The sequence below is a fragment of the Budorcas taxicolor genome, chromosome 1, assembly GCF_023091745.1.
Source record: "Budorcas taxicolor isolate Tak-1 chromosome 1, Takin1.1, whole genome shotgun sequence".
Lineage (NCBI taxonomy): Eukaryota > Metazoa > Chordata > Mammalia > Artiodactyla > Bovidae > Budorcas > Budorcas taxicolor.
Window position 1 is genome coordinate 210,558,506 of NC_068910.1, and position 72,089 is coordinate 210,630,594.

The following is a 72,089-nucleotide window of genomic DNA, read 5'->3' on the forward strand; positions in this document are numbered from 1 at the left end:
CATCTAATATGCTTGTGGGAGGTGAAGCTGTGTTTGCAGACAGTGTATTTCTGGGGATCGGATACAGCCTTCCCTTCTCCAGCATTTAATCTGCTTGCATATTTTACGGTTTAATACAAATGAAGAGCTAGCACAGTGTGACTGACGTGACCTTTGGAAGATTCACGTTACACCTGGATTGCAGGTTTCTGACAACAGAAAAGAAGTGTGTGGCCGCTACATTCTTATGTCGTAGAATACAGGTGTGTGCTACATGCAGAGACAGGGATCGGGTCGCAGAACACAGAACCACAACTCAGGACACAGAAAGACAGCTTTGTGGCAAAAAGCAAATCCCCACCGTGGTGAACTTCCCATCTAAGGTCAGCGGCACATGGATGACAGGTGGACCCTGTGTGTGTCCACTGAGAACTCACAGGACTCCTGGAATTTCCTCACTTGGCATTTGAAGAGGAAAGCCAAATGAAACAGCACAGAGCAGATCCTCTGTGGTTTTCATCTGGAAAAGACCAGACGGGACACTACACTAATAAACACTACGATACCGCAGACTCTAGGAATGCGAAGGAGATGAGATTCAAAGGTGCACGGTCAGGCAGATTTTGGTGTGAGGACATGTGCGGGCTGGACGGTCACTCCAGCTCCTCCCAGTCATCCGTCAGGTGGCCTCTGCTCTGCCGGCGGATGCTGACCAGCTTTCCGGCCGACCTGAGGCTCCAGCGCGAGCTGCTCCCTGCGGCGGCCAGGCTGGTGTACCTGGTGGAGCCCTTGGTGTCCTCCGGCCAGCCCGGCCGAGACTCACGGTCACTCGAAGGGCCGCCCGAGTCTGCTGCCACGTCTTCAAGGGCAAGTTTCGGAGGTTCCCAACCTTCAATCTCATCTGGTTTCTTAGACTGTATGTTCTGTTTCAAAACCAAATTGTCCCAAAATCCAGACTTCTTCTCTGTCTTCAACTCTTCTTTTAATCGTAAGCTAGTGCTACAGGAGACGAAAGAGTTAAGTGTTGGTGATCAGTCATCCTAGGATGTCAAGCTGTTTTTATTTTATAAATAAACTCAAACAGATAGATATGTAAAACCTGAATTTTAATATGGAAAAATCAGTGAGTACATGTGATTAACAAAATTTGTGAATGCCATATTTAAGGTACCACCACTTGGCAAAAAATCAAGCAAAGTCAGCCTCAAGGAGAAGACAGAAAAGGAAGCTGTCTCAAGGCACACAGAAAGCCGAGCTTGTCTCTGAAGATATGTGAGAAAAGAAGCCCCAGATCCGAGATTCAGAAACAGAGATTATTCCCTGTACCAAGTCGGTTTGCCACAGGCTTATTCAGCTGCAGCCTCAGATGTTCCGAGCTCAGAGCACTGTGTGCCCTGAGGAAAATGTAGCCAACTGGAGGTGGGTCCCCACAAACGACACAGCACCCTGGCCGTGGGTCCCCTGGCCTGGCTGCAGAGAGCATCCCCAGAACATAGGCCCAACCTTCCAAGTCCTGTTTAACTGGACTGAGGGGCAGAACACACACAGGTTCAAGGCCCCCAGGAGACGCTGGCTTGTTAGCTGCCACCCAGACAGCCCAGAGGACTGACTGACACAGTCCTCATAGAGAGGGTGGGGAGGTCAGGATCACGTGGTCAGAGGAGGGGGAGGACTGGATGGCTCTGATGGGTCCTGAGTGCTGCCAAGGTGCCCTGTCCACGGAGGAGAAGCCTCTCTATGGTCAGATTCCCCAGGATTCACCCGCTGTTGGCAACACCATTTATATTTTCAAATTTAAATTTATATTTTCATCTTTAAGTACATTTTTTTGTTGGCCATGTCATATGGCTTGTGAGATGTTAGCTCACCCACCAGGGATCAAACCCAGGCCCACAGCAGTGAAAGCACCAAGTTTTAACCACTGGACTACCAGGGAATTCCCTAAATATATATTTTTTAAATTCAAAATATTTAACTAGCAGCATTGTCAGCACGTAAGTACAGTTTACAGGCAATCTTTGCATTTTTAACTGGGTTTTTCCTTGACTCTAGAACAGCTGCCATGTGCCCACCTTAAACATGTGGCTACCATCTGCTTTAAGGCTTGTAAGTTCAGTTTACAGCTGGAAGTTCAAGAGCTGGTCTGAGAAACTTTAAAAAATTTTTTTCCATTTTTCCATAGTCTTTCAAAGTGCTTATACTTAGAACAACTCATTTCCATCTCCTCACAGGGCAGGAAGCCCCTCTTGTCCCCTGTCATGGCCCTGCCCTCTGTCTCTGGAATACCTGCTCCCCTGACAGCGGCTACTCACGCTCTGGACTTGGGGGATTTTCGCCCTTCCAGCAGCTGCTGCTCGTCATCCTTGTTAAATAGAGAAGTCACTTCTTTCCAGCCTCGGAAACTCGCTCCTGGAACCTAATGGAAGGTTAGGAGAAGATCAGACCTGATGCAGTGAATACACAGGTCACAGTCGAGTCACCCAGTGGTCGTGAAACTGACACTTCAGCGGAGAAGCTGGCCCACGTTGCCTTATCTGTGTGTCTGCACAGTGAGTTCAGCCATCAGCCGCGGGCAGTCTCCATGTGGCTGAAGACCACATCAGGTGGTCTAGTAACATCAGTGTTTAGTAACTTCAGCCAAACCAGATCAGGTTGATGGGGCTCCCAGCCGAGGGTGGAGGGGTGCTGAGGGGTAGGGAGGCTGCACCACCACACATTTTGTAGAGTCTTAGAAATGATTTTGTTACTTTTTCATTTCTGAAACCAGGATATAATTAACACCTGGCACCTTAGATTCGAAGAAATAGAGTAATAAGGGATGGAGAAAAGGAAGTGCATCTGCAGGGCTCTCCTGTCAAGTGCCTTTGCCTGGAGTCACTCTGATGGCTCTGGAGCCTGAAATCACAAAACAGCAGACAAATGTGATACCACCTAGTTCAGTCGCTCAGTTGTATCTGACTCTGAGACCCCATGGAATGCAGCACACCAGGCCTCCCTGTCCATCACCAACTCCCGGAGTTCACCCAAACTCATGTCCATCAAGTCAGTGATGCCATCCAGCCATCTCATCCTCTGTCGTCCCCTTCTCCTGCCCCCAATCCCTCCCAGCATCAGGGTCTTTTCAAGTGAGTCAGCTCTTTGCATCAGGTGGCCAAAGTACTGGAGTTTCAGCTTCCACATCAGTCCTTCCAATGAACACCCAGGACTGATCTCCATTAGGATGGACTGGTTGGATCTCCTTGCAGTCCAAGGGACTCTCAAGAGTCTTCTCCAACAACACAGTTCAAATGCATCAATTCTTCGGTGCTCAGCTTTCTTTATAGTCCAACTCTCACATCCATACATGACCACTGGAAAAACCATAGCCTTGACTAGATGGACCTTTGTTAGCAAAGGAACGTCTCTGCTTTTTAATATGCTGTCTAGCTTGGTCACAACTTTTCTTCCAAGGAGTAAACTTCTTTTAATTTCATGGCACCTAAGGGAGCTAATAAAACTTCAACAACTGACCCTCAAGAAATGTGGTACCTATGAACTATCAGAGAATTCAAAATAACCCTTTTGAAGTTTAGTGAACCACAACAACACAAAGATAACTAAATGAAATTAGGAAAACAATACATGGAACAAACAAATAGGAACCATAAAGAAAAAATCTTAAAAACATAATCACAAAACAAAAATTTTAATAGAGAGGGTCAAAACTAGCCTTGACAATGCACAGATACAAAGACATCTGAAATTATCCAGTAAGAGAAGAAGGAAAAACAGAAAGAGAAAGAATGAAGACAGTCACAGGGACTTGTGGAGCACAATCGGGAGAAACAGTATCTACACTGCTGGAATTACAGAATAAAAGAGAAAGGGACAGAAAGTATACTTAAAACAATAAGGGCTGAAAATGTCTCAAACCTGGGGGGAGAAATGGATATCCAGATCCATGAGACCAAAGGACCCCAGATAAGTCGAACCCAAGTAGATCGACACTGAGACACATAATTAAATTGTTGAAAGACAAAGAATTTTGAAAGTAGTGAAAGAGACTAGTTACATACGAAGGAACCCTTCACCCCAATATGGAGAGATTTCTCGAGAAACTTGTCAGGCCAGGAGAGGAGGAGATGATATACTACTACTACTACAGTCACTTCCGTCGTGTCCGACTCTGCGACCCCATAGACGGCAGCCCACCAGGCTCCCCCGTCCCTGGGATTCTCCAGGCAAGAACACTGGAGTGGGTTGCCATTTCCTTCTCCAATGCTTGAAAGTGAAAAGTGAAAGGGAAGTTGCTCAGTCGTGTCCGACTCTTCACGACCCCATGGACTGCAGCCTGCCAGGCTCCTCGGCCCATGGGATTTTCCAGGCAAGAGTACTGGAGTGGGGTGCCATTTTTTAACTACTAAACATTTTCTTAATTTACTTACTGAATTATAATTACCATAGGATATTATAACAAAAGAAAAAAAAACCTATCAACCAAGATTTCTATATCAGCAAAACTGTTCAGAAATGAGGGGAGATAAAGACTCTCCCAAACAAACAAAAGTGGAGGGAGTTTGTCAGCACTAGACCTGCCTAACAAAAAATGCTTAAAGGAGTTCTGTGAGTGAAAATAAACAAGAAGCTAGAGTAAAACTCACTAGTACAGGCAAATTTATACTCAAGAGTGTAATACAGTAATGGTGGTGCATAAATCACTTATAATTCTAATTTAAAAGTAGGAAAAAAGTACTAAAAATAATTCCAACTACAGTAATCTGTCCTTGGATACACAAAAATATATGTAAACTGTAATGGGTTAACAAGACCCAACTATAGGCTTCCTACAAAGAGACTCACTTTAGCTTTAAAGACACACATAGCCTGAGTGAATGGATGTAAAACCAACTTCAAGCAAATGGTGACCCAAAACCAGCAGGGATGGCTATACTTATGTAACACAAAACAGACTTTACAAATGGTGAAGAGGGACAAAGAAGGTCACTATATAATGATAAAGGGGTCAGTTCTATCAAGAAGATCCAGTTATTAAATATTTATGCACCCTACACTGGAACACATCAATGTGTAAAGCAGAAATTAACAGAATTCCCTGGTGGTCCAGTGGTTAGGACCTAGCCTTTTCACTGCTGAGGGCCTGGCTATGATCCCTCATTGGGGAACTGAGATCCCACAAACTGCATGGTGCAGCCGAAACAACTACTACTAACAGCTAAAAAGAGAAACTGCAGTACAATAATGGCTAGGGAATTTAATACCACACTCTCAACAATGGATACAGATCAGACAGAGAATCAATATGGAAACAGTCTGAACAACATTACAGATGAAAGGAACCTCACAAACACATATAGAATATTCTATAACGTGACTGCAAAATACACATTCTTTTAAGCACACGTGGAACCTTTTTTTTTTTTATTTTTTTTATTTTTTTTTTATTGGTGAGCAATGGTATTTATTTTTTATTTTTTTTTAATTTTAAAATCTTTAATTCTTACATGTGAACCTTTTCTATGATAGACTATATATTAGGCCACAAAACAAGTCTGAGCAAATATAGGAGACTGTAAGCATAGTATCTTTTTTGACTGCAACATATACCATCAGAGGAGGAAAAGTGGAAACTGCATGAATACATGCAAACTAAACAATACTCTCCTGAACAACATCAAAGAGGAAATAAAACTGTATCTTGAGACAGACAAAAAAAAAAACACACACACACACAACATACTAAAACTTACAAGATGCAACAAAAGCAGTTCTAAGAAGTTCACAAGACAAAATAACGATCCTGAATAACATAACTCTATGCCTTAAGCAATGAGAAAAAGAACAAACTGAGCACAAAGTTAGTAAAATAGAGTGACAAAGAGGAGAAACAGAACAAGGAAATGACAGAAAAGATTTATAAAAGTAAGAGTTGGTTCTTTGAAAACATTAACAAAATTGACAAACCTTTAGCTAGACTCACCAAGGAAAACAAAGAACCAACTCAACAAAATTCTAAAAGAAAGAAATATTACAATTGATATGTAAATACAAGGATCATTAGAAGTTACTGTGAGATTACAATTGATTATCACTCTGCTCCCCAGATGGGCGCTCTGCATTCATCCAGCTGACCCTTTTAATCTGTTAGGGTGAAACTCAGCAGTAAACTCTACAGAAACTCCTTAGACTAACACGAGAAACAGCTAAGGCTTCATGTGACTTGCTCTGAAAACTACATACTGTACAATGGTCTGCTGTAGACCTGCTCCTCAGTGGAAATGCACAGATCAAAGTGACTCAGCAGCCAGAGCACAAGAAGACAGGCAGTTGTTGTAGAGTGTGTGATGCTACAACTGTGTTTGCTAATAGTAACAAATACATGTAGTAGTCCTGAAATGTGAAAAATGTTCCTGATCAACCACCAATTAAACTTTGAGTTCTTGGTTTGTTTGGTCACTTGTGCAACAATGTTTGTATCTTTCCAATATGCAAATCAGTTGACAGTCAACTCAATTATTCATGCTATTAGAAGAGAAGAGAGAGGTTCTTGATTCAAAGCCAAGTGCATCTTTGTGCCAAAAGCATAAGCAGGAAAATGCACTGTGGAATCCTGAGGGGGTGGCCTGAACATCTGTCAGCTGAGGCCTCATTTAGGCAGGCAGAAGGGGCTGTGGGGACTAACCCAAGCCCACCAGCTAGACGCCAACATGATACCAGCTGTCCATGCATATCTGGGGACTTGCACGCTCACTTTTTCTACATGTGACATCTGTGTACATGTGTGCATATTGACATGTCCTGTGTTCATACATTATATGCAGACAGGACCTCTGGAGGGAGGAGCAAGAGCTGTGAACTGGAGAACTGGGTGGCAGGCAGAGATGAGACTCACCACATCCCCTTCAGTCCATTTTCAGTCTTAGATCACGTGTCCCTGCCAGAAGGAGCAGGAAACAGGGCAACCTGGAGTGGTGGACTGGCCATGGGAGGAGGTGGCCCCATGAAACTAAACGACAGATGGTGGGCAGAAAGAGCATGAGGTGTTGCCAGGCAGATACTGAGTTTTCTGGGAGGAGGAGAACAGGGAAAGTCACCAGATAGGAACCGATGCAGGGCAGAGCTAAGACACTCAAGATACGAATGCAGTTAAGAGGAGTTTCGTGAGAAAATCAATGAAAGGCAGATGCGCAGTGGCCACGAGAAGCAGCCCCCAGTTCAGAACAAAGCTCCCCACTGTGGAGACCACAGCTCTCAGCCACTGGAGGACAGTGCCCGCCTGGACACTGCAGAGAGGGACATGTCCAGCAATGCAGCCTCAGATGTCAGCAGATGTCTGACCCGCAACAGAGGCCGTGACGAGTGGCGTCTTCCAGGGTCTGAGGGCAGGCAAGTGTGTACCCAGAAATCTAACAAGTCTAATAAAACACACCTCACCCTGCCCCCTGGGAAACATCTCTCTTATGCAACAGAAAGACTGCTCTGAATAGCATCCTCCTCTGAAACACAGTAGCAAAGAGCTCAGTCTCTACGGAGACCACTTTCCACAGGGTCCCACTGCAACGTGAGACAGGCACTGAGCTTGCAACCCTGCTCGCAAGTATCTTGTGAAAGAGCTTCAACATTAACAGTGGTAACTTCTGAGAGCAGAATTCATGGTGGGGAGGGGAGAAATGGGTACTCTTCTTTTAATTATAAACTTCACAGTTCTTCCTGAATTTGAAAACAAAAAGACAAGCTACTTTGCTAGGAAAGATTGTAATGTATAATGATAAAAACCAAATGTCTTCAATATAAAGAGTTTTATAGAACAATTAAAAAATAAATCAAACGACCTAGTAGGAAAATGGGCAAAACAAAACAGAACCTTTTGACTTGGGAAGGCTCTCCGAGTATGTGGGAGAAGCCAGTCATGTGACTAGGTCTTCAGCCCGGGTGTCTCAGGAGGAGACCCTGTCAGGCGAGCCTTCTGGTTCTGGACCAGAGAGAAGGGTGGGCTCTGGGCCTGAAAGGACTTGGATCTTCTGTCACAGACAGCACCCAGCAGCTCTGCACACCCTGCTGCCTAGGACACTGTCTGCTTGGTAACATGCCCTTTTTTCCTTTGGTTTTCTTTCTCTTGTTTAGCTTTGGGGTGCAGTCAGGAAGTGTTATTAAGAGTCTTGAAGCTGGTATAAAGCCCCCAGCAGATCTATTTACCACATGAGGTGTGAACTGAGATTTCCAGAAGGAACAGGGTAGCAGGCACTGTCCCCAGAGAGGTGGGTGGGTCTCTGCACCTGCTTGGGCACCACCTTGTCAGCACCCAGCACCTCAGTGGGGAGAAGGCCAGTGCTTGGCTGCCCCGTGAGCACTCAGCCGCCTGCACGCCTGGTTCCCTGTGAGCATTCAGCCCTCTACACTCCCGGTTCCTCCGGAGCACTTGGCTGTCTACACGCCCAGTCTCCCGCAAGCACTCGGCCCTCTATATTCCCAGTTCACTGCAAGCACTGCCCACCTACACTCCAGGTCCCCGACTTCTTTGTGCTTCACTGTCTCAGGAAGCGAACACAGAGATCTTGGTGCATTTAGAATCAAACACACCAGAAGCTATTCAGAGACAGTGATGAGATGTAAAACAAAACAACTTGTCCTCTGCTTTGCACATTGGGGAACCAAACTAATACATTCATTCAGAGTTTTTAAACTGCATTAAAAAACTTCCACTTTATGTCCTCTTAAGAGCGATTTGAAAACTAAGTGGCTAACTGTAGTGATAATTAATTGTGGCAGTTACTTATTCAGAGTAGAATTACAGTGGGGAAAAGCAAATTTTTCCTTTCCACGCCAAATTTTTTAACAAACTGTTCAGCCAAAATAAAAATTAACCTTAAATGATGACTTAATTTATGTAACTAGTATAAATCACAACCTTCACATAATCTTGTAGGCCTGATGAAAACAAACATCATTTATACATGTGGCATACTTATGGAACTGAAAATCGGAACCTCTACACACTGCCCACTACAGCCTTCTTCAGTGCAAGCTGGGTAGCAGGTCTGCCAAGTGCTGGAAAGGGCCCATCCAGCAGGAGGGTTACCTGTCCATGTGAAAGCACACTGGCCTCTGAGTGCTCGATGGCTTTAATAACAGGTAAACTCTGGGGCCAGAGGGCCTGCCAAAGGAGAAACGTTGGTCTTTGGCTCATCGAAAGCAATGGTCTAAATGGATGTCTCTCCCTAGAATTCCCCTGCTGAAATCCTGGGACGTGATGGTATGTGGGGGTGAGGGGGGTTGATCAGACCCTGCAGGTGGAGCCCGGCGATGGGATGGGACGCAGCCCAGCAGGAAGTGTCCTGCTGGTCTCACCAGAGCCCTGTGAACCCCAGTCCCTGGTGTTATGTTACAGCAGCCTGATCCCATGAACACAACGGTGCCACAAAGAAACTGGAAAAAGCAATCCTGATGAAGAAACACAGGCCTTCACTTTGCCAACCAAAATCCAAAATATGTGGGGTTTTTTGCTAGAAATATTTTAGACAGATGAACTTAACCTGTTGCGAGAAGCCAAAGGAAAATTCCATCTGCTCCCCCTACTTCCTGCAGCCTCTGAATACCCTCTGCAGTCACAGCAATGGGAATAAAAAGTTGACAAAACCCAACATTATCAGATAACCAATACATCAACGAGGCTTAGGTAGAGAGAAAGCAAACACAGCTCTTCTCAGAGCCCAGACTTCATGCGGTGCAGTGTATGCCCTCCGGGGGGCAGCCCTAGACGGAAGTGGCCGCCAGGGAGCAGCACAGCCAGGTGGGCCCTGAGCCCGAGGGCACCTGGGGCACTGGATCCTGCTCTCCTCCAGCTGGGCTTCCTGCTTCCTGTGAGCAGGGGGCAGCTCTGGGGCCCTGCCGAAGGGGGAGGGCTGGAGCCCCGCCTTTGCACTGGGTCCTGGGCTGTTTGCACCTCCCTCTTGAGCCAATGGCACCACCAGCACCACCACGGGCCTCTGTCCCAAGAAAAGGCCAGCTTGGCTGTGGCCTCAAAGGCAAGCCGCTGAGCTCTCACAGTCAGAAGGGGTGCCAGTGAGCCGGCGGCAGTAGGTGGAGCAGGAAGGGAAGCTGGTGGAGCGCCCACAAGGTGCCCCTCAGAACAGTCCACAATCCTACCAGAAATTTAGGTTCCATTCTCCACTCCCACAGTGAGATGACAAGCTGGTCGTTAACTGTATATACCAACCATATACTCATGAGCAATACTAAAATTTTAAGTATCTGCAATGATACAACTGAAAATAGTAGTAAGAACCTAACCTAATTTGTTCTAAGTGTCAAAACAGAGGAATTCCAAACTGTATAAACAAACATATAAGACAAACAAAACATAAAACTCAGACCAAAGGAAGCCAGTGATTACAGGTCACGACAGTATTCTAAGTTAACTACTGCAAAAATAAACTTAAAAAGATTGATGGGTATATGTAAGAGCTGGAAATAACAATCAATAAAGAAAATAAACTCACATCTTAATCCCTTGTTCCCTTTGAAAGTTACTGGAGACAGAAAGATGATACACTCAGTAGCATCGATTCTAAATGCTGATTTTAAACAATTGATTCCAGCAATGATTAACGAGAGTCTGACCTCGGAGCAGAGTTGCGCCCGCAATCACAGTGTAGCAGAGGGGTGTCCTCTCTCCACACAGCCAGATGATCGCCAGGAACAGCGGAATTAACAAGACTTCTATCTCATGCACTCCCACCCCTCCATCATCATTTTGAGAAATGAAATGCATGAACTCAAAATTAAGAAAATGTACAAAAGGCAAGCAAGCCCTGGTTGCACCTGAACCCAACCACAGCCCCCAGGCCCCTGGCTGGCTGTAGCACAGAGTAAAGTCTCCCCCAGGCCCCTGGTGAGGGGCTGGGCTTCTGCACTTCTCATCCTGAGGCTCCCCAGGAATGGGCCCCAGAGGGGGCTCCTTCCTTCCATCCAGCCCCCATCAAGGGACAGAGACTCACCTGGCCTGGCTCATGTAGTGGCAGCCCGAGTGCACCAGGAGACCCCAGGCTGCTGCTCGCCTCCAGCAAGCTCTTGGCTCCAAGAGTGGGTGCCACTCAGAGAAGCCGGTCATGGCCTCTACACCCGCTCCAGAGCCTGGCTCAGAGGCCCTTCAGGAAGAGCAGGACACGAGACACTGTGAGCCTGCAGGAGCTTCTGGACCCATGGACCAGAGACCCTCCCACAGGCACCCACCTTGCTGTAACAGCACAGAGAAGCTGTCCAGAGCAGGAGGTAGTAGGGACCTGAGATGTAGCCAAACTGAGCAGTGAGACTGCAGGAGACCCAGCAGAGAGAAGCCAAGGGGCGCCCCTGAGGTCGAGCCTCAGACATGCCTCCCTCAAAGGAGCCAGTCAGAGTAGACGCAGCTCCAGAGCAGTTCCCACCCCTTCCCCGACTACCACTGAAAATAACTGAGCAACAACCTGAGTAAGAAATGGGCAGAGGATCTCAGCATGTTTTCAAAGACAACACACAGCTGGCCAACAAGTATGTGAAAAGATACTCAACATCACTAGTCCTCAGGGAAATGCAAATTAAAAATCACAAGAAATCACCTCACACCTATGAGAACGGCTCTTATCAAAAAGACAAAAAATAACAAGTATTGGTAAGGATGTGAAGAGAAGGGAACCCTGTGCATGGCTGGCGGGAATGTCAATTGGTGCAGACACTATGAAAAAGAGCATAGCGATTTCACAAAAAATTAAAAGTAGAATGACCTAGCAATTCTGCTTCTGTGTATTGATCCAAAGGAAATGAAAACACTAACTGGAAAAGATATATGTACGTCATGTTCACTGCAGTGCTATTTACAATAGCCAAGACATGGAACAACCTAAATGTCCATCAACAGATGAATGAATAAAGATAATGTGATGTGCACACACACACGGTTTATTATACAGCCATAAAAAATGAAATCTTGCTGTTTGCACCATGGATGGACCTTGGGGACATTATGTTCAGTGAAATAAGTCAGACAGATAAGGACAAATACTGTGTGATCTCACTTATTTGTGGAATCAAAAACAAAGCAAAACAAAAAAGAACCCGGCACACACGGCTTCCCAGGTGGTGCTAGTGGTAAGGAACCTGCCTAACAGTGCAGGAGACTCGAGATACGGTTAGAAATATCCCTTGGAGGGAGGACACAGCAACCCACTCCAGTATTGGAGAATCCCATGGATAGAGGAGCCTGGTGGGCTACAGTCCCCACAAAGAGTTGAAGCAACTTAGCATGTACACACAGTACTCACAGAGACAGAACAGACCGCGGTTGTCAGAGGCAGAGGGGGAAAAGGCACAAACTTCCAGTTATAAAATACGTAAGTCATGGGCATGGTGCTGTAAGGTACAGTGTGGTGACTACAGCTAATGATACACGTGTAAGTTATCATCACAAGAGAAAACTTTTAACTGTGTACGGTGATGGATATTAACTAGACTTATTGTAGTGCTCATTTTGCAGTACACATATCAAATCTTTATGCTGTACACCTGAAACTAATATACTGTTATATCCTAGTGATACCTTAGTTTTAAAAAATTTAAATAGAATAAAATGTCCATTTTCTAATGAAAAATTCTGAAGCAGCCAAAAAAGGAGGAAGGGAAGACCCATAGACCAAAAAGAAAGTGGACAAACAAACTGACTCTGAGAGCAAACCAGATGTTTGATTTGACAAAACAGCCATCATAAACACATTCACAGGACAGAAGGAAGTGCCGTTAAAGAAGCAAAAGAAGGCAGGCCAGCACTGCAGCGCCCAATAAAAAAGGGCAGAGGCAGAAGCAACCAGAGAGAACCAGGCAGAAATTCTGAGGGCAAAAAGTACAATAAACAAAATTACAAATTCACTACAGGGGCTCAAAGTGAAGTCGCTCAGTCATGTCCGACTCTCTGTGACCCCATGGACTATAGCCTACCAGGCTCCTCTGTCCATGGGATTTTCCAGGCAATAGTACTGGAGTGGATTGCCATTTCCTTCCCCAGGGGATCTTCCCGACCCAGGGATCGAACCCGGGTCTCCCACATTGTAGACAGATGCTTTACCGTCTGTCCACAGGGGCTCAAAAGTAGGTCTTAATTTGGAGAATAAAGAATTATTGAACTTGAAGCCAAAAACCAGAGAGAAAAAATGAAAAAGATGAAAAGCCTCAGAAAAATGCATCATACCATTAAGCACATCAACATATGCAAAACAGAGTACCAGAAGAAGAGAGAAATTAGCCCCCCCCCCAAAAAAATCAAAGAAATAACAGAACATTACCAAATTTATTGAAAACCAAAAATCCATACAACAGGAAGCTCAAGAAACTCCAAGTAGGATGAACACAGAGACTCACAAGCACACACAGTGTAGTAACACAGTCAGCGCCAGAACCAATCCTGAGACCCACAAACACACAGACTGCTGTAAAGCAAAGTCAGAGTCAACATCAATCCTGAGGCTAACCACCTGGAGTCTGTCTCGGACTCAACAGGTTCAAGGCTCAGTCCTCCTCAAGACTGTCTTTACGAAAGTCACCAGCCACACTGCAGGGGCTCACTTAACCTGCACTTCTGATCAAAGGGAAATAAATTCAGAGGGTGGGGAATGCAGAGCTTCCTGCAGTCTCCCTGTGAACTCAGAGTCAGCTTGTCTGCCTCTCTCTCTCATACACACATCAACATGTTCACCAACCATCAAGCTCTACTGAGTCTTTATTGGAATTTCATTTTGTTGGCATGATTGATTAATCATTGCCTATGTGAAAGAACTCCGTCTCTAGCCCTCTCTATTCCCTAGGGGTGACATGGCAGAAAACCCCAAACGTCTATTCTTATGCCTAGTCTTTGGTACCAGAACCAAGGCCCATCCTTATGCTAATGGAGGGGCACAGGGGAGTCATATGCCTGGCATAACAATGACTCCTGACCCTCAGGAATCCCAAGGGTTTAGAACCTCTGCGCTAGGATTGGGGGTTGGAGAGAAGACCAGACATCTTCTTCACCACAGCATACAAAGAGAAAGTCTTGAAAACTACAAGAGAAAAACATCTGGTCTCTTACCAAGGAAGCTGCAGTCAGAGAAGGAGCTGACTCTCAGAGAACTAACGGAGGCCAGAAGGGAGCAAGACAACATACTCAAAGCGCTGCACGAAAACACTGAGAAACAAGAGTCCTGAGCCCAACAAAGCCATCTCTCGGAAAGAAGGTGAAATGAAGGCTTCCCCAAATAAGCAAATCTGAGAGAATTTGTTGCTAGCAGATCTATCTTATAGGAAACACTAAATAATGGTCTAGACTGAAGCAAGTAACTCCAAACAGTAATTCAAACCCACATGAGAAAACAAAGACCACTGGTAAAAGTAATTATGTAATTAGCAACATAAAACACCGTAAAAATGCATGGTTTTTACTTCTTATAACTAACTTAAAGAAGTTAGTATTTTTACTAACTAATGTATTTTTAACGTAATGCTGGGCCTATGTAACAGAGGTGTAATATATTTGCCCATAACACCATAGAAGAGGTGGGTGGGAATATTGGACTACAGAGGGTAAAACAATAAGATATTAGGATGTTACATTAGAAATCTCCCCAACCCAGAGATCGAGCCCAGGTCTTCTGCACCGCAGGTGGATTCTTTACCATCTGAGCCACCAGCGAAGTCCTACATTAGAAAATACACATTTAATACAAAAGAAAGCCCTAAAGGAGGAATCATTGGACAAAAAAGACAGGAGACATACAGAAAACAAAATATGGCAATATGACTTCAACTAAGCAATACTACTACTAAATGTAAACTGATCAAACAATCCAATCAAAGGCAGAGATTGTCATGCTGTGTTTCAAAACTGATCCAACTAAATGTTGCCTACAGGAGACTAACTGAGATTCAGAGATAAAAAAGAGTAAAGGGAAAAGGTAAATCAATCAAACAGCAACCACAAAAAAAGCTGAAGTGGCTATATCAATAAGATAAACATTAGGATTTTTGAAGTTGCTAAAGATAAAGAGATTATTTCATAATGATAAATGGAAGGAATGGAAATTGGATAAACAGAAACTGTTATATCTTACCATCAGAAGTATATAACAAAACATACAGGCATATAATAACATAAAAAATACAGAAAGGAAAAATGTGGAGAAATCAAAAGCGAACTAGACAACCCAACAACAGAAGAGACTTCAGTATCAACACTGGCTAGAACTAGACAGAAATAAACGACAGAGGACATGAAGACCACTGCAAGCTAAGGAGACCTAACAGGTACCAACAAACACTCCGTCCAACAGCAGAACACACATTCTTCTCAGTGCGCATGTAACACAGACCAATGCTAGTCCATAAAATAAGCATTTGATACTTTTAATAGGATAAAACTGTTCACAGTTGTCAGATCATTCCTCTGACACCGAGGAATGAGAAACGTCAGTAGCAGGAAAAACTCACAACTAGGTGGAAGTTAAACAACGCATGCCTAACTAACCAAGGAGTCAAACAAGAACTCAAAAAGGAAATGAGAAATAGTTTGAAATGAATCAAAGTAAAGACACGAACATTCATGTTTTAACTGTAGCTCACACACATTGCACAGTTATAATGAAACTGTCAGTGTCTGTGCTACATATGGCAGCAATAAGTTTTCAGTGTTTCTTTTGCTTGTTATGCTATTTTAAAAAATCAATTAGTATTTTTTTTTAAAGAGAGCTCCCTCAATCTGATAATGAGCATCTATGAAAAACTCACAGCTAACATCAGACTGTATGGTAAAATACTGAAAGCTTTCCCCCTAATGAGGAATGAGACAAAGGAAAAAGAAATAAAAAAGATCCAGATTGGAAAGGAAAAAGTACAACACTTCTATTTGTAGATGACATATTTTACAGAGAAAATCCTAAGGAAACCCCTAAAAACCTACTAGAATTAACCAGTTCAATGAGGTGACAGGATACATGATCAATACACAAAAATCAGTTGTCAGTATATACAAACAATGAGCAATCAAAGGAAGAAAAGTGCCATTTACAAACACATCAAAAAGAATACTTAGGAATACAGCTTACAAAAGTTCAAAGTTTTTTCCTGAAAACTACAAAATATTACTGAAATAAACTTTTAAAAGGTCTGAATAAATGAGAAAATCATACAATGTTCATGGATCAGAAAACATAACACTATTAAGACAGCAATTCTCCCCCTAAACAGATCTACAGATTCAATGCACTGCAATTCTATCTGACTTCTTTATAGAAATTAAGCTGATTCTAAAATTCATATGGACTCACAAGAGACTCAGATAGTTAAAATGATCTTGAGAAAGAACTCACTCTTACCATTTCAGAACATTCTACCAAGCAACAGTAATCAGGATACTACTGGCAAATGGAAAAATAAACAAATCAGTGAAACAGGACTGTGAATCCAGAAACAAACCCGCACCTCCAAGGTCAACTAATTTTCTTGAAAAGGTGCCAAGACAAACAGAAAAAGAATCATCTTTTCAATAAGTGGCACTGTGACAACTGGGAAAAAATAGGTAAAAGAACAAAACTGGACCGTTATCTCACATCATATACAAATACTAACACAAAACAGATCAAAAAAAAAACCAAAAACAAACTAAAGAGAGGAGCTAAAATTATAAAACTTTTACAAGAAAACACAGGGGTAATCTTTATGACCTTAAATTTGGATATTCTTAGATAAAATACTAAAACCATGAGCAACAAAGGAAAAAATAAATTGAATATAATCAAAATTTAAAACTTTTGTACTTCAAAGGACACTAGTAAAAAAGTGAAGACAATCCACAGAACGAAAGAATTTACAAATATATACTTTATCACCTTTGTATGAAATGTTCCCTTGGTATCTCTAATATTCTTGAAGAGATCTCTAGTTCTTTCCCATTCTATTGTTTTCCTCTATTTCTTTGCATTGATCACTGAGGAAGGCTTTCTTATCTCTCTTTGCTATTCTTTGAAACTCTGCATTCAAATGGGTATATCTTTCCTTTTCACCTTTGCTTTTCGCTTCCCTTCTTTTCACAGCTATTTTCACAGCCAAGAGAAGCAGAAGCTATTAAGAAGCGGCAAGAATACACAGGAGAATTGTGCAAAAAAGATCTTCACGACCCAGATAATCAAGAGCCAGACATCCTGGAATATGAAGTCAAGTGGGCCTTAGAAAGCATCACTCTGAACAAAGCTAGTGGAGGTGATGGAACTCCAGTGAAGCTATTTCAAATCCTAAAAGATGATGCTGTGAAAGTGCTGTACTCAACATGCGAGCAAATTTGGAAAACTCAGCAGTGGCCACAGGACTGGAAAAGGTCAGTTTTCATTCCAATCCCAAAGAAAGGCAATGCCAAAGAATGTTCAGACTACCGCACAATTGCACTCATCTCACACGCTAGTAAAGTAATGCTCAAAATTCTCTAAGCCAGGCTTCAGCAGTACGTGAACCGTGAACTTCCAGATGTTCAAGCTGGTTTTAGAAGAGGCAGAGGAACCAGAGACCAAATTGCCAACATCCACTGATCATTGAAAAAGCAAGAGTTCCAGGAAAACATCTATTTCTGCTTTATTGACTATGCCAAAGCCTTTGACTGTGTGGATCACAATAAACTGTGGAAAATTCTGAAAGAGATGGGAATATCAGACCCCCTGACTTACCTCTTGAGAAACCTGTATGCAGGTCAGGATGCAACAGTTAGAACTGGACATGGAACAACAGACTGGTTCCAAATAGGAAAAGGAGTACGTCAAGGCTGTATATTGTCACCCTGCTTATTGAACTTATATGCAGAGTACATCATGAGAAATACTGGGCTGGAGGAAGCACAAGCTGGAATCAAGATTGCTGGGAGAAATATCAATCACCTCAGATGACACCACCCTTAGGGCAGAAAGTGAAGAAGAACTAAAGAGCCTCTTGATGAAAGTGAAAGAGGAGAGTGAAAAAGTTGGCTTAAAGCTCAACATTCAGAAAACTAAGATCATGACATCTGGTCCCATCACTTCATGGCAAATAGATGGGGACACAGTGGAAACAGTGGCTGACTTTATTTTGGGGGGCTCCAAAATCACTGCAGATGGTGATTGCAGCCATGAAATTAAAAGACGCTTGCTCCTTGGAAGGAGAAAGTTATGACCAACCTAGACAGCATATTAAAAAGCAGAGACGTTATTTTGCCAACAAAGGTCCGTCTAGTCAAGGTATTGTTTTTCCAGTGGTCATGTATGGCTGTGAGAGTTGGACTATACAGAAAGCTGAGCACCGAAGAATTGATGCTTTTGAACTGTGGTGTGGAGAAGACTCTTGGGAGCCCCTTGGACTGCAAGGAGATCCAACCAGTCCATCCTAAAGGAAATCAGTCCTGAATATTCATTGGAAGGACTGGTGCTGAAGCTGAAACTCCAATACTTTGGCCACCTGATGTGAAGAGTTGACTCATTTGAAAAGACCCTGATGCTGGGAAAGATTGAGGGCAGGAGGAGAAGGGGACGACAGAGGATGAGATGGTTGGATGGCATCATAGACACGATGGACATGGGTTTGGGCGGACTCCGAGAGTTGGTAATAGACAGGGAGGCCTGGTGTGCTGTGGTTCATGGGGTTGGAAAGAGTCAGACACGACTGAGCCACTGAACTGAACTGAAATTTTATCGTATATCTGATAAAGTTCTTATATGTATCTAGAACACAGATAGGAATTTTACAACTCGATAATAAACAGAGAACTAAAATTTTTTACATGAACAAGGCATCAGAATAGACACTTCTCCAGGAAATTATACAAACAGCCAGGAAGTACACAAAAAGATGTTCAATACATGTGTCATCAGAGAAATACAAGTCAAACCACAGTGAAATACTACTTTACACCCACGAGGATAGCTAGAATCAAGAAGTCAGAGCAATACATATGTGAGGAAGTGGAGAAATCACACCCTAACACACTACTGGGGGAAATGAAAAATGATGCCTTCACGTGGAGGAAACAGCCAGCAGGTCTCTAAAATGATTACATGCAGAGAAACCATGTGACCCAGTGTCCAAGTCCATCTGCGCTGCTGTTAACAGAAGCCCATGGACTGGGTGGCTTATAAACAATGGAAGTGTACTCCTCACAGTCCAGAGGGTAGGCAGTCCAAGATGAGGTGCCACCAGAGGCTGAGTGGTAAGGCACTCTTCTTGCCTCAAAGCTGGCTACACTTGGTGTATTCCCATGTGGTGGGAGAGGCAGGGAGCTCTTGGGGGTCCCGTTCACGAGGGTTCTGGCACATCACCTAATTACCTCTGAAAGGTCCCACTGCTTAGCCCCCATCACATGAGGTAGGATTTAACATATGAATCTGGGAGAATAAACATTCAGTCTGAGGCACCTAGAAATTCCACTCCTAGATATATACCCATCAGAAATGAAAACAAGGCCACGGCCCCACAAAATATTTTACACAAATGTTTATAGCAACATTATTCATAACAGCCAAAAAGTGGAAACAACCAAACGTTTGTGATAAATTCATAAAATGGAGCATGATCCAGTCAAAATAAGAAACTAAGTACTGACATAAGCTATAGCATGGATGAACCTTTTAAAACACTATGCTCAGTGAAAGTGGTCAGTCACAAAAGTGCACACATGACATGACCTTCTGTTCAAATAAACGTCAAGGGCAGTGCAGATGCAGTGACACAGATGGGCCAGCAGTTGCCTGGGGAGGGGAAATGGTGGCGGGAAGAGCCACAGGGCTTCTTCCTGAGGTCCTGAAAGTGTCCTGAATTGGTAGGTTGTAGTCACATACCTGTGACTACACCAAGAATCATTTAATTGTACCATTTGAGTGAATGAATTAAGGGGGATGGCTGTACTTTAGCATGCTGTGGAAGGCATGCAGGACACACCCAGAAGTCAGAAAGCTTCTTCCCACACCTCCACCAGCCTTGGCCAACAACAGAGGAAGATGCTGGGAACATCTGGTCACATCACAAAACTCTTAGCAGCAGGTTCACAGGTACAGCAGTGCACAACGGAAGCACGGCACACACTGGCCTTCTCGCTCCTCTGGAGATGCCTGGACCCGACTCCAACGGCTGTGATGCTCTTGACGTGCCTGAGTCCTGGCAGAGACGACTAACAGCAGACGACTAACAGCAGCCACCGTTTCAACACACATAAATTTAACAGAAAAATACGTCCAACGGCCTGAAGACTGAGGGACGGGACTCCACACAGAGCCTGCACGAACGACCCCCAGGAAACTGGACCAGAGCGGGCCTGCCAGGGACACACTGGCCGCAGTCACATTAAGCTCCTCTAGACCAACATGCTCAGCAGAAACCCAGTGGCCAGCAAGCCTCTGCCGACCCTGCTGACTCTTCAGCTCACACATGTCGACACAGGATGCCATCTGGACTAGAAGCTCCATATCAGCACATGGGTGGTTCTCTTTAAGTGGCTGCAGGGATGGGCAGGCCTCACAGGCACTGGGAAATGGCAAACTCAGTTTTCCTGCTCCAGGGGCAGGAGTCCCACGAGACCACGGGCTGGGCGAGACCACTGGCAGCTCTCAAGGGCCACCACCCTCGCCCCCAACCCCCACCAGAGGCTGCCGCCAGCAGGCTAAGAGTATTTGTTTCTGCCCTTGAAGGGCCACCTAAAATAAAGATCCTCATCTTACAAATCAGAGGAACTAGATCTTGATGGACTCAATCCTGAAAAAAAATCTAGGAAGGGAAACATTTTGCAATTCAGATTTTCCTACACTTCAGCTAATATTTCTGAATAAAGATATCATAAATACTGGGAATGCAGATCAGGTCAGGGCCCCGCGTATATCTGCAGTTTACCAGAAAAGCAGCACCTACTCAGCCAAAAACTCATTAAACTTGGCAAATGCTGACCTCCGCCTGAAGAGATAGCCATGGGACTGGATCTTAGGTCCCTACTCCACCCTCACTTTAAATATAGTTGCTGATCTACATTTTTGAAGATTTTTAAATGCTCACTAATCAATCTCTTGGCCAGCCAAAAAAATGTATCTATGAAACCTACCTCTCATTAAACTGACAAATACAGGCATTCAAAACATTGTACGTATGAGAATGCTTACAGTACTTTCAAAATAAATGATATCCTACCTGGCATAACCCAGTAAAGTCAGAAAAAAGATATGGCCTCCCTTCCACATTATTACTCAGTATTATTCTGTAAGTTCTAATCAGTACAAGGCATAAAACAGAAAAGAGTTAGAACTACTGGGAAGGAAAATACAATTACTATTATTTAGGCAAAGATCATATAACTAGAAGATGGAAAAAGCATCAAACGAAGAAACATTAGACCTAATGAAATGGCTAAATATAAAATAAATGTACAAAACTAAATAGCTTTATTGCAATTAAAGACAATAGAAAAAATGCTGTTCTCAAGAGAACATTTAAAATGTCCAGAAAAAACTTTTACATGTTACCTTGACAGATTATATTTAAAAACTTGAATAAATGAAAATTTAAAAAAATCATTACCTAAAAAAAATTACTTAAATGGCAAGAATAAATATTAGGGAATATTAATTTCTTCTCAGATACAGGTCTGGTAGTGTGCTTTCCACATGAGGCAGGACAGAGTCAGAGAAGAAAGTCTAAGCCCCGGGCTTCTCCCTGAGTCCCTTCAGGCAGTGAGCCGCCACCCCCACTGGCACCAAATCACAGCCCTCAGGAGTGTGGAGTACAACGAAAACAGTGAAAATTCTAGAGAGAAGAAAATCCAGACTTGAAGAAAACATCTGCAAAAGACACACCTATCAGGTCTTAAGATACTGTCCAAAACACACAAAATACTGACACCACCAAATGACTCTCATTCACTGCTGGTAGTAATGTAAACTGGAAAAGTCACTTTGGAAGAGTCTGGCAGTTTCTTACGCAAATAAATATACTCTAACTATAAAGTCCCCCTTCATGGCTCACACACAGCCTTGTCATGGCAAAGAGTCTTGCATAACTCAATGAAGCTATGAGCCATGCTGTGCAGGGCCACCCAAGATGGATGGGTTATAGTTAAGAGTTCTGACAAAATATGGTCCACTGAAGGAGGGAATGGCAAACCACTAATGTATTCTTGCCGCAAAGAACCCCATGATAAGGCAAAAAGATATGACACTGGAAGATGAGCCCTGCAGGTCGGAAGGTGTCTAGTATGCTACTGGGGAAGACCAGAGAAATAGCTCCAGAAAAAATGAAGTGGCTGGGCCAAAGCAGAAACAATGCTGAGTTGTGGATGTGTCTGGTGGTAAAAGTAAAGTCTGATGCTGTATAGAACAATACTGCATAGGAATCTGGAAAGTTAGGTCCATGAATCAAGGTAAGTAGGACATGCTCAAGCAGCAGTTGTCAAGAGTGAACACTGAGATCTTAGGAATGGGAATGGGTGAATTTAATTCAGATGACCATTATATCTACTACTGTGGGCAAAAATCCCTTAGAAGAAATGGAATAGCCCTCAGAGTCAACAAGAGTCCAAAATGCAGTACTTGAGTGCAATATCAAAAACAACAGAATGATCTTGGTTCGTTTCCCAGGCAAATCATTCAGCATCATAGTATTCCAAGTCTATGTCCAACTGCTGAAGCCAAAGAAGCTGCAGGTGACTGGTTCTATGAAGACCTGCAAGACCTTCTAGAACTAATACCTTTTCATCATAGAGGATTAGAATGCAAAAGTAGGATGTCAAGAGATAGCTGGAGTAACAAGAAAGTTTGGCTTTGGAGTACAAAATGAAGTAGGGCAAACACTAACAGAGTTTTGCTAAGAGAATGCACTGGTCATAGCAAACACCCTCTTTCAACAACAGAAGAGATGACTTTACATATGGACTCACCAGACAGTCAATACCAAAATCAGACTCGTTATACTGTTTGCAGCTGAAGATGGAGAAACTCTATACAGTCAGCAAAAACAAGATCAGGAGCTGACTGTGGCTCAGATCATCAGCTCCTTATCCTACTTATGCTTAAATAGAAGAAAGCAGGGAAAACCACTAGGCAATTCAGGTATGACCTAATTCAAATCCCTTATGATTATAATATAGTGGAGGAGTCTAACAGATTCAAAGGATCAGATCTGGAAGACAAAATGCCCAAAGAACTATGGATTGAGGGTTTGTAACACGACACAGGAGTCAGTGACAAAACCCAGTGAAAAAGAAATGCAAGAAGGCAAAAGCATTGTCTGAGAAGGCTTTACAAACAGCTGAGGAAAGAAGAGAAGCAAAAGGAAAAGGAAAAAGGGAAAGATATTCCCTACTGAATGCAGAGTTATAGAGAGTAGCAAGGATAAGAAGGTCTTCTTCAAATAACAGTTCAAGGAAGTAGAAAACAACAGAATGAGAAAAACTAGACATCTCTTCAAGAAAATTGGAGATATCAAGGGAACATTTCATGCAAGGATCAGCACGATAAAGGACAGAAATGGTAAGGACCTAACAGAAGTAGAAGAGAATACACAGAAGAGCTATATAAAAAATGTCCTGGATAGCCACAATGGTGTGGTCACTCACCTAGAGCCCGACATCCTGGAATCTGAAATCAAGTGGGCCTTGGGAGGCATTACTACAAACAAGGCTAGTGGAGGTGATAGAATTCCAGTTGAGCTATTTAAAATCCTGAAAGATGAGGCTGTTACTGTGCTGTACTCAGTATGTTAGCAAATTTGCAAAACTCAGCAGTGGCCACAGGACTGGAAAAGGTGAATTTTCATTCCAATTACAAAGAAGGCAGTACCAAAGAGGGTACAAACTACTGTAAAATTGGACTCGTTCTGCATGCCAGTAAGGTTATACTCAAAATCCTTCAAGCTAGACTTCAGCATTACGTGAACTGAGAACTTGCAGATATACAAGCTGGGTTTAGAAAAGGCAGAGGAACCAGAGATCAAATTGCCAACATCCACTGGATCAGAGAAAAAGCAAGAATATTCCAGAAAAACATGTTCTTCTGCTTCATTGACTACACTAAAGCCTTTGACTGTTTGGATCACAACAAACTGTGGAAAATTCTTAAAGAGATGGGAATACCAGACCACCTTACCTGTCTCCTGAGAAACCTGTATGTAGATAAAGAAGCAACAGAACCAGACACAGAACAACTGACTGGTTCAAAATTGGGAAAGGAGTACACTTTGTACACAAAATTGGGAAAGTGTATGCTGTCACCTCATTTATTTAACTTCCATGCAGAGTATATATCATGGGGAATGCTGGGCTGAATGAATCACAAGCTGGAATCAAGAGTGCCCAGAGAAGTAACAACCACAGATATGCAGATGGAACCACTTTAATGGCAGAAAACAAAGCGGAACTAAAGAGCCTGTTGAGGAAAGTGAAAGAGGAGAGTGAAAAAGTTGGCTTAAAACTCAACATTCAAAAAACTAAGATTGGGACTTCCCTAGTGGTCCAGTGGTTAAGATTCTGGGATTCAGTGGTTCTCAGTGGTTAAGACTCTTTGCCCACCCAACGGATGGGGCATGGGTTCAATCCCTGGTTGGGGAACTAAGATCTCACATGCTGCATGTCTAATAAATAAATAAAACATTAAAAAAAAAAGAAAACTAAGACCATGGTATCTGGACCCATCACTTCATGGCAAACAGAAAAAGTGAAAAGCAGTGACAGATTTTATTTTCTTGGGCATCACTGTGGATGGTGACTGCAGCCATGAAACTAAAAGACATCTGCTCTTTGGAAGGAAAGCTATGATAAACCTAGACAGCATATTAAAAAGTAAAGACATCACTTTGCTGACAAAGGTCTATACAGTCAAGGCTATGTTTTTCTGCTAGTCATGTATGGATGTGAGAGCTGGACCAGAAAGAAGGCTGAGTGTCACAAATTGATGCTTTGAACTGTGGTGCTGAAGACTCTTGAGAGTCCCTTGGACCACAAGGAGATCAAACCAGTCAATCATAAAGGAAATCAACCCTGCATATTCATTGTAAGGACTAATGCTAGAGCTCCAATACTTTGGCCACCTGATGCGAAGAGCCAGCTCACCAGAAAAGAACCTGATGCTGGGAAAGATTGAGGACAAAAGAAGGAGGCAACAGAGGATGAGATGGTTAGATGGCATTTCTGACTCAATGGACATGAATTTGAGCAAACTCCAAGAGACAGTGAAGGACAGAGAAGCCTGGCCTGCTGCAGTCCATGTGGTTGCAAAGAGTCAGACACAACTTAGCAACTGAACAACAACAAACAACTGTAAGGTCCAGCAATCACATGCTTTAGTACTTAACTAAAGGAATCAAAAACTTATGATCACACATAAACCTGCACATGGATGTTTACAGAAGCTTCATTCTTAACTTCTAAAACGTGGAAGCAACCAAGACGTCCTTCAGCAAGTGAATGGATAAATAAACTTAGTATTTCCAGAAAATGGGACATTATTCAGCTGAAAAGAAATGAGCTACCAAGGCATGAAAAGACATGGCATGGAGGAAAGTTAAATGCATATTGAGTGAAAGAAGCCAACATAAAAAGACCACATACAAAACATTCCAACTGTGTGACACTGTGGAAAAGGCAAAACTGTGGAGACGGTAATAACACCAGGGTTTGGAGGAGGGAAACTTCCCTGGTGGCTCAGACGGTAAAGCGTCTGTCTACAATGTGGGAGACCGGGGTTCGATCCCTGGGTCGGGAAGATTCCCTGGAGAAGGAAATGGCAACCCATTCCAGTACTCTTGCCTAGAAAATCCCATGGACGGAGGAGCCTGGTGTTCATGGGGTTGCAAAGAGTCGGACACGACTGAGTGACTTCACTTCACTTGGAGGAGGGAAGAACGGGTGGAGCACAGAGGATCTTTGGGTTATGAAACCCCTCTGTGTGACATTATAATGGTGGATATGTGTTGTTACATGTTTGTCCAAACCCACGAAATGGGCCAGGAGTGAACCCTGACGTAAACCATGGCCTCTGGGAGATGACAATATATCCGATTGTTACAAACGTCCCATCTGGCGGGGATGCTGACAGAGAGGGAAGCTGTGCATGTTTGGAAGCAGGAGGTGGAGGACTGGGGTTTACCCAGTTGTGTGTGCCTTACCCTCAGTTTTGCTGTGAATCTAAAACTCTCTAAATGAAATAAAAGGCGCATTAAAAACAAAAAAGAAGATAATCATCTAGCTCAGTAAGACACATACATACAAAAGAAAGCAGAAAAGTGTCAACTGGGAGAAAAAAAACACAACCTAAAAGTTGACAAGAGTTTCATCTCAAGAGCTTCCTGAGGGCGCAAGCCAGGGGCAGCTCCCGGGTAGCCCTGAGGGACTGCTCTGAAGAGTGAGAGAGCAGCAGCTGGGTCTACACGAATATTGCAACACAGACCAGGTAGCGGAACATCCAAAGATTCCTGATAATTAAAGGAAACCAAGTTAAGGAATTTAGTGCTTCTCTATGCACGGCAAGATGCAAGAGTCTGGGCTCACTGAAATCGTTCCTCTGCTGTGCACCTCACTCTTTGGGGCCGGAATCCTGTGCTTTGCCAGCCTGAGTGCCCTCTGGGCTCACCACTGGGCAGCTGTAGTGGTTTGATGGCTCCAAAAATCTGTTTTTTAAGAATGTGGCATGCAATGTTTTTAATTCACAAAAACATTTTTAAAAGGCTAAGAAAACATAATTTGTGCCACCAGTTATTGAATACATTATAAAACTTCAGTAAGTAAACTGTGGAAATAGAACAAGAATACACAGAGTTCAAGAGAAGGGAAAACCCTACAAAGCCTAATAGAGAACGATTTTAGTAACAGTGATGTGACAAAGAGGGTAAAAGAAAAATTATTTAAAGAAAAACAAAACAGACTTACAACAATTGGTGATCTATTTTGAGAGGAAAAACTTAAATCCTTATTTTCACAGAAAATAAATTCCACACAGATGAAAGAGCTGTTCCTTTTAACTGAAGCCATAAAGGAAGTAAGGAGAATCTGATCTCAAGGAAGGAAATGCCTTTCTCAGCATAAAAGCAACAGGAAAAACACACAGAAAAAAATTGAGACTTCATCATTTTTTTAAAGATTTTTAAGAAAACATTTACATATTTTAATAAAAAGTTTAACTTAAAATCCACACACATTTACAATAAATCAAATATTGGGGATCTAGTACAGTAAAAATGATACTTGATTTTTGTTTCCTGGCACAAAGTCACCAAAGTCTGGGAATTTGTAGCCTTTTGAATGCTAATATGATGACACAGGGGTCTTGGGGGCCTCAGAACTTCAGGACTGGGGTGGCTGGTCACCAGAAAAGCAACTCCTAGTCACAACTCTCCTTCAGTTCCACCGCCATGCCTCCCCTGATGGCTGAGGGGGGCTAAACCGACTCAGTGAGCGATGGCCAACCAGTCATTTAACCTCTCCTGCTCAGTGCTGGAAAGCTGAAAGCTTTACGGGGGGGTGGGGGTGGGGGTGGGGTGTGTGTGTGCGTGTGTGTGTGTGTGAAAGCTTTATAGGGTGTGTGTGTGTGTGTCTGTCTGTGTGTGTGTCTGTGTGTCTGTGTGTGTCTGTGTGTGTGTGTCTGTGTGTGTGTGTGTGTCTGTGTGTGTGTGTAATATGTATAATCATATGATGTCCCTCTTTGTCTCTTGTGAGAATCTTTGACTCAAATTTTTGTTTGATGTACCTGCATACTTATTTTTTACACTTATTCAGCTACTCTGTCTCTTTTGATTGGGGAGTTTAAGACATTTACACTGAAAGTAATTACTGATAGTGAAAGTGAAAATGTTAGTCACTCAGTTGTGTTTGACTCTTTACGACCCATCTGGCTACTCCGTCCATGGGATTCTCCAGGCAAGAATACCAGAGTGCGTTGCCATGCCCTTCTGGAGGGGTTCTTCCTGACCCAGGGATTGAACCCAGATCTCTTGCATTGCAGGCAGATTCTTTTCCATTTGAGCCACCAGTGAAGCACTTACTATTTCCATTTTGTTGACTGTTTTTTGTCTTACAGTTTATTTGCTCCTCTTTTCTGTTTTTGGTTCCTGCCTTCATGCTTCCTTGTTCTGCAGTGACATGCTTTGATTCCTTTCTCATCTTCCATTTATATCCTATGGGCATTTTCTTTGCGGGGAGGTTACATAACACATTTTATAGTTACAACAATCTTTTAAACTAATTACTGCTTAATTTTAATCACATACAAAAATTCTACTCCTGTACATCTCCCCCCACTTATGTTATAAACATCACGAATTACATCTTTTTATATTTTATAGTTACTGTAGTTAGCGGTTTTTATTTTTTAATTTACGTACCACCATGACAGTATTACAGATTTTGGACCTTTCCATATGGGCTTTCCAGGTAGCTCAGTGGTAAAGAATCTGCTTGCCAACAAAGGAGCTCCAGGAAATGTGGGTTCGATCCCTGGGTTGGGAAGATCCCCTGGAGACAGAAATGGCAACCCACATCAGTATTCTTGCCTGGAAAATCCCGTGGACAGAGGAGCCTGATGGGCTGCAATTCATGAGGTGGTGAAGAACTGGGCATGACTGAGCCTCCCCACACCTGTCTGTATATCCACCTTTAACAGAGTGTTATGTTTTTGTGCACTTTCACGTCACACCTTGCATCCTGTCATTAGCATTTCTGGCAAAGCAAGTCTAGTGATGTGCACTCCCTCAGCTTTTACTTCTCTTGCGAAGTCTTATTTCTCCTTCACTTCTGAAGGACAGTTTTGCCAGATCCAGTTTCCTTGGTTGGCGCTCTTCTTTTATTCTCGCTCTTTGAATACATCGCCCCACTCCCTCTCGGCCTGTAATGTCACTGCTGAAACACCTCTGAGAACCTTATGGGAGCTCCCCTGTGACAACTCACTTTTTTCTTGCTGTTTTCAAGATTCTCTTTGCCTTGGCCTTGTGAGTTTTATTACAATGTGTTTTGGTCCAGGCCTCTTTTGGGCATCTTGAATTTGGATGTCCATATCCTGCCGTGAGTTTCAGAAGCTTCATGACCTTCCTCCTAGGTCTCCCCCGTGACATATACTAGTCTACTTGTTTATGTGCCATAAGCCTCCGAGGCTTCCCACACTCTTCATCATTCTTTTTCCTTTTTGCTCCTGACTTGATAATTTCAAGTGACTTGTCTTCAAATTCTGATTCTTTCTTCTGCTTGGTTAATCCTGCTGTTGAACACTCTAGAGAATTTTTCAATTTAGTTATTGTATTCTTCAGCTCCAGAATTTGTTTGGTTCTTTTTTATACTTTCTCTTTCTTGATATTTGCTTCTCTGGTGGCTCAGACTGTAAAGAATCACCTGCAATGCAGGAGACTGGGTTTGATCCCTGGACTGGGAAAATCCCCTGGAGAAGGGAATGGCAACCCGCTCCAATATTCTTGCCAGGACAATTCCATGGACAGAGGAGCCTGGTGGACTACACAGTCCATGAGGTCACAAAGAGCTGGACATGACTAAGTGACTACATTTTCTTTTCTTTCTTTCTTCTGTTGATATTTACATTTTGTTCATTTTCACAACTGCAGTTAGTTCACTATGCTCTCGTAACATACGACAGCTTAAGACTATTATTTTGAATTCATTGTTAATTCACACACCTTAGCTTCTTAAGGGTCAGTTTCTGGATATGTATTTTGATCCTATGACTGGGCTACATTTCCCTGTTTCTTCATCTGCCTCATTATTTTTGGCTGGGATTTGGGCATTTGTAAAAACTGCCACCTCTCCCAGTCTTTCTGAACTGGCTTCATACGGGGAAAGACTTTCACCAATCAGCCTGGCTAGATCCTGGAGCCTCCAAACCTTCTCTGGGGACGTGTCTTCTCTCCACCTCTCACTGCCCAGAGCTGTAAGCTGCTTCTCCCTCCAGCATCCATCTGTGGGGCTGCAGGTTCTCTGGCTGCAAGCAGCTGAACTCTCCTTGTTCTCAGTGGCCCCACGGGTGCCAATCATGCCAGTCAGGTGAGAGAAATCGGCTTGTGAGGAGCTTCTCTTGTGCATGTAACCAGCAAGCTGTTCACTGAGAGTCCTGCTGAGGGGCACTTGTGGACGTGGCTCTTGTGAGTGAGGGAAGTGAAGCAGCCTGTCACCACTTCAGTGCAGTTGCTCTTGGCTTTGTGCTGGCCTGGGTGACTGCAACTTCTTAACTGGTTTCTGGAGTCATAAGAGCTTTTCTGGACCATTGACTGTTAAGGCAATGTGTCTGCGGGTTAACAGATCTGCGGTTCCCTTTGCACCCCCATGCTGCCTTCGCTCCTCTTAGGTTTGCCTGGCCACCTGTTGGCGGCTGACTTCTGATGTGAGGGCAGTTGTATGTGACTGAGCCCGTAACCTGGAGGGTCTGTGCTAACTTGAGGCTGTGTCAGAACGCAACTGAATCGGATGACACCCAGTTGGTGTCAGAGGACTGGAGAACTGCTTGGCGTCAGGAAAAAAAACAACATGGGGATATACATACTTGTTATGATAAAAATGGAAATGTGTGAAGATGACCACTCTTAAATATAGTTATACACTGTTTTTTCTCTGTAAAATTTCTTAGCACACTTTCTTGCCAGATCAACCAATGTCTATAATTACACCTTAGGACAAAACTTTTCCATTTAAAACAACTTTCTTTTAAAGAAGTATTATTTATCTTCAGTCAATAAACTTACTATGAGCTACAGCTAAATACCTAGCAAAGAAAATCTAAAATGAGATATAATTGTTACAAGGAAATACTAAAGTTTTATTTTAAAGTTTAATAGACACAGAAGAGGGAGAATGGAGTAACTGGTACATGACATAGAGCAGGCCACTGGGTAGATGCAAAGAAATAGAGGAACACAACAGAATGGGAAAGACTAGAGATCTCGTCAAGAAAATCAAAGGTACCAAGGAAACATTTCATGCAAAGATGGATACAATAAAGGACAGAAATGGCAGGGACCTAACAGAAGCAGAAGATATAAGAAGAGGTGGCAAGAATGCACAGAACTACACAAAAAAGATCTTCATGACCCAGATAACCACAATGGTGTGATCACTCACCTAGAGCCAGACATCCTGGAATGCGAAGTCAAGTGGGCCTTAGGAAGCATCACTACCAACAAAGCTAGTGGAGGTGATGCAATTCCAGTTGAGCTATTTCAAATCCTAAAAGATGGATGCTGTAAAAGTGCTGCACTCAATATGCCAGCACATTTGGAAAACTCAGCAGTTAACCATAGGACTGGAAAAAGTCAGTTTTCATTCCAATCCCTAAGAAAGGCAATGCCGAAGAATGTTCAAACTACCGCAGAATTGCACTCATCTCACACGCTAGCAAAGTAATGCTCAAAATTCTCCAAGCCAGGCTTCAACATTACATGAAACGTGAACTTCCAGATGTTGAAGCTAGATTCAGAAAAGGCAGAGAAACCAGAGATCAAATTGCCAACATCCGTTGGATCATCGAAAAAGCAAGAGAGTTCCAGAGAAACATCTCCTTCTGCTTTATTGACTATGCCAAAGACTTTGACTGCGTGGATCACAACAAACTGTGGGAAATTCTGAAAGAGATGGGAATACCAGACCACCTGACCTACCTCCTGAGAAACCTGTATGCAGCTCAAGAAGCAACAGTTAGAACTGGACGTGGAACAACAGACTCCAACAGGTTCCAAATCAGGAAAGGAGTACATCAAGGCTGTACACTGTCACCCTGCTTATTTAACTTATATGCAGAGTACATCATGAGAAATGCTGGGCTGGAAGAAGCACAAGCTGGAATCAAGACTGCAGGGAGAAATATCAATAACCTCAGATATGCAGATGACACCACTCTTATAGCAGAAAGCGAAGAATTAAAAAGCCTCTTGATGAAAGTGAAAGAGAAGACTGAAAAAGTTGGCTTAAAACTCAACATTCAGAAAACTAAGATCATGGCATCTGGTCCCATCACTTCATGGCAAATAGATGGGGAAACAGTGGAAATAGTGACAGATTTATTTTTTTGAGCTCCAAAATCATTGCAGATGGTGACTGCAGCTATGAAATTAAAAAACGCTTGCTCCTTGATAGAAAAGTTATGACCAACCTAGACAACATGTTTAAAAGACATTACTTTGCAGAAAGATTACTCTGCAACAAAGGTCCACTCGTCAAAGCTATGGTTTTTCCAGTAGTCACGTATGGATGTAAGAGTCAGACCATAAAGAAAGCTGAGTGCCAAAAAACTGATGCTTTTGAACTGTGATGTTGCAGAAGACTCTTGCGAGTCCCTTGGACTGCAAGCAGATCCAACCAGTCCATCCTAAAGGAAATCAGTCCTGAATATTCACTGGAAGGACTGATGCTGAAGCTGAAACTCCAATACTTTGGCCACCTGATGTGAAGAGCTGACTCATTTAAAAAGACCCTGATGCTGGGAAAGATTGAGGGCAGGAGGAGAAGGGGATGACAGAGGATGAGATGGTTGGATGGCATCACCAACTCAATGGACATGAGTTTGAGAAAACTCTGGTATTTGGTGATGGACAGGGAACCCTGGTGTGCTTCTGTCCATAAGGTGGAAAAGAGTTACTGAACTGAACTGGGTAGATGTATGTCATAAAGCCTGTAGTTATAATAAAATTTGCTGCAAGAATACAGCACAACAGAACAGAACACTACACCAACACCATACCCCACCTTACCCAACCCCCTTGGGGGCAGAGGACAACCCCACCATCATTGACCAAAGTGCCCAGGGAACGGGAAGCAGGAGGGCAAGCACACTTGGTTCCTCCCACGTGACTGCCCAGACCTGGACACAGAGTTCTTGCTGGTGCAAGGCATGCTGGGAGTGAAGTCTCCAGTTGGGGGGCTGTACACACGACAAACACGTGCTGTTAGTGGGAAGTCTCTCCCGAAAGGGCACCTGCCAGTCCCTAGGCTCTGCAGAACTAAGATGAATACCACTATACAGTTCCTAACTGTCGACAAAACACCTCCCGGTTCCCTAAGCCTCCACGTGCTGTTTGAGTTGAGATGATGCAGAAGATCACTATGCTGTTCTTAATGTTGTCTCCTTGACTATAAAGCATGACTCATTCATCATGGAATGGAAAATAAAGGACCGTAGTAGACAATTTATGTGAAAGCACAGAAAGATACAGAAATGTTCACTGGCCAATTAACAAAATGTAAGCCCAGGAAGAATATAAATGAACTTCAGCATCTGCCATTAATTTCCAAGTTTAGCAACTAAGACTTCCTACTTGTACCCTAAATCACAACAAATTCCACACTGCAAAACTCTAATGAATTAGGTTGCCTCATAATTAGTATAGACTTCAAAGATCCTTTATTCTAAACCAGGGTCAGCAAAGAATGGCCCAGCCCTGCCTGTGTAAATACAGTTTTACTGGAGCACAGCCACGCTTGTTCACCAACACAGGTCACAGCTGTCTGCACACGACAGCCGCAGAGTTGCGCATCTGTGACGGACACCTGTGGCCCTTTACAGTCAGCTTCTCCACTCCTACTCTAACCCTCTGGCTTAGAACAGGGGCTCTGCAGAGTGAATAATGCACTCACTGGCCCCATATCTCAAAATTGCTGAGAGGGGGTGGGGAACCAGGACTGTCTGCTGATGCCAGGCTACCAACTCCCTTTCCAGTGGTCCCAGTTCATTCATCAACAGAGAGCCAGGCTCTTGCACTTTCTCACAAATGATGAGTCCTCTGGGTCCTACCCAGCACTCTACCTGTGTGGCTCAGCCATGCGGGTGTCTGGCAGAAGCTGCCTCTAAGTCACATGTCCACAGTCAACGCGCCCAGGATTCCCTGCTGCTCAGAGGTGACATCATCTTCCTCATCACTCCAGGTGCCCTTCAGTCTCTGACCTTCACTTCAAAAGGCACCAGCTCTCTTTTCCATTGGCTTGGCAAGTTCGCTTCCTCCCGCTTGTCCTGAACCTAATCCCTCTAGAATTCAGGCTCTTATTTCAGCCTGAACTCCGAAACCAGGATCCTACCTGTGTCACCTGCACCTCGCCTCTAAGCCCTCCTCCCCAGACAAGAATTCCCTGCGAAGTGGCAGGAAGCCATGACTCAAAGGCCTTCAATATTTACCTCCAAGGTGAAGTCTAAACCCCTCAGTGGGGTTTCCCAGTTCTCCCTGTACAAACCTTCTATACCAATTAAACTGGTTTGTTTTCTATTCCCCAAGCTATTTGGGGTCCAAAGCTATGCCATTTCCTCCCTCCCTCACTATCTTTCTTCAAGAATCAGCTTAAATTCTACCTGCTCTTCTTCAAATAATGAAGTTAAAAGCGAGGTGCATAAAGAAAAGCGTGCGTGCACAACAGTTCTGTATTTCACCTGCTAATTCACCAGAGAGCCATTACCTTCCACAGTAAGACTTCTTAAATATACTCATTATTACAATACTTAAGCACAGCAAAAAAAAAAAATAAAAGTATATTAGGATGTTTGTTATACTGAAATTTGAGCCAAGACATAATTTTATCAATGTTTTTTAAGGCACTAATTACTGAAGCCCTAGTACTTTAAATATAAAATATGAAACCTGGATTCAAATTCCTGTTTGTAGCTACGTAACTATACAAGTTCTTTAGCTTCCTTACGTTACTCAAATGTAAAATACAGTCGATTTTCAATATTCAAGACAGCTATCAATCAGCAAATACTGAATTGCTGTTCTTACAGGAAATACGGGGTCAAGTTCCTGTGAGCCTCTGGTCACATTTTCTTCAATCATTCAATATATCTCCTTGCTTTGTGCGTGTTTCGGCATAAAACCTCGTTGTTGCTGCTGTCGCTAACTCGTGTCTGACACTTTTGCGACCCCACGGACTGTAGCCCGCCAGGCTCCCCTGCCCACAGGATCTCCCAGGTAAGAAGACTGGAGCGTGTTGCCATTTTCTCCTGCAGGGGATCTTCCCAACTCCAGAGACTGAGGTCTCCTGCAATGGCAGGTAGATTCTTTCCCACTGAGCCACCTGGGAAGTGTATAAAACTTTATTTAACATACACTGCATAGTTATTAATGTTGACCTCACAGGCAACACACTAACTCACCCTAACAGACTTCAACAGACCCCTCCCAGCACCACACAAGAAAGATTCTTTGTTATCTCAACTAAGACTCTTGGTTTTTCCTATCCTCAAAGCAGAGTAAAAAACACCTGAACCGTTCTCTGACTTTTTGTGGAATGCCTACAGAGTATGTCTAAGCCTTTTAAATTTTTAAATAAAGTCTTTTAAATATTTAAATAAAGCTTTTTCATATTTCAATGAAAATATGCCCCAAATGCCCTGAGTTTTGTTTCTGAAGACATTCAACTGCAGCTGGAGAAGGCAATGGCAACCCACTCCAGTATTCTTGCCTGGAAAATTCCATGGACAGAGGAGCCTGGTGGGCTGCAAAGAGTTGGGCATGACTGAGCAACTAACACTCAGGACCCTGTTCAGGGCAGCCTGAAGCAAGTGAAAACCAGCTGAACCCTCCCTCATGCGGATTATCTCAGACCAACTTTTCCTCTTACCACTCACACCGCTCCCAGGAGCAGCGCCTAAAGACAGCCGCCTCCACATCCATCACCCAACCAGATAAATTCTAGCATTTAATAATACCCAGCCTTAAGGATGGTTTTTTTCCCAGCTGTAGGCCTGAGACAGGAAGTGCCCCGTGATACATACATTATTTATTGGGGGAACCATTCCAAGTACACAAAAATGTTTGCGGTGGAAAAGCAAATATGTGATTTTAAACATACATTTATGTATGTACATAAATGCTTCATGGATAGCTATATTAAGAAAAATAATGGTTACTTCCTACTGGAAAGAGGAAGAAGACCCAATATTGAACATCCAGAAATGTTTTACTATATGCATAGCAGATGTTGTTTAAACAAACATTAGATTTCATTAAAACTTCTAAATCTCTCTTTTTTAAATGGTTACAATAAATGTTTCAGCTTAAAAACCTGTTATACTTTAATACAAAATAGATGCATATTCATGACAAAAAAGGGTAATCGCCTACAGAGAGACTCAGATAAATTTGCTTTCTATAATGTTAAAGCTATTTTAGTAACAGTTAAGTGTTCCTTAAATCCCAGGAATGACTGAATGCCTCACATTTCAAACTTACTAGAACCTAACATTAAGCTATTTTTTCTTTTTTTAAAAAACGACACAGATTATAGCTGTGTGATCTGACTTTCAAGTAAGTTGATTGACCAGATTTGAACACAAATTAAATGCTTTTCTGGAATAAGACAAAGGGCACTCCCAGCCTACATGTTTTAATATGAACTGACTTTTTTGAGGGGACAGGGAGGAGTGGGGGGAAGGTATAGACTGAAAATGAAGTAGAATGAGAATGTCTTTCTAATGAGACACAATTTAACAGATCCATTAAATCCTTCTGTATTAACTCCTACTTCTTTCAACTTTAAAATAAAATTTTGTAGGCAGAAGTTTTATGTTAGACTTGTCATAAATTTTAAAATTTAATTTTAAGAGATGCTGGCTTTGGGATAAATATCAATCTACCTGATGAAATGAACTAAATTTAGAGTATGACTAACTTGCCACAAAAAGTCTTTGTTTTTCTATAGCAAAGTTTTTTCAACACATCAAACTATAGATACACTTGATAAAGTAAGATAGAAACTGCAGTCAAATCTCACTCCTAGAAGGTAACCCAGGATAAAATGCAGACGCCTTTGGGGAAACACCACCAAAGACGTGATCTATGAAAGGGGTAACTGATAACCTGCTGCTGCTGCTAAGTCGCTTCAGTTGTGTCCGACTCTGTGGGACCCCATAGATGGCAGCCCACCAGGCTCCTCCGTCCCTGGGATTCTCCAGGCAAGAACACTGGAGTGGGTTGCCATTTTCTCTCCAATGCATGAAAGTGAAAAGTGAAAGTGAAGATGCTCAGTCTATCTGACTTGTAGCAACCCCATGGACTGCAGCCCACCAGGCTCCTCCATCCATGGGATTTTCCAGGCAAGAGTACTGGAGTGGGTTGCCATTGCCTTCTCCATTTCATAAATGACTGCTATCCAAAATACACAAAGAATTCTTAAAACTCAACAATAAGGGGAAAAAAGCAACTCAATTAAAAAATGGGGCAAGAAAATCTGAACAGTCATCTCACTGAAAGAGACAGGAGTGAGTGAAAGTCACTCAGTTATGTCCGATTCTTTGTGACCCCATGGACTATACAATTCATGGAATTCTCCAGGCCAGAATACTGGAGTGGGTAGCCCTTCCCTTCTCCAAGGGATCTTCCCAACCCAGGGTTCAAACCCAGGTCTCCTGCATTGCAGGCGGATTCTTTACCAGCTGAGCCACAAGAGAAGCCCAAGAATACTGGAGTGGGTAGACTGTATGGATGGCAAATGATCAAGATGAAGAGATGCTCTGCATCAAATGTTATCAGGGAAATGCAAATTAAGCCACAGTGAGATGCCAGTACACATCTATCAGAATGACCAACATCCAGAACACTGACGTCACAAGCTGGCAAGCACAGGAAGCAACAGGAAGTCTCACTCATTGCTGGTGGGCATGCAAACTGGTGCAGCCACTGTGGAGACAGTCTGGTTCTAACAAACAGAATATACTCTTACTCTATGATCCAGGAATCACACAGTCCTTGGTATCTATCCAAACGAATTAAAAACTAACATCCACACAAAACCCTGCATATGATGTTTTATAGAAGCTTCATTTATAATTGCTAAAACCTGGAAGCAACCAAGGTGCCACTCTGCAGTGAACTGGTAAACTGGTACATCCAGACAATGGGATATTATTCAGCATTAAAAAGAAATGAGCTACCAAGCCGTGAAAAGACACGGAGGATCCTTAAATGCACACTGCTCAGCCAGTAAGAGAAGTCAATCTGTAAAAGCTGCATATCTTATGATTCAACTCTGACATTCTGGAGAAGCAAAACTATGGAGACAGCAAAAAGATCAGTGGTTGCGGGGGGCAGGGGAGGGATGAATAGGCAGAGCAGAGGGGATTTTTAGGGCAGTGAAACTATACTACATGGCACTATAATGGTGAAGTCATGTCACTATACACTTGTCTAATCCACAGAAGAGACAATACCAAGACAATACCAAGTTAATGTAAACTGTGGATTCTGGGCAATAATGATGTGTCAGTGGAGGTTCCTTGGCTGTAACAAATGGGATTTTGCTAGTATGGGGGAGGCTGTACATGTGTGGGGACAGAGAGTATATGGGAACTTTGTTTTCCACTGAGTTTTGTTGTGTACCTAAAAAAAAAAAGTCTATTAAAACACACATACAACTACACACAGAGGGAAAAAAAAAACGGTAGAGAGTGTAATTCTATAAACTTGAAGACACACAGGTTCGATCCCTGGGTCAGGAAGATGCCCTGGAGAAAGACGGTATCCCACTCTAGTATTCTTGCCTGGAAAATACCATGGACAGAGGAGCCTGGAGTCCATGGGATGACAAAGAGTTGGAAAGGATTGAGCGACTAAACAACAATGGTTATGTCTAGGTAGTATATACGTGGGTGCTTAATCTCCTATCCTTCCAACTTTTCTCTGTTAAAGGACAGAAATAGTATGGACCTAACAGAAGCAGAAGATATTAAGAAGCAGTGGCAAGAATACACAGAAGAACTGTACAAAAAAGATCTTCACGACCCAGATAATCGCGATGGTGTGATCACTCACCTAGAGCCAGACATCCTGGAATGTGAAGTCAGGTGGGCCTTAGGAAGCATCACTATGAACAAAGCTCGAGGAGGCAACGGAACTTCAGTTGAGCTATTTCAAATTCTAAAAGATGATGCTGTGAAAGTGCTGCACTCAATATGTCAGCAAATTTGGAAAACTCAGCAGTGGCCACAGGACTGGAAAAGGTCAGTTTTCATTCCAATCTCAAAGAAAGGTCATACCAAAGAATGCTCAAACCTACTGCACAACTGCACTCATCTCACACGCTAGTTAAGTAATGCTCAAAATTCTCCAAGCCAGGCTTCAGCAATACGTGAACTGTGAACTTCCAGATGGTCAAGCTGGTTTTAGAAAAAGGCAGAGGAACCAGAGATCAAATTGCCAACATCCACTGGATCATGGAAAAAGCAAGAGAGTTCCAGAAAAACATCTATTTGTTCTTTCTTGACTATGCCAAAGCCTTTGACTGTGTGGATCACAATAAACTGTGGAGAATTCTGAAAGAGATGGGAATACCAGACCACCTGACCTGCCTCTTGAGAAACCTGTATGCAGGTCAGGAAGCAGCAGTTAGAACTGGACATGGGACAGCAGACTGGTTCCAAATTGGAAAAGGAGTACGTCAAGGCTGTATACTGTCACCCTGCTTATTTAACTTATATGCAGAGTACAAGAGAAATGCTGGGCTGGAAGAAGCACAAGCTGGAATCAAGATTGCTGGGAGAAATATCAATCACCTCAGATATGCAGATGACACCACCCTTATGGCAGAAAGTGAAGAAGAACTAAAAAGCCTCTTGATGAAAGTGAAAGACGAGAGCGAAAAAGTTGGCTTAAAGCTCAACGTTGAGAAAACTAAGATCATGGCATCTGGTCCCATCACTTCTTGGCAAATGGATGGGGAAACAGTGGAAACAGTGGCTGACTTTATTTTTCTGGGCTCCAAAATCACTGCAGATGGTGACTGCAGCCATGAAACTAAAAGACGTTCACTCCTTGGAAGGAAAGTTATGACCAACCTAGAGAGCATATTAAAAAGCAGAGACATTACTTTGCCAACAAAAGTCCGTCTAGTCAAGGCTATAGTTTTTCCAGTCGTCATGTATGGATGTGAGAGTTGGACTATAAAGGAAGCTGAACACAGATGAATTTATGCTTTTGAACTGCGGTGTTGGAGAAGACTCTTGAGAGTCCCTTGGACTGCAAGGAGATCCAACCAGTCCATCCCAAGGAAACTAGTCGTGGGTGTTCATTGGAGGAACTGATGTTGAAGCTAAAACTCCAATACTTGGCCACCTGATGGGGGAGAGCTGACTCATTTGAAAAGACCCTGATGCTGGGAAAGACTGAGGGCAAGAGGAGAAGGGGAGAACAGAAGGCGAGGTGGTTGGATGATGTCACCAACTCAGTGGCCACGAGTTTGAGTAAACTCTGGGAGTTGGTGATGGACAGGGAGGCCTGGTGTGCTGCAGTTCACGGGGTCGCAAAGAGTGGGACAGGACAGACCAACTGAACTGAACTGAATTTAACTTAGAAGGGGAAAAAAACGAGTTTTGGGATTCATTAGGAGAAACAGAAGCGGAACACAGAAGAACAGATTATAAAACAGATCATTAAATTTTAAGTTCATTCAGAAACAATACTGCTTATCTTTGACCAATAATATTTATTTACAGAATTAAATTTTCTGTAACCACATTTAAACTGCACTTAAATTCTCAACATTATATTTAAGAAAGCTGTTTTTTAGAATAACCATAAAATTTTGAGATTTAAAAAGTAAACAGAAGGGTGAGCACTAAAACTACCAAGAAGTGGTTTCTGAAAGACCCTTCAGACAGGGTATTTAAATGCTTATCCAAGGGTATTTAACTCCCACTAAAAAAACATCCAAATGAAGGAACTTCAGCTCCAAGGGAAGTTATTTAGAACCAACTAGGAAAGAAACAATCTCGTGAACTATTTCCAAGTGCCGAGAAGACAAGACATAGATCACCATTAACTTTCGTCTTACGCCAACAGCAACAGGAGAGGGTTTCCAAACATTTAACAAACAAGAAGTTGTATGACCACCGTCATTGTTAACATAAAAAGCTCAATTTCTGACCTAATTTCACTGCATAGGAAAAGGAACGCTGCGTTGGGGGTGGAGTGGAGGGGAGCGTACGTAACGCGCACAGGATCCACCTGGGGTCCTTTTTAATTAAAACATTCTAAACATTCCAGGCATATCTCCGAACTTGTAACGGCAGTGTCTGTCTAAATAAAGGCCATCTGCCTTCTTCCTCCAACCGAGGGTTTAAACAGAGGTGAAGGTCTGTTTGTTATCTGAAGAAGTATTTAGCGCACTCGGCGCGCCGGCTGCAGTCCCCAGAAGCTCCTGACCTCGCCGGCGGGCCGGTGCCCCGCTCCAGTCCAGGCCTCGCCGGTGAGTCCAGCCCAGCGCGGCGCGCGGCCCCGGACTCGGCGCTGGACTGATGGGCCCGGGCCGGGGCCAGGGCCGCGTCCACTCGGCAGGCAGGTCCCCCCGCGCCGCTGGAAGGCCACGGCCCGAGGTTCCCACCTCCGGGAACTGCGCCCGCCATCCCAAACCCGTGCGAGGGGCGGCGGGGCGCTGGGTTCAGTCACTCGTAACGTGGCGGTGGGTGGGGGGGTGGTTCACCACGGGGCACAGCCGCCGGGCCCGGACCAGCCTCGGGAAATTAAAGGGCCGCGCGGCGCGGGCCTCACCTGCGCGCCCCACCTGTGCGCTTACCCCACTGCGCGGCCAGGCCTCAGCCGCGCGCATCCGGACCCGCGCCCCCCTCCCCGCCCCCCGCCTCCCGCGCCCCGCCCCCCCTGCGCCCCCTCACCTGAGCGGCGGCGGGGGCCGGGGCGGGCGGCGCCCCCCCTCGCAGGCCGTCCTCCTCCTCGGGGGCCTCGTCCAGGAGCACCCGGCTTCGGCCCAGCTTCCACATGCTGCAGGCGGGCGGGCGGGCGCCGGTGTCCGTGCGTGCCCCTCCTCGGCCGGCCCGCAGCACGGACGCCCAGGCTGCGGCTCCTGGAGGACCGGACGCTGCCAGTGGGGCCGGGCGGGGCCGGGCTGTGGGGCGGGCCCACCCCCGGACCGGGCCCTCCCCAGCCCACCCCGCCCCCTCCCGGACAGGGCTCGGTCCCCTCACCCAACCAGACCCGGCGTCCGTCCGGGCCCGGGCCCACCTCCAGACCCGGGCCACACCCCCCGGGCCTTCACTTCCCCTGCTCGCCGCCCCTCTCAGGTCACCACCGCCCCACCCCCGGCCAGGCCCTGCCCCCGACCGACCCCCACCCCCAGAGGCTCCTCCTCCTCTGAGAGGTCCTCACCCACTAACATAATCGCACGAGGTCCTTTCCGCAGGCCGCCGACCCAAACCGACCCTCTCACCTCTCGCCCCTCACCCAACCTCCCGTCACCTAGCCCCTACTCATCTCGGACCCTCTCCGCTCCCCCCTTGACCCAAGCTCCCCGCAATCCGGCCGACCTGCTCACCCCTCACCCCGTGATACCTCCTCAGCCCGAGCGCACCCCCACCCCGAGCTGACCCTTTCACCCCTCACCCTTCACCCCGAACTGGGTCGCGGCCAGGCCCGCCGGGCGGCGGCGCGGGGGGCGGGGCGGCCGGAGCTCCGGTCACCATGGCGACAACCACCGGACGCGGAGCGGGCATGGTGCGCATGCGCACACCACAGTGTCCGCGGCTCGGGCGCGGTGGGTGGGGCTGGAGGTGGTGGTTGCTCGGGTTCCGGCTGGGTCGGCCCGCCCCGGTGCCTGGTGGTCCCCGGGGTGCGCAGGCGTCCCGCCTGGAGCTCCGGTGGGTAACAGCGCGAATGTTAGCTGGCACCACAGAGGGTGGAGGCACTCGGCACGCGGACCTGCCACCGAGGGGAGGGTGCGGCCGAGCCCCGGGATGGGCCGCAGACGGTGGGCTCGGCCCAGGCGGGTGCGGGGAGAGGGACGGGAATATGTTTGCGTTCGGAGCGGAAGGCCCGCGGGGAAAGCGGGCAGCTCGCTGGCTGCACCACCTTGGAAGCCGCCGTGTTGCGCGCCAGACGCTCGCTTTCCGGGAGCCTGACGTTGACCAGCAAGTAAGATGACCCACACGTGGTGTAGTTCACGGGCAGTCGAGGGGACTTTGTGACAGTCAGTTATGACAACCGAGACTTGTTACTTTTTCTCAGTATTGCGTTTTACAGTCACAGTCATGGCGAGCGAACCCCAACCTGTGGCAGAGGAGGACCGGCCCACTCGGCTCTCTGGCCTCTTACCCAAACCCCAAGTACAATACAGGATAACTTACTTTCTGTCTCATAAAGGAGCCATACAATGAAATATAAAAGATATTCAACTCCAGTGTAATCAGTTCAGTTCACTTGCTCAGTCATGTCCGACTCTTTGCGACCCCATGGACTGCAGCACGCCAGGCCTCCCTGTCCATCACCAACTCTAGGAGTTTACTCAAATTCATGTCCATTGACTCGGTGATGCCATCCAACCATCTCATCCTTTGTCGTTCCCTTCTCCCGCCTTCAGTCTTTCTCGGCATCAGGGTCTATTCTAACGAGTCTGTTCTTCACATCAGGTGGGCAAAGTATTGGACTTTGAGCTTCAGCATCAGTCCTTCCAATGAATATTCAGGACTGATTTCCTTTAGAATGGATTGGCTGGATCTCCTTGCAGTCCAAGGGACTCTCAAGAGTCTTCTCCAACACCACAGTTCAAAAGCATCAATTCTTCCGTGCTCAGCTTTCTTTATAGTCCAACTCTCACATCCATACATGACTACTGGAGAAACCAAAGCTTTGACTAAACGAACCTTTGTTGGCAGCTTTTAATAAGCTGTCTAGGTTGGTCATAGCTTTTCTTCCAAGGAGTAAGCATCTTTTAATTTCATGGCTGCAGTCACCATCTGCAGTGATTTTGGAGCCCAAAAACAAAGTTTTGGGCTCCACTGTAATCAGGGAAATGCAAATGAACATAAGAACCCTTTTCTGCTCATGAACATGAGGTCCTTTTCTCCCCTGTCAAGATGGTGAACATTTGCAAGGATGTACCCTGTGTTAGTATCTATTACAATTTAAACTCACGAATCCTCTGCCCAGCAAATTAACACCCGCAGAGAAACTTTTTATTTATGTGATATGCTTCAGTATTGTTTGTATTTTCACAACAAATGTGTATTAGTTGAGAAATCCAGAGTCATTTGCTTCCAAAACATTTTCTCAAGTTTTGTAATTTTACTACTCTGAGGGGGAAGAAAAAAAAACCATCAGCTGTACCTTTTGAGATTTTCCGGATGTAATGGCCAGGAAAAGTTTTAAAATGAAGAGAGGCTCTGAATTTGTCTTTGGGAGAGCCTGCAGAAGCCCCAAGAACAGACCCAGTGGTGAGGGGCATGGGAGTCCTTGCAGGGTTAGTGATTAGGGCATGTGAAGTGAAAGTGTTAGTCGCTCAGTGGTGTCCAAGTCTTTGCAATCCAATGGACTGTAACTCTCTAGGATCTTCTGTCCTTGGAATTCTCCAGGTAGGAATACTGGAGCAGGTTGCCATTCCCTCTTGCAGGGGATCTTTCTGACCCAGGGATCGAACATGGGTATCTTGTGTTACAGGCAGATTCTTTACCATCTGAGCCACACCATGGAAGGGGAAAATTTACCTATCAGCCAGCTACCTGGAACCCATGCCTGTGGCAAGAAGCCCAGGAGACCCCATTCTCCCTTCTCACTGAGTCAGGAGGATCATAAGATAAACACACAGGCACACCCACCAGGGCCCCAAATATCTCTGGATCCACAAGGCACAAATACCTGAAACTGGCCTAGAACCAGAGAATACCTACTGAAGAATACTGTACCCACCAGAAATTAAGGAACTCTTTCTTCATGGGACTATATAAGAATGTTAAAACTATATAGATATATACATTTTTCAAAGGATCAAGATCATTTCCAAGAAAAAGAAATGCAAAAAGGCAAAATGGTTGTCTGAGGAGGCCTTACAAATAGCTGAGAAAAGAAGAGAAGCGAAAGCAAAGGAGGAAAGGAAAGATACGCCCATTTGAAGGCAGAGTTCCAAAGAATAGCCAGGAGAGATAAGAAAGCTTTCCTCAGTGACCAATGCAGAGAAACAGAGGAAAACAATAGAATGGGAAAGACTAGAGATCTCTTCAAAATTAGAGGTACCAAAGGAACATTTCATGCAAAGATGGGCACAATAAAGGACAAAAATAGTATGAACCTAACAGAAGCAGAAGATAAAAGAAGAGGTGGCAAGAATACACAGAACTACACAAAAAAGATCTTCATGACCCAGACTTCAAACCACCATGGTGTGATCCCTCACCTAGAGCCAGACATCCTGGAATGCAGTCAAGTAGGCCTTAGGAAGCATCACTACCAACAAAGCTAGTGGAGGTGATGGAATTCCAGTTGAGCTATTTCAAATCCTAAAAGATGTTGCTGTGAAAGTGCTGAACTCAATATGTCAGCAAATTTGGAAAACTCAGCAGTGGCCACAGGACTGGAAAAGGTCAGTTTTCATTCCAATCCCTAAGAAAGGCAATGCCAAAGAATGTTCAAACTACTGCAGAATTGCACTCATCTCCCACGCTAGCAAAGCAATTCTCAAAATTATCCAAGCCAGGCTTCAACTGTGCTTGAACCAAAAACTTCCAGATGTTGAAGCTAGATTTAGAAAAGGCAGAGAAACCAGAAATCAAATTGCCAACATCTGTTGGATCATCAAAAATGCAAGAGAGTTCCAGAAAAACATCACCTTCTGCTTTATTGACTATGCTGAAGCCTTTGACTATGTGGATCACAACAGACTGTGGGAAATTCTGAAAGAGATGGGAATACCAGACCACCTGACCTGCCTCCTGAGAAATCTCAGGTCAGGAAGCAACAGTTAGTTCCCAATTGAAAGTAGTACGTCAAGGCTGTATATTCTCACCCTGCTTATTTAACTTCTATGCAGAGTACATCATGAGAAATGTTGGGCTGGATGAAGAACAAACTGGAATCAAGATTGCTGAGAGAAATATCAGTAACCTCAGATATGCAAATGACACCACCCTTATAGCAGAAAGCGAAGAACTAAAGAGCCTCTTGATGAAAGTGAAATAGGAGAGTGAAAATGTTGGCTTAAAACTCAACATTCAGAAAACTATGATCATGGCATCCGGTCCCATCACTTCATGGCAAATAAATGGGGAAACAGTGGAAACAGTGACAGGCTTTATTTTTTTGAGCTCCCAAATCACTGCAGATGGTGACTGCAGCCATGAAATTAAAAGATGCTTACTCTTTGGATGAAAAGTTATGACCAAACTAGACAGCTTATTAAAAAGCAGAGACATTGCCAACAAAGGTCCGTCTAATCAAAGCTTTGGTTTTCCCAGTAGTCGTGTATGGATATGAGAGTTGGACTAAAACCTCTTAGCAACCAGAGTCCCAGTGAACTCACGGCAGGTCCTCACCCCAGGAGGGGATGATGCAGAGGCCCATCTGGGTGACAAGGCAGCCCAATATGAAGTCATATTATTCCAGTTATGGGGGCCATGAAACCAGGGGTATCCAATGGCGTTTGAGCCGCCACATGCTGGTGGTTATGTTACTGGAAAACTGGGTTCACCTCTTGGTGGGTGTCAGCCAGCAGACAGCACTAAGCCAAAGATTGAGAGAAGGAAGGGTCTACAACAATTAGACATGAAACAACGGATTGGTTGAAAATTGGAAAGGAGTACGACAAAGCTGTACATTGTCACCCTGCTTATTTAACTTATATACTGAGGACATCATGTGAAATGTGGGACTGGATGACTCACAACCTGAAATCAAGATTGACAGGAGAAATATCAACAGCCTCACATATGCAGATGATACCACTTTAATGGCAGAAATGAAAGAGGAAACTAAAGAGCCTCTTGATGAAGGTGAAAGAGGAGAGTGAAAAAGTTGACTTAAAACTCAGCATTCAGAAAACTATGATCATGGCATCCGGTCCCATCAACTCATGGCAAATAGATTGGGAAAAAGTGGAGACAGTGACAGATTATATTTTCTTGGGCTCCAAAATTGCTGTGGATGGTGACTGTGGCCATGAAATTAAAAGATGCTTGCTGCTTGGAAGAAAAGCTATAACAAACCTAGACAGCATATTAAGAAGCAGAGGCATGACTTTGCTGGCGAAGGTCCAGTCAAAGCTATGGCTTTTCCAATAGTCATGTATGGATGTGAAAGTTGGACCATAAAGAAGGCTGAGCATCAACGAATTGGTGCTTTTGAACTGTGGTGCTGGAAAAGGCTCTTGAGAGTCCCTTGGACAGTAAGGAGATCAAACCAGTCAATCCTAAAGGAAATCAACCCTGAGTATTCATTGGAAGGACTGATGCTGAAGCTGAAACTGCAATACTTTGGCCACCTGATGCGAAGAGCCAACTCACTGGGAAAGACCCTGGTGCTGGGAAAGATTGAAGGAAGGAGAAGGGGACAACAGAGGATGAGATGGTTAAATGGCATCACCGACTCAATGGACATGAATTTGAACTAGTGCCGGGAGATGGTGAAGGACAGGAAAGCCTGGTGTGCTGCAGTCCATGGGATTGCAAAGAGTCGGACATGACTGAGGGACTGAACAACAATAAGAAATGGCTTTTCCACTTGTCATGTATGAATGTGAGAGTTAGACCATGAAGAAAGCTGAGTGCTAAAGAGTTGATGTTTTTGAACTGAGGTGCTGGAGAAGACTTTTGAGAGTCCCTTGGACTACAAGGAGATCAAACCAGTCAATCATAAAAGAAATCAACCCTGAATATTCATTGGAAGGACTGATGCTGAAGCTCCAATGCTTTGGCCACCTGATGTGAAGAGCCAACTCATTGGAAAAGACCCTGATATTGGGAAAGATTGAGGACAGGAGGAGAAGGGAGCAACAGAGGATGAGATGGTTCAATGGTATCACTGACTCAATCTGCCTGCAATGCAGGAGAACCGGGTTTGATCCCTGGGTGGGGAAGATCCTTTGAGAAGAACATGGCAACCTACTCCAGTATTCTTGCCATGGACAGGCAAGCCTGGTGGGCCACAGACCATGTGCTTGCAAAGGGACATGACTTAGTGACTGAACAACAGCTTTTACCGGCAGCAAATAAGGAGAATGCCAGGGATCTTTCCAAAAGCAGTGTTTCCTGGACAGCACAACTGGGAAGGTCTTAAGCTTTAAGCTAAGGTATATGCATATTCATGAGTGGCTTGAGTAGGGGAGAATCAGCATAGAACTGGGGAAAGGTCAACCGAATCCACACTTTTGTTGTCTGCCTTCTGGAGGGTCAACCCCATTTTTCAACCTCCTCCTAGTGAGGGCCTTAGTTCCCATAGAGCTCAAAGATGGATCATTACGTCTGTCCCTTGAAGAGTAACTGTTGTTTGTTGATTAGTCACTCAGTCATGTCCAACTGTTTGCAACCCCATGGCCTCTAGCTTACCAGGCTCCTCTGGGAAATTCATGGGATTTCCTAGGCAAGAATACTGGAGTGGGGTGCCATTTCCTTCTTCAGGGGATCTTCCCAACCCAGGGATCGATCCTGCATTTCCTGCACTACAGTCTGATTCTTTATGACTGAGCTACCTGAGTTCTCCCTTACCTGTAGGTAATATTAAAATGACATTCTGTACCCTTCACATCCTCTCAAGTACATCCTGTGTGGTGCTGAGAACAAAACTTGCACCAGGAATCTGCTTACTAATTCCATTCAGCTGTGTCGACAGATGTGAAACACAACTACAGCTTGCTGAGGGCTACTGAACACCAGGCATTCACTAGTACTTTATATACAGTGTCCTATTTAATGAAAAAAAAAGAAACAAAAACAGAATTTGGAGCACATTGACCTGGATTACAATTTTAGCTCTGCTTAAAAAAAAGAAACAGAGCCTCAGAGGATTTGCACCAAACTTCAGTACTGGCTACCTGTGGGAATTAAGCTTGAGAATCAGTAACAAAATTCCACTTTGACTTCTGTAGTTATATATATATATATATACATATGAATTTTGACATATTTAGATAGCAAACTATGTATTACATGTATTATGTATCTAGTCTATATTGGACTTCCCTGGTGGCTCAGACGGTAAAGAATCTGCCTGCAATTCAGGAGACCTGGGTTCCATCCATGGGTGGGGAAGATCCCCTGGAGGAGGGCATGAGAACCCACTCCAGTATTCTTGCCTGGAGAATCCCATGAACAGAAGAGCCTGGTGGGCTACAGTCCATGTGATCGCAAAGAGTTGGACACCACTGAGAGACTAACACAAGGACAAGGTGATCAAAAAGTATTTGCGGTTTTCAATTTTTAAGAAATTTGCTACTCTATAAAATATAAACAGTTTTCACACTGTAACAGATATGAAATTTACAACAAACGATTGTTCTAATTTATCTTATTTTTCATGTTAAAATCCTATGGTAACTTCAGTGACTATATCCAAATTTATGCATAATGATAGTGAAAGTATAAAAGTTCACATTTCTACCATTAAATGTAATATACAGCATAAATGTTACAATCACATGTATATTTTTGGGGAATTTGTTTTCTATTTTTGTACTTTCGTTGCTCAGTTGCTCAGTGATATCCAACTCTTGTGACTCTATGGACTGCAGCACACCTGGATTCTCCAAAGTATTGGGGCTTCAGCTTCATTATCAGTCCTTCCAGTGAATATTCAGCATTGATTTCCTTTAGGATTGACTGGCTTGATCTCCTTGCAGTCCAAAGGACTCTCAAGAGTCTTCTCTAACACCACAATTCAAAACCATCAGTTCTTTTGGCATTCTGCTTTCTTTCTGGTTCAGCTCCCACACTGACTACTGGAAAAACAAGCTTTCACTATATGGACCTTTGTCTGCTTTGTAATACGCTGTCTGGATTTGTCATAGCGTTTTTTCCAAGGAGCAAGCATCTTTTAATTTCATGGCTGCAGTCACCTTCTGCAGTGATTTTGGAGCCCAAGAAAATAAAATCTGTCATTGTTTGCATTTTTCCCCCCATCTATTTGCCATGAATTGATGGGATTGGATGCCATGATCTTTTCCGAATGTTGAATTTTAAGCCAGTTTTTCACTGTCTTCTTTCACCCTCATCATAGGCTCTTTAGTTTCTCTTTCCTTTCTGCCATTAAAGTGGAATCATCTGTGTATGTGAGGTTGTTATTTCTCCCAGCAATCTTGATTCTACCCTGGTACTTTGCATGATGCACTCTGCATGTAACTTAAATAAGTATGATGACAATATATAGCCTTGTCTTTTCTATATTTTTCAAATTGAAAATTTCCTTAGGGGGTATAAATAATTCTGCTCTTTGACTTACAAACTCTGTGACTCTGGGAGGTCATTTTGGTGTCAATAATGGGAAGGTTTCATGGATGAAGTAAGGACAGCAGGGCGCGTCCTCAGCATAAAGACACAACATGCATTCTCTGTGAAGCTCGGCAAGAGGGCCTTGCCCTCTGTGAGCCTAGGTGTTCCAGGTCAGTGTTCTGGATCTAAGCTTCTTCTTGCACTATTAAAGCCCTGCTTCCAGACCAAATCTCTGGGTAAACTCATGTGAAGATGTGAAGCGCTTGCTTCTGTGACCTCAGTCCTGTCTCCTGGACCCCTTCCACAAGAAGCCCTCTGTGAGGCACACAGCCCTGCTCCCCTCCCAAACTCGGCCCCTCCTGGCTCAACCTTCAGTGTCTGACCGTCAGCATTGGTCCTGCTGGCCTGTGTTGACCAGTCTCAGCAAGACACCCCCTGGTCAGCTCAGTGGAACTACTGCAGACCACCCAGGGAATCTGACCCCCTGGCTGTCTCCAGCAAGACCCCCAACCCCTGATGTTTTCTGTAAGTGGATTTCCATCGTGAATCTGCCCTGCTCCGTCCTGGGCTGGCCCCCCAGGCAGAACCCTGCTGGCGTAAATCTCACCATCTTTAGCAACTGTCCAAATAGCCACCCAGGGAGCAAGCTTCAGTCTTCGTTCCCCTCACACTGCGGAACCATGAAAGCACAGAAAATTCCAAATCATCCCACAGTCCCCAGTCCCCCTCCGAGGAACACCCCACCATGACCTGCCCTCCCCTCCCAGGAGGAGCCTGCTCTGCTGTCTCCTGCTGGCTGTTAGCAGTTCCTACCAGACTAAGGGCCTGGGCCTTTTAATTAACCCTGTTTTCTCCAAAGAAATAAGAGGGTAAATAATACAATAAAACCCTGAGAGGAACAAGAAGTACCCTTACTGTCCAGCATCCTGCTTCCCCTAGCATCTTTATTTTTAAAGCCTTTTTGTATCTGCTGTACCTCATTCCCAACATCTTAATTAACAAGTATAATATTTATTTCCCATTGATTTCATTTTTTATTGAACTACAGCTGACTTACAAAAGTGTTTTAGTTTTAAGTGTACAGCATATTGATTTGGTGTTTTGCAGATTATATTCTGCTGTAGGTTATTACAAGACACGGAGTGTAATTCCCTGTGCTTTTCAGTAAATCCTCCTAGCTTATCTCTTTTATGTATTGTAGTTTGTATATGTCTTTGAAAAATAATCGTGATAAGAGGTTGCACTGTATCTAAAGTTATTTTACATGCTGAAGAAATGTGGAAACGAAAGTCATAACCCTGTGAGTGCTGGGGACCGTCAGCTGTCAGCACAGGCTCCGCAGGGAGCTGCGGGCTTTGAGGCTCTGGGCAGAGCCTCTTCTCTCTGACGGGAGGCAGCGAAGGGGCAGGTCTCATCTTCCCTGGTGGCCTAGGGCTAGCAGCATGCAGAGCAAAGGGCTAGGGCGGGCAGGTGGCTAGGGGCGCCCTGGGGCTGTCTCCCTGCCTGAGCCCAACCCCGGCAGACCCCCCTCCTCTTGGGTCCCCCCTTGGCCCCAGCCTCCCAGAGGCCTCTCCACCTCCCTGCGGGTGGCCTCTCCTCCCAGGAGCATGGAGATGCGGGCGCCGCTCCCTGGCTTCCGCATTGACTTTGGCACCAACTCGGTCTGCGGTCTCCACCCGGGGACTCCTCAACAGGCTGCTGAGCCTGGCTCATGGGTGGGAGGCGCTCGGGTGGCAGAGGGTACTTGGGCCAGGGTCCTGCCGACATTGCCGCCTCAGCAGTGACTGCAGGGCTGGCGTCGGTCCGTGCCCACCTACACCCCGTCTCAGTGCAGGTGCCACACTTGTACCACGTATACATTCTAGGGGCACCACACACACCACATGCACACATACCACACAAACTCCCCAATACACCCACACACACAGGAGAACCCACTATACTGACCTTTGGTGGCCCTGGGCAGCACAGAATCTCTGACTTTCCCGGACCCACAGTAGATTCCATCTCACTACTGAATTGCTCATTTTTTAAGGTGTCAAATGGAAAGAAGCAACAGGGCAAAACGACCACATAGTCTTTACAAGGGCTGCAGACCTGGAGGAGGAAGCCCAAGCCTGCGACCCTGGTGACGGGTGACCCTGGGTTCCCGGCGCCGGTAGTTTCCGCCGCCGTGTCAGGATGCGGCCGTCTTTCCTTCTTCCTTCCTTCTCCTCCCTTCCTTCTTTTCAATAATTGTATTTGCTTTTTCTTGTGCAGTTTGCCTGTCCATTTTCATTCTGCTTAATAGCAACATATTTCTTAACACTGATGTTAAAAGAGTCAATATCTTTTAAAAATATTCACTTTTTTCCCCCTGCTTACAAGGGTAATGCAAAACCATAATAGGCCACCTGGTAAATAATGAAGAGCATAAAGTAACAAGGAATTATCCAATCTGCAGTAACTTCATCACCCAGGGAAGAGGCCTGGCGGGAGGGAACGTGCAGGGCTGGCTGACGCAGGCTTTGGGGTTTAAAACCAACCTGACTCCAGGGCTCCAGCAGGGGCCTAGCAGACGCCTCCACCATGACTCTCCCGGTCAGCCCCTTCCCTGAGAATTCTCCATCTACCTCATCACTGATGACAGGGCATTCCTTACACTATAGACTCCTGCTCAAGGCCAATTTTACTCAGTTGTCAAGTGGATAACCCATCCTAGCTAAGCCAAATCACAGTTTCCATTGAAATAGGAATTAGGTTTCGACATTTTGCAGGGAGTAAAAGCTTCCTTCCACCCTCTTAGGTTCCATGATGGTGCCTGTAAATTAAACCAACGTAAGACATTTTAACATGAGAAAAACATACAGATTTTATTTAATATTTTTGTCCACATGGGCAGTCTTCATAAGAAAAATGAGGACTGAAGAAGTGGTTAGGATCCAGAGATTGTACACTTTTTAAACAAAAATATGATAAGTCCTGGGGCTATGACAAAAGAGAAATGGTGGGAGAAGACTAGGAAATATAACGGACCCAGTGGGGGATAAGGGTTGTATTACTGGGTTTGCCCAGAGCCCTGTCTCTGGTGATTAAAATGTTCTGCTCCCTCTGGTACTAAAGGGCTCCATCCTCACAGGCAAGTTCATGTGCTGCTCAGGAAGAAAGAGGTCAGAAAGCCCCTACTATAACTGTGGCATCTCAGGTGACTTGGCCCAGAGGGATCAAGATGCCAGCTCGGGGCTTCAGGGAGTAGGGGAGTCATGTTCTGAATGCCTTGTGGAGGTCCAGGGACCACAGTCTAGAGATTGGAGACCAGCACGTGAGCCAAGAGTGGTGCATGTCACGTGGAGCCCAGCCCAGTGATCACCCAGAGTGCGAAAGACCAGGCTCAAAAGGCTGAGGCGGACGGTCTGGAGCCCAGACAGGTGGGGGAGCAAGTTCATGTTCACCCCCAAGCCCTACGTCACGGCCTCAGCAGGGAACCCTCCTGATGGGTGCCACAGCCTGGGCCCACCCAAGGCAGGGGCTGGATGTTTGCTGGGTGCATGTCACCGAGTTCAGTGTTTGAACAAGAAAGATACTGTCTGGAGGGCTGGGACTTAGTGAGACTCCCTCCACTTAACAGCAAGTGTCCCTAAGGGGCTTGGAACCCCCTCTATCCCGCCCCATGGTGACATGACATCGACATCATCTCCAAAACACCATCGCAGAGATGAGGCGGAACCTTCCTGCCTGGATACTCAGATAAAATCACAAATGGACATCATCCCTACCCTGAGCGCAGGCGGCTGCGGGCCGGCTCACTAAGCGCAGGCGGCTGCGGGCCGGCTCACTAAGCGCAGGCGGCTGCGGGCCGGCTCACTAAGCGCAGGCGGCTGCGGGCCGGCTCACTAAGCGCAGGCGGCTGCGGGCCGGCTCACTAAGCGCAGGCGGCTGCGGGCCGGCTCACTAAGCGCAGGCGGCTGCGGGCCGGCTCACTAAGCGCAGGCGGCTGCGGGCCGGCTCACTAAGCGCAGGCGGCTGCGGGCCGGCTCACTAAGCGCAGGCGGCTGCGGGCCGGCTCACTAAGCGCGGCCGAGAGGAACTACCCCACGTCCGAGGTCAGGGGCAGCAGCCTAGAGTGCCAGGCTGCGATGGCGCAGGAACGGCCGAGAGAAGCTACCCTGAGTCCGAGGTCAGTGGCGGCGGCTGGGAGGAGTTACCCCGCGTCTGAGGTCAGAGGCGGCAGCTGGGAGGAGACACCCCGTGTCCGAGGTCAGAGGCGGCCAGGAGAAGCCACCTCGCGCCTTAGGCCTGGGGCGGCAGATGGGAGTGGCCATCCGGGCCCAAGGCCAGGGCCAGCGGCCGGGAGGAGAAACCCGAGGAGTGGTGGCTGCGCAGGCACAGGAGGGCCTAGAGGAGCTATCCCATGTTGAAGTTCAGGAACAGTGGCGGTAAGGAGATACTCCTTGTCCAAGGTAAGGAACAGCAGCTGTGCTTTGCTGGAGCAGCGTGAAGAGATATCCCACGCCAAAGTAAGAGAAACCCAAGTAAGATGGTAAGTGTTGCAAGAGGGCATCAGAGGGCAGACACACTGAAACCATACAGAAAACAAGTCAGTCTAATCACACTAGGACCACAGCCTTGTCTAACTCAATGAAACCAAGCCATGCCTGCAGGGCAACTCAAGACGGGCGGGTCATGGTGGAGAGGCCTGACAGAATGTGGTCCACTGGAGAAGGGAATGGCAAGCCACTTCAGTATTCTTGCCTTGAGAACCCCATGAACACTAGGAAAAGGCAAAATGATAGGATACTGAAAGAGGAACTCCCCAGATCAGTAGGTGCCCAATATGCTACTGGAGATCAGTGGAGAAATAACTCCAGAAAGAATGAAGGGATGGAGCCAAAGCAAAAACAATACCCAGTTGTGGATGTGACTGGTGATAGAAGGAAGATCTGATGCTGTAAAGAGCAATATTGCATAGGAACCTGGAATGTCAGGTCCATGAATCAAGGCAAATTGGAAGTGGTCAAACAAGAGATGGCAAGAGTGAACGTTGACATTCTAGGAATCAGCGAACTAAAATGGACTGGAATGGGTGAATTTAACTCAGATGACCATTACATCTACTACTGCAGGCAGGAATCCCTCAGAAGAAATGGAGTAGCCATCATGGTCAACAAAAGAGTCTGAAATGCAGTACTTGGATGCAGTCTCAAAAATGACAGAATGATCTCTGATCGTCTCCAAGGCAAACCATTGAATATCACAGTTATCCAAGTCTATGCCCCAACCAGTAATGCTGAAGAAACTGAAATTGAACGGTTTTATGAAGACCTACAAGACCTTTTAGAACTAACACCCTAAAAAGATGTCCTTTTCATTCTAGGGGACTGGAATGCAAAAGTAGGAAGTCAAGAAACACCTGGAGTAACAGGCAAATTTGGCCTTGGAATGCGGAATGAAGCAGGGCTAGAGACTAATAGAATTTTGCCAAGAAAATGCACTGGTCATAGCAAACACCCTCTTCCAACAACACAAGAGAAGACTCTACACATGGACATCACCAGATGGTCAACACTGAAATCAGATGGATTATATTCTTTGCAGCCAAAGATGGAGAAGCTCTATACAGTCAACAAAAACAAGCCCGGGAGCTGACTGTGGCTCAGATCATGAACTCCTTATTGCCAAATTCAGATTTAATTGAAGAAAGTAGGGAAAACCGCTAGACCATCCAGGTATGACCTAAATCAAATCCCTTATGATTATACAGTGGAAGTGAGAAATAGATTTAAGGGCCTAGATCTGATAGATAGAGTGCCTGATGAACTATGGAATGAGGTTCGTGACATTGTACAGGAGACAGGGATCAAGACCATCCCCATGGAAAAGAAATGCAAAAAAGCAAAATGGCTGTCTGGGGAGGCCTTACAAATAGCTGTGAAAAGAGAGGCGAAAAGCAAAGGAGAAAAGGAAAGATATAAGCATCTGATGCAGAGTTCCAAAGAATAGTAAGAAGAGATAAGAAAGCTTTCTTCAGCGATCAATGCAAAGAAATAGAGGAAAACAACAGAATGGGAAAGACTAGAGATCTCTTCAAGAAAATGAGAGATACCAAGGGAACATTTCATGCAAAGATGGGCTCGATAAAGGACAGAAATGGTATGGACCTAACAGAAGCAGAAGATAAGAAGAGGTGGCAAGAATACACAGAAGAGCTGTACAAAAGATCTTCATGACTCGGATAATCCCAATGGTGTGATCACTCATCTAGAGCCAGACATCCTGGAATGTGAAGTCAAGTGGGCCTTAGAAAGAATCACTACAAACAAAGCTAGTGGAGGTGATGGAATTCCAGTTGAGCTATTTCAAATCCTGAACGATGATGCTGTGAAAGTGCTATACTCAATATGCCAACAAATTTGGAAAACTCAGCAGTGGCCACAGGACTGGAAATGGTCAGTTTTCATTCCAATCCCAGAGAAAGGCAATGCCAAAGAATGCTCAAACTACCGCACAATTGCACTCATCTCACACGCTAGTAAAGTAATGCTCAAAATTCTCCAAGCCAGGCTTCAGCTAATGTGAACCGTGAACTCCCTGATGTTCAAGCTGGTTTTAGAAAAGGCAGAGGAACCAGAGATCAAATTGCAAACATCTGCTGGATCATGGAAAAAGCAAGAGAGTTTCAGAAAAACATCTATTTCTGCTTTATTGACTATGCCAAAACCTTTGACTGTGTGGATCACAATAAACTGTGGAAAATTCTGAAAGAGATGGGAATACCAGACCACCTGACCTGCCTCTTGAGAAATCTGTATGCAGGTCAGGAAGCAACAGTTAGAACTGGACATGGAACAACAGACTGGGTCCAAATAGGAAAAGGAGTACATCAAGGCTGTATATTGTCACCCTGCTTATTGAACTTATATGCAGAGTACATCATGAGAAACGCTGGACTGGAAGAAACAAGCTGGAATCAAGATTGCCAGGAGAAATATCAATAACCTCAGATATGCAGATGACACCACCCTTATGGCAGAAAGTGAAGAGGAACTGAAAAGCTTATTGATGAAAGTGAAAGAGGAGAGTGAAAAAGTTGGCTTAAAGCTCAACATTCAGATAACGAAGATCATGGCATCCCGTCCCATCACTTCATGGGAAATAGATGGGGAAACAGTGGAAACAGTTTGAGACTTTATTTTTTTGGGGCTCCTAAATACTGCAGATGGTGATTGCAGCCATGAAATTAAAAGATGCTTACTCCTTGGAAGAAAAGTTACGACCAACCTAGATAGTATATTCAAAAGCAGAGACGTTCCTTTGCCAACTAAGGTCCATCTAGTCAAGACTATGGTTTTTCCGGTAGTCATTTATGGATGTGAGAGTTGGACTGTGAAGAAGGCTGAGTGCTGAAGAATTGATGCTTTTGAACTGTGGTGTTGCAGAAGACTCTTGAGAGTCCCTTGGACTGCATGGAGATCCAACCAGTCCATTGTGAAGATCAACCCTGGGATTTCTTTGGAAGGAATGATGCTAAAGCTGAGACTCCAGTATTTTGGCCACCTCATGCGAAGAGTTAACTCATTGGAAAAGACTTTGATGTGGGGAAGGATTGGAGGCAGGAGAAGAAGGAGATGACAGAGGATGAGATGGCTGAATGGCATCAGTGACTCGATGGACGCAAGTCTGAGTGAACTCCGGGAGTTGGTGATGAACAGGGAGGTCTGGCGTGCTGCGATTCATGGGGTCGCAAAGAGTCGGACACGACTGAGGGACTGAAGTGAACTGAACTGAAAACTAATATTGAGTTCCACCATTTGCCCTAGGGTCGGCCGATTGATGGCCCCCAAATATGTCCACACCCTGACCCCCAGAACCTATGGGTATGTTAGGTCAAAGTATAATTTAGGCTGCAAATGAAATTGCATTTGTTAACAGCTGACTCTAGAATGAAAAGATTAGTCTGGATAATGTGGGTGTACCCAGAGAAGGGGCAGCATCGCTGAAGATGGAGGGAGCGGGATGAGCCAGGGAGGACACCGGCCTCTGGAAGCTGGACAAGTTGGGAACAAACCCCCACCCAGGCCTCCTGTAGGGGCATGATTTTGCCCCTTGACTTTAGGCCAGGGAAACTGGCTGCAGACTCCCGACTCCAGGTTGTAAGATAACTGGTGTCCTTGTAAGACCCTGTTTGTAATGAGTCAGAGGCGATGGGAAACTACTGTCAATTACAAATTGACACTTGCCAAGAGCATTGCCAATGACTGAACAACAAATGCATTTGCCATCTGCCTCTACAGAAACTGAACCCCATGCTGCTGTAGCTGTTGACCTTCAAAAACCCCTCAGGGAGTTCAGGGTGGAGTGAGGCACTCTGTGCTCCAGGGAATCTGGTGGGACATGTCTTTAGATGGGTGTTTGTAGAAACAGATTTTATGATCTTAGTCCTTGTATCTCCTCATATCTAGAGAAGCACTGAATTTCTTCATGGTGACATTAGATCCTCATGACTAGCAAAAAAAAAAAAAAAAAAAAAAAACCTTTTGTAAAATGAGTGCTTAATGGTATTGAACTTCCCCTTCAGCAAAACCCTATATATTGACCTTCCTCCACTGCTGCTTTGGAGCAATCTCTCAGAGTTGTCTGAAGTGCTGCCTCCCAGGCTGCAGTCCTCATTCTGCCTTAAATAAAACTGAACTCACAGCTCTCAAGCTGTGCATCTTTTTAAGTCAACACTAACAAACACACATGACATCCACTCCATTTGGGGAAACCTCATTCCAGATTTCTGCTTAAGGGTGTAAGAATTCTTCTGTTCACTCTTAAGGTGAAGTCGCTCAGTCGTGTCCGACTCTTTGCGACCCCGTGGACTGTAACCTACTAGGCTTCTCTGTCCATGGGATTCTCCAAGCAAGAATACTCGAGTGGATTGCCATTTCCTTCTCCAGGGGATCTTCCCGACCCAGGGATCGAATCCGGGTCTCCCCCATTGGAGGCAGACGCTTTAACCTCTGAGCCACCAGGGAAGCCTCTTCTCTGTCTTAAAAAAAAGAACAACAACAAAAACCCTATACTCTCATTTCAAATTTTTCATCCAGCGTCTTTCGTTAAATGTCACACAGTAAGAAGTTTCCAGTGACATTAAAAATTCTCAAGGTTATAAACAGCATCAATTCTTTGGCACTCAGCTTTCTCTATGGTCCAACTCTCACATCCATACATGACCACTGAAAAAACCATAGCTTTGACTAGATGGACCTTTGTTGGCAAAGTAATGTCTCTGCTTTTTAATATGCTGTCTAGCTTTTCTTCCAAGGAGCAAGTGTCTTCTAAATTCATGGCTGCAGTCACCATATGCAGTGATTTTAGAACCCAAGAAAATAAAGTCTGTCACTGTTTCCATTGTTAGCCCATCTATTTATCATGAAGTGATGGGACCGGATGCCATGATCTTTGTTTTTTGAATGCTGAGTTTTAAGCCAGCTTTTTCACTCTCCTCTTTCACTTTCATCAAGAAGCTCTTTAGTTCTTCTTCACTTTCTGCTGTAAGGGTGGTGTCATCTGCATATCTGAGGTTATTGATATTTCTCTCAGGAATCTTGATTCCAGTGTGCTTCATCCAGCCCAGCATTTCTCATGATGTACTCTGCATATAAGTTAAATAAGCAGGGTGACAATGTACAGCCTTGACGTACTTCTTTCCCAATTTGGAACCAATCTATTGTTCCATTTCCAGTCCTAACTGTTGCTTCTTGACCTGAATACAGATTTCTCAGGAGACAGGTCAGGTGGTCTGGTATTCCCATCTCTTTCAGAATTTCCCACAGTTTGTTATGATTCACACAGTCAAAGGCTTCAGCATAGTCAATAAAGCAGAAGGAGATGTTTTTCTGGAACTCTCTTGCTTTTTCGATGATCCATCAATGTTGGCAATCTGATCTCTGGTTCCCCTGCCTTTTCTAAATCCAGCTTCAACATCTGGAAGTTCTCGGTTCATGCATAGTTGAAGCCTGGCTTGGAGAATTTTGAGAATTGCTTTGCTAGCGTGGGAGATGAGTAAAATTGTGCAGTAGTTTGAACATTCTTTGGCATTGCCTTTCTTAGGGATTGGAATGAAAACTGGCCTTTTCCAGTCCTGTGGCCACTGCTGAGTTTTCCAAATTTGCTGGCATTTTGAGTGCAGCACTTTCACAACATCATCTTTCAGGATTTGAAATAGCTCAACTGGAATTCCATCACCTCCACTAGCTTTGTTCATAGTGATGCTTCCTAAGGCCCACTTGACTCTGCATTCCAGGATGTCTGGCTCTAGGTGAGTGATCACACCATTGTGGTTATATGGGTCATGAAGATCTTTTTTGTAGTTTTTCTGTGTATTCTTGCCACCTCTCCTTAATATTTTCTGCTTCTGTTAGGTCCTCGCTGTTTCTGTCCTTTATTGAGCCCATCTTTGCAAGAAGTGTTCCCTTGGTATCTCTAATTTTCTTGACGAGATCCGTAGTCTTTCCCATTCTATTGTTTTCCTCTATTTCTTTGCATTGGTCACTGAGGAAGGCTTTCTTATCTCTCCTTGCTATTCTTTGGAACTCTTCATTCAGATGGATATAACTTTCCTTTTCTCTTTTGCCTTTCACTTCTCTTCTTTTCTCAGCTATTTGTAAGTCCTCTTCAGAAAACAATTTTGCCTTTTTGCATTTTTCCCCACTTTGGGGAAGGTCTTGATCACTACCTCCTGTACAATGTCATGAACCTCCGTCCGTAGTTCTTCCGGCACTCTATCAGATCTAATCCCTTGAATCTATTTGTCACTTCTACTGTATAATCGTAAGGGATTTGATTTAAGTCATACATGAACGGTCTAGTGGTTTTCCCTATTTCTTCAATTTAAGTCTGTATTTTGCAATAAGGAGTTCATGATCTGGGCCACAGTCAGCTCCCTGTCTTGTTGTTTCTGTAGAGCTTCTTCTTTGGCTGCAAAGAATATAATCAATCTGATTTCTATATTGACCATCTGGTGATGTCCATGTGTAGAGTCATCTCTTGTGTTGGACAAGGGTGTTTGCTATGACCGGTGTGTTCTCTTGGCAAAACTCTGTTAGCCTTTGCCCTGCTACATTTTGTACTCCAAAGCCAAAGTTGCCTGTTACTCCAGGCATCTCTTAACTTCCTACTTTTGCATTCCAGTCCTTTATGATGAAAAGGACATCTTTTGGGGGTGTGAGTTTTAGAAGGTCTTGTAGTTATTCACAGAGCCGTTCAACTTCAGCTTCTTTGGCATTAGTGGTTGGGGCATAGACTTGATTTACTGTGATGTTGAATGGTTTGCCTTGGAAATTAACAGAGATCTTTCTGTCATTGTGTACCCAAGTACTGCATTTTGGACTCTTCTGTCAACTATGGGGGCTACTCCATTTCTTCTAAGGGATTCTTGCCCACAGTAGAAGATACAATGGTCACCTGAATTAAATTCACCCACTCCAGTCCATTTTATTTCAGATTCCTAAAATGTTGATGTTCACTGTTGCCATCTCCTGTTTGACCACTTCCAATTTACCTTGATTCATGGACCTAACATTCCAGGTTCCTATGCAGTATTGTTCTTAGAGCATCCAACTTTACTCCCATCACCAGTCATATCCACAACTTTTCATTGTTTTCACTTTGGCTCCATCTCTTCATTCTTTCTGGAGTTATTTCTCCACTCTTCTCCAGTAGCATATTGGGCACCTACCAACTTGGGGAGTTCTTCTTTCAGTTTCAAATCTTTTTGCCTTTTCTTGCTGTTCATGGGGTTCTCAAGGCAAGAATACTGAAGTGGTTTGCCATTCCCTTCTCCAGTAGACCACTTTTTGTCAGAACTCTCCACTATGACCTTTCTGTCTTGAGTGGCCCTACACATCATGGCTCATAGTTTCATTGAGTTAGACAAGGCTGTGGTCCCTGTGATCAGTTTGATTGAATGGACTGAAAGGTTGTTGTTGAAACACGAAAAGTCACCGGGATTCTTGGCCTCCGGAGGAGAATTCAATCCGGGGCCAGAGATGAGGCTTGATCACTCAGAGCTTTTGTGTAATAAAGTTTTATTAAAGTATAAAGGTGGAGAAGGCAATGACACCCCACTCCAGCTCTCTTGCCTGGAAAATCCCATGGACGGAGGAGCCTGGTGGGCTGCAGTCCATGGGGTCGCTAAGAGTCGGACACGACTGAGTGACTTCACTTTCAATTTTCACTTTCATGCATTGGAGAAGGAAATGGCAACCCACTCCAGTGTTCTTGCCTGGAGAATCCCAGGGACGGGGAGCCTAATGGGCTGCCGTCTATGGGGTGGCACAGAGTCAGACACGACTGAAGCAACTTAGCAGCAAAGTATAAAGGAGATAGAGAAAGCTTCTGACATAGGCATCAGAAGAGGGCAGAAAGAGTACCCCCCTGCTAGTCTTCAGCTGGATGTTATATAGTCACTAGCAGTTTGCTAATGAAAGAAAGGAATGTCTTAAAAACTCAGAGTGGCACCAGGCCCCTCATCCATAAGATGTATTTTGGGGTAATCTTGGCTCCAGATGAGTCATCCAGGGCCATAAAAAGATTGACTTGAATCTTGTAGAAGGGCAGATTACCATACAAATAGTTTTGTTTACATAGATTTGGGGAGCAATGTCTGAGTATAACATAATGGTTTGTCAAGTAGGTTCTGAGCCATTAGGCAGAACCGACTTGAAGACAGAGTCTGGGGTAAATGCATAGTACATTAACATAGCTTAGGACAAACATTTCCATAAGAAATATGCATTGGTTAACTCAAGGTTTGAGAATAGTTAACTTCAGGTGAAACCAGGTGTCATTATGGCAACACAGTATTTTAAGAGAAACCTCCTTTTAAATTTGTATAGAGAAGGGAAAAAATATCGCTAGTTTGTTTCCTCCTGCTGCTTAAGAGAGAGAAAAATGTCTGACACTTGCAGCCTATTTCCTCAGTTTGGAGACCCCTGGCCTTCCTGTCTGTTACCCTCTCATGACATAGCATAGCTCATAGCTGATAAAAAGGGCTTTAGGGAAGATAGGTTCTAGAGTCGTGTATTCATTCTGCAAACTGAATGAATGTCTTTGCTTAAAATGAGTGGATCTAAGACCAGAGAAGCATACATCACATCTGAAATGTGGTGCATGGCAGGAGGTTAAGGCAAGCTCAGTGACAGAACCGCACCCCTTCCATCATGTCCTGCAGAGTAAGTTGACAGCAGCATTTGGAATCACAGCTCACATAGTGGAAGCTCACCAGTGATTCTGAAACAGGAGGCATGTGGGCAGGGCACAACCTGACAGGCCATCAAAGACAGAAAGCGGGTGGTGGCCAAGTTCCTGGAAATCTCCATCCCTTCCCCAAAATATCTGGAATAATCCTCCCACTCATTGTTCTTCAGTTGGTCAGTTGTGTCTGACTTTGCGACCCCACGGACTGCAACACTCCAGGTCTCCCTGTCCTTCACTGTCTCCCTGAGTTGGGTCAAACTCATGTCCATTGAGTCTGTGGTGCCCTCTAACCATCTCATTCTGTCACCCCCTTCTTCCCCTGCCTTCATCTTTCCCAACATCAGGGTCTTTTCCAATGAGTTGGCTCTTCACAGCAGGTGGCCAAAGTATTGGAGCTTCAGCTTCAGCATCAGTCCTTCCAATGAATATTCAGGACTGATTTCCTTTAGGATTGACTGGTTTGATCTCCTTGCAGTCCAAGGGAGTCTCAAGAGTCTTCTCCAACACCACACTTCAAAAGCATCAATTCTTCGGTGCTCAGCTTTCTTTATAGTCCAACTCTCACATCCATACATGACTACTGGAAAAACCATAGTTTTGACTATACAGACCTTTGTCAGCAAAGTGATATCTCTGCTTTTTAATACACTGTCTAGGTTTCTCATAGCTTTTCTTCCAAGGAGCAAGCGTCTTTCAATTTGGTGGCTACAGTCACCATACTCAGTGTATTTGGAGACCAAGAAAATAGTCTGTCACTGTTTCCAGTGGGCTGGCTAGAAGGGCTTCCTCTGGACTGGGGTCCCTGGCTTGTCCTCAGGGCAGCAGTCAGTGATGGTCCAGTCCCAGCCACTTGGTCGACTGTTTTAGGAGGTTGTTGGGCTTTCTGGACTGGTTGCAGGAAACAAGAGACTGACCTCCTATATGTGTGACCTCAGCAGGCTGTTTCCTGGGCTGTCACTGCAGAGAAGGGGCTCCCCCCTGGGCTGGCTACTGCAGGCTGTGGGCCAGGCTCCTCCTTTGTATGTTTTGGCCATTGTTCCTTTAAAAACTGTAGCCCTGCGACTTCCCTGGTGGTCCAGTGATTAAGAATCTATCTTCTAATGCAGGGGACATGGGTTCGATCCCTGATGAAAAAATGAAGATCCCACGTGCCATGGGGCAACTAGAGAGCCCAGGCACCACACACACAAAAAGCTTTTGAGTGTTGCAACTAAGACCCAGTGCAGCCAAACAAGCAAACCTCTCAGAGCTCTTAAAAAAAAGATTAAATAAAGACTGTAGCCCCCATCCAGTTATCTGTGGTCAACTGTGACTTGAAAATATTAAATGGAAAACTCTGGAAGTAAGCACTTCATAAGTTTTAAATTGTGTGGCGTCTGAGCACAGAGATGAAACTGAAAAGTTGTTGCTATAAGCCATGAAAGATGCTGGGATGCTTGGCCTCAGGAGGAGAGGAATTCGATCCGAGGCCAGTGACCAGGCTTGATCTCTCAGAGCTTTTGTGTAACAAAGTTTTATCAAAGTATAAAAGAGATAGCAAAGCTTCTGACATAGACATCAAAAGGATACAGAAAGAATGCCCCCTTGCTGGTTTTTAGCAAGAAGTTATATACCTATTAGCAAGCTGCTAATTAGAGAAAGGAAATGTCTCACTCGGAGAGTGGCACCAGGTCCTTCACCCACAACCTGCATTTTGAGATAGCATTGGCACAAGGTGAGTCATCCTGGGCCATAAAACAATTGATATGAATCTTGAAGAAAGGCAGATTTTCAAGCAAATACACAGTCTCATTAATATAGCTTAAGAGAACATTTCCATGAGTAAAACATACTGGTTTGCTGAGCCATTATTGGTTCTGAGTCTTATGTGGAACCCACTTGAAGAAAGACCGAGTCTAAGGTAAATACATAGTTCATTAACATATCTTAAGAAAAAAACACTTCCATTAAAAAATGCATTGGTTAGCTCAAGGTTTGAGAAAAGTTAAGTTCAGGTGAAACCAGGTGTTGTCATGGCAACACAGAATTTTAAAAGAAACCTCCTTTTAATTTTGTATAGAGAAGGGAAAAAATGTCTGACACTTGCAGTCTATTACCTCCACTTGGGGTTCTCTAGCCTTCCTGCCTGTTAACCCTCTCAAAATCTTGCTCTGTCCCACCAAGGGTGTGTATTGGCCCTTGGCCAGAGTGTCCTGTTCATCCATCACCAGTAGCCATCTTGGTTATCAGAGTGGTGGCTGAGGTGTCACAGCCTGTGTTCAAGTGGCTCTGATTTTACTTAACAGCCCCACAGCCCAGGAGGAGTGATGCTGGGGATCCATCAGACTGTGTCTGGCTTGTAAAGTGAACTTTGTCCTGGGGTGTGTGGACAGAAGTCACGTTGTGTATGTAGGGTCCAGTGCTCTTCCACTGGGGATTCTGGAACACACCCCTGAGGACATGGGGGATGACTGTATGTATTAAGAACCTGACCCTTAAAGGCTGACTTTTCAATTGATGGCACTGCATCGTGTTTCAGTGGGGGCCACATGAATTCCCACTTCCAATCCCATATTCATGGAGTCTAATATGGGTACAATTTCTTTCAGAATAATATTTATGCTCTTACCTCCCCAGTGGAACAAGATTCTGAGATTTCTTCCCCTAAGGGCTGCTCTACTGGGGAAGAGGAGAAAGTAAATTTCCCTTCCAGTTAAAGAGATACAAGTTGGTAGAAAGGGTTCTGTTCTACAAAGAGTTCACAGAGGTAGTCAATATTTACTAGATTTAAAAGGCAGTGAGAAAGTCTTACTGATGTCCTGGGAGAAAAAGAGTTAATTGACACACAGCAAGTACAGCCCAGAACAGGCAGACCACTTGGCTGGCACTATTTATATGTAATTTTAAAGCAATTTTTAATCAGAGGTAGTAGCTCCTGTGTCCTGTCTGTCTCCCTCTCTCTTCTCTCTGGTTTCTGCCCTCATTTTCCTTGGTCGTCCTGCAGGATCGCCTTCAGAGCCACACCCTTGGTCCCACCTTCTGGGTAGATTAGCCAGAGGCTCCAAATGATGAGCTAAGCCATTAGCCATGATTTCAATTTGATGCCTACAGATTTTAAAGCAGGCAGGAATTATTTTTCTGTGGCAGCATTCTTGGCCCGACAAGGAATGAAAAAAAAAAGTCACTTTTGTCACAATCGTATACTGAACGTGACTAGAGGAAGATGAGCATCAAGTATGATTAAGAACATGTGTTAGAAAGAATTCTTGATTTTTACAGGAGAAAAGTGTTAGGTAGTTAGAATAGGAAAAAGGAGTTCAGGCTGGCGGTGGCTAAAAGACAAAGAAGGGAAAAGCCCATGAAAATAGAACAAAGGAAGATCCAAGGACCAGAATGAGGACCTCAGGTAGAACAAACAGCCCTCCTGGCTAGCCCAATTTACACAGGGCAGGCTCAGGGGGAGGGAAAAACATGTGAAAAGAGGGGCCAAAATTGAGCTCTGGGCTTCTCTTCTCTCCGAGTCTTTTGGGTTGGCCCACCCTCATGCCTCGAGGATGTATTTTCCTTTGATTGTTGATAAAACTGAGCTGTAACACTGGTCCGTCTGTGGCGTCAAATTTTTGCGGTGGCAAGACAGAACCAAGGAAATTACGCACTCTCCCAACAAAAGGAAGCAGGAAAACAATGTTTGACCTTTTGCAGGTAAAAGTCACCAGCCAAGGTAAGAGAAACATTTGGGGGTGATGCAGAAGACATTCCTACTGGAAAATAAAAAAAAAAACCAGTCTTCACAGGATGCTTTAACATGTTCATCTCTGCTTCTTGACCTGTAAATGTGCCCGTTTCCTTCAGAGAAGAGATCACCAACCCCACTCAGTCATGTCTAAATTCCCCCCAAATTCTCTCTTCTTATCTTTAAACAAGTTGCCAGAGCCCAGATGTTTTACACAGACCCTGAGACCCCAGCCTGTGCTGAGGTCAGTGTTCATTCAGGAAATGGGAGCTGAGGGAGGCCTGTGAACAGCACCCAGTAGCCCTGAGATGAGGAGGCAGCCGGCCTGTGAGGACCCCCGGCCCCTGCTCCTCGGCAAAGGCTTTTCCGTGTGTGGGCAGTGAAAGCTCTTCCTCCTCCTCTTCTCTTCCTTCGGTGTCTCCTCTAGAGCATTTTGTCTGCAGATTCTCGGCCACAAGGAACTCAGTAATAACTGCACTTCCCTCAACGGGAAGCTTACCACCCGGCCTCTCTCCAGATGGAATCATCCCAGTTCCCTGAGGAAGGAAGGAGCCACCTGGACACCTGGTGGGGGAGTGTGTGTGTTGAGAGGGGGCAGTCTCAGTGCCTGGGGGTGGGGGTGGGTGCATTGCTCTCACCAGGGAGATTCTACTTTATACCATTTACACTTCGGAACCCTTGCAATTCCTCTATTTTTCTAAGCAGCTTCTAATGTTGCCACTTTGGGAGGAGCAGGAGCAGTTTCCAGCCCAGGCCATCGTGGCCACGGCTGGAGGTCCCACACTGCCTTCTTCCTGAGGCTCCTGGTGCATCCTGGGAAGTTTCCACCTGTTTTTGAGAATTCCTTCTTTCATTTTCCCTCACATACTTGGCTTTAATCATTTTGTCAGAAGTGAAGTTGCTTTACCCCGATTCCAGAAGTTGGTTTTTAGTGTCTCCCCCCATCCCCCGTCCCTCCCTTCAGGCTCCTGTGTGGGCCGTCCATATGGTGCGGAGATCCCGGGGAGCACCTGTGTGTCCCTCCTCTAGGCCAAGACTGTTTCCCTTCACTGCTGCTACTCTGACCTTTTATTATTATTTTATTGGCTTGTGTGATATTGCCCCTCCACACACACACACACACACACACACACACACACACGACGAGTTCTGAGCCTGTGGAAAGTGTATTTGTATCCTCTCAGTGAGTGTAAAATCTATAGAAAGAATTTTGAAACGTTTAAAAAAAATTATCTGAATTGCTGACTTAGTGTGAAATGTTGGGGTTTTTAAAAAGTTTTCAAATGGTTTGGTTCACAACCAGAATGAGTAAGACATTTCTCTGGACCGTGAACTTGACTCCTGAACAACATCCCCTGTGGAGGCCGTAGACTCTGCAGGCTGGGTTTGGTCAGCCCTCCCTCTTGCTTCCCTCCCCCACCATCAATTCCCCAGGGAACATTCCGGCCTGTTTTCCCTTCAGGTCACAGGAAGCAGGGCTCTTTGATCTATAACAGGATTGTGGTAGTTTCATAAACCGATGGGTGGATTTTTTTTACTCACAAAGGGAATGTTTAGAATAACAGCTGCAAATCCACTTGATCTTACTTTTCTGTGAGCACAGGAGTTATGTGGGAACACAACCACTGACGTCAAAGAGCTTGAAGTTGGGGCTTCACCTGGGGGCCCGACCCCCTACTCCCCTAACTGTGCACCTGTCACAGCCATGTGCTGCCATGACTGACACCAGGCTTCCTTGGAAAACCTTCCGCTCCAACACTGGGCTTGAATGTTTCCCCAGGACAGACTCTGTGCAAATGCCCATCAGTAAATGCCCAGCGTCCAGCCTGTCTAAGCAGAGGATGAGCCTGCAGTGGAGTCTGACACAGCCCTAGGACTCTCCTTGTCCCAAGGAACACGAAGTGTGGGGGTGACATTCTTAGGAAGAAGGCTGTCTCTCTCCCCATGTTTTGTCACTAGGGTACTGGCGTCTCCTGGGCCCTCTCTGTGGTTGGAGGGCAGGGGCTGACCTTGCAGAAGAAATGTAAGGGCACCCCTTCACATGTCCCTCCTTCTGCAATTTTGAAGGCCCCTTCCCACAAAGTCCACCTGAGAGGGCTGACCTGATGTGGCCAAAGCCCTCGCATAAAGCGGCTGCTCAGAGGAGAACAAAATGGCCAGAATGGCCAGTGGTCACTCCTGGTGGGGGGATCAGTCCTGTGCACCACCCAGGAAGGGTGACCAGGAGCAAAGCTGGGCTCTGAGCACAGTGAGGGGACAGCAGACTACCACCGTGACCTCAGGCAGTGGTCTCTGCTCCAGCCAAGCCTGAGACAGGGAGCTCTTGTCATTTCAGAAGGGGAGAGCGAGTGCCATGTGCACTGATAAAGCCAGATTAGGTGCAAAAGTGGAACCCTAACCACAGCCTGCAGAAACCAGCCCAGGAAACCAGCCTGCCCTTTGCAACCACCAGTTTAGAAAACAGCCCCTCACCTGTGCTCACCTGCCCAGAGGACTAGCCCTTCACCTGTGCTCAGCTGCTTACCTTCCCAGAACTGTATTGAATGCCACCTAAAAGACCCAGCAAGCTTGAAGCCCCTTCTGGACAGACGGGGACCCAGGGCATGGGGAAGTTGCCGTGGCCATGCTCTGCCCCTGCTGGGCTCTGCAAACAGTCTGTTCTGGTACAGAAGGAGGCTTTTCTAGGCATCATGGGGACCTGTGCCTCCAGGCAGATAAGATGATATGGGAGCATCTCGTCCCAAGGCTGTGGGAGGTTCAGAGACCCTGGCTGGTCCCCCAGCTCCAGGGGCCTTACGTGGCCGCCGGCTACAGGACAGGCCCCTCGTGTCCGCAGCAGAAAGGAGAGGAGGTGGGGTGGTGGTGCAGGAACCTGCTGGTCTGGACAGTATGTCCCCCAAGTGCACCCTCTGTGTGGGTGTTTGGAGGGGCCCTCAGAGCTGCTGAGGGTTGGATGAGGTCATGATGGGGGCCTGCAGTGGGATCGGTAACCTGTAAGAAGAGGAAGAGGTCACTGAGGAACAGCAAGAGGGCCGGTCCTTGGGCCAGGAAGAGGCCTCCCCAGGGACCCCAGCCTCTGCATTCATGAGCAGCCCAGCAGGTTCCAGCAGGCCGAAGCTCATAGAGCATGTGACCCTGAGGCCACTGCAGCCTCACGTTTCTCCTCACTCTTGCTTCCCCCTTCGTGTCTGTGCTTCCCCCCACTGCTTCTTGATGACATTATCGGATGGTTTATCTACTTTATTTTCCAAAGAATTATTTGTCACTCCCTCTCCCTCTCCCTCTCCCTCTCATGAAACTCTACTTTTATCTTCAGTAATCCTTTCCCTCCAGGTTACTTTTTATACTTTCCCCAGCTTTTTGAGTCATGAGCTTAATCAATCTACTTTCAGTTATTCCTTTTTATTATTACAAGTGTTTCAAACTGTGAATTTTCTCTTTCAGCTGGATTTTTTGTTGACCTCAAATTTATTCTAAACTAATATGAAAGCAGAAATGCCTGTCAGTAGATGCGATTTCTGTTACAAAGGGAACACAGGAGGGAAAACGGTAAGTCACAGTGCAAACAGTGTGAGCAGGGGGCCTATTGTTGTGGAAGCCGGGCAGGGACCGTGTGCGGATGTGTACTGCTCTCTCCTCTAGAAATTGTTTTCCCAGTGATGAAAATCTTTTTAAAAATTCAGTCTAGTGCTGACACAGGAACATTTTCACAGATGAATGGAACAAGTAGAGTTTAAACAGTGACCCAGATAAGTGATGCAGGAGACGTAGCGGGTCATTTAGTCTGTGTGCAGAAAATGACCGCATGGGTAAAAACAGAGCTAGTGCCTCATCGAAGCCTTGGTGCAGAGGCAGACTCCAGAGAGACTCATTCTCCAACGTTAGAGATGAAAGCAGGACAATCACAGTAAGGATCTTAGTAGCCAGGGAGAGATTTTTAAACAAGGATCTCAAAACACAATTCACAAAGTTAAAGATAAGATTCTATCTTATGTCAATCTTAGTGAAGTTTACCATAGAGTTCAGAAACCCACGCCATGCATATTTCATACAACCAGGATTATACTGGGGCTTCCCTGGTGGCTCAGTTGGTAAAGAATCCACCTGCAGTGCAGGAGACCCGGGTTTGATCCCTGGATCCGGAAGAACCCCTGGAGAAGGAAATGGCAACCTGCTCCATTATTCTTGCCTGGGAAATCCCACAGACAGAGGAACCTGGTCGCCTACAGTCCATGGGGTTGCAAAGAGTTGGACACGACTTAGCAACTAAACCAGCACCACCAGGATTATATTCCATTAAAATATATAAAGAGCTTCCCCAAATCATCCAGAAAAAGACAAAAAAATCCAACAGGAAACTTTGCAAATTACTTGGAACAGCATTTGTGGTGGGCAGAACATGGACATCTTCTCCCTCAAAGGTGTCCAGGTTCTGAGTCCAGAATTTCTGATGAGGCCACCTCATTAAGCAGAGGAGCTGTGTAGGTGTGACTCTACTGGGCTGTCTGGGTGAGTCCACCTAACAGGGAGGCAGGGCCACAAAGTAGCTGGGAGAACAGGAACAGGCAGAGAGAGTCAGAGCCAGGGCCTGGCAACATGGAGCTCCTGAGGCTGAAGAAGCCAGAGAAGCTGATCTCCCAGAACCCCCACAGGAACCCAACCTGATTGGACCCAGTCCTAGGTGCCGTCCTCAGACCTGCAGCAGAATAAGAGTGCAGTGATGGGGGAACTTGTCGACGTGGCCATAGGAAACCACTCCCCAGTGCATAGAAGAGGGAGCGTGGACACTCCATGGGCATATTTCCTAAGTCCCTGGAGACGAAGAGCAATGCAGCACTGAGTAGCAACCAGAAGACCCACATCGGTTCTGAACACTCTGGGAAGGTACCCATGGGATGTTGGTGACCACAGTGGGGCTGGCAGAGTCGTGGGCAGTGACCGCAGGGTGTTGGCCCAGGAGCATGCAGGGACCACATCCCCATAGGTGGGACATGCTGAAGGGGACTGAGGTGTTGATACAGCATGTGGACAGATGTCTC

At 45.1% G+C, this 72,089-nt stretch overlaps 1 protein-coding gene across 1 annotated transcript; it reads right to left on the reverse strand.

Moving 5' to 3' along the window:
- Nucleotides 1-632: 632 nt before the first annotated feature.
- On the reverse strand, nt 633-41,696 carry TDRP (testis development related protein). The gene is made up of 3 exons (XM_052649865.1): nt 41,592-41,696; nt 2,292-2,395; nt 633-978 (listed from the first exon to the last, which is right to left on the reverse strand). The coding sequence occupies exons 1-3, from the start codon at nt 41,694-41,696 to the stop codon at nt 633-635; spliced, it is 555 nt and encodes a 184-aa protein (XP_052505825.1).
- Nucleotides 41,697-72,089: the final 30,393 nt, after the last annotated feature.

What these genes read in the sequence shown, in the direction of transcription:
- TDRP (XM_052649865.1), bottom strand. Translation starts at nt 41,696, where the DNA reads ATGTGGAAGCTGGGCCGAAGCCGGGTGCTCCTGGACGAGGCCCCCGAG. An exon ending in CGGCCCCCGCCGCCGCTCAG is followed by an intron (nt 2,396 to 41,591) that starts GTGAGGGGGCGC and finishes ACCTTCCATTAG; the next exon opens with GTTCCAGGAGCGAGTTTCCG. An exon ending in AAATCCCCCAAGTCCAGAGC is followed by an intron (nt 979 to 2,291) that starts GTGAGTAGCCGC and finishes CGTCTCCTGTAG; the next exon opens with CACTAGCTTACGATTAAAAG.